Below are 72089 nucleotides of genomic sequence, written 5' to 3'. Positions count from 1 at the left end.
TTTATGTTAAGGGAACAAAAAGACAAGCCATAGAGTGGTGAAAATATTTGGAAAATACATATCTAAAGTGGACTTGTATCCTAAATATTATAAGAAACACAATCCAATTAAGAACAGGTGAAAATATGAACAGACAACTCACCAAAGAAGATATGAAAATGGCAAACAAGCACAGACATGCTGCTCAGCATCACCTGACAAGAGGGAAAATAACCCACACTGCTGTGATGGCCCCACGTGTTCACCCACACCGCTGTGATGGCCCCACGTGTTCACCCACAGTGCTGTGATGGCCCCACGTGTTCACCCACACCGCTGTGATGGTCCCAAGTGTTCACCCACACTGCTGTGATGGCCTCACATGTGTATTAAGTGGTTACAACCTTCTCCAATGCATCACTGATTGGAAGAGTAGAACCAGAACTCTCATTCATTGCTGGTGGAATGCACAATAGTTCATCACTTTTTAAAGGTTTAAGTTTTTTCCAGAGTTACAATGAGCACAGCATATGATCCAATATGAACTTAAGAATTTAGACATCTGTCTAGAGAATATGTCTTGTAAACATGTCTAAATACAGCATGCAAGGACACACAGAAGTTCTCTTCAGAGTGGCCAAATGCAGTAAGGAGCCAGGATGTGCCTCAATGGGTGAACGAATGACAGACCGGCAGTGCATTTGTGTCATGGAGCTCCTGGGACCTCTGGGCATCCCCAGGCCTCTGCTCTGGTCCACATGACCTGCCCTTTCCCTTTGAACCCCACCTTGGGGCAATGTGGGTTCTGTATGGAAACACCTGTAGATGCAGTTGATAAACTCAGGCTGAGGATGCAGTTGCTGCCTATGGAAAGAGATTTTTTAAAGTTGTAGATGCATTCATGAGTCTCAGGAAAACACAGGCACAACCCAAGTCTGCACCTTTGCCCATAGAAGCCTCCTGGGGAAGGACAGACAGACATGGAGGCAAATCCAGGACCACACTGGCCAGGGAGAGCCTGGGGGTGGCTGCCATTAGGGCCCCTGTGGCCCACTCTGATTATCAGGGAGCACTTTATGGTGCAGCTTCAAACCCCCATCCCAACTTTTAATTCCATCCCTTTCCACAGGTTGCAACTCAACTGCATTCTGAGCTTGGATTGTTTTACTTGACCTGTTTGGTGCTGCAGAGAGAGTGATGCCTCTGTCTAGTGCTGATGTAAAACCTCAGGACTCAGTGTCTGGTTGCTCCACAATGTGAGTTTGCACATTTAGGCTGAAAAGGAGCCCACCACCCCATGTCTTGATCTGAAAAGACGGTGCTATGGTTTGAATGCTTGCCCTCCACATTCCATGTGTTAGACACTCAATCCCAAAGTCCTGGAGTCCAGAAAGCCCAGGGCTGGACAAGCCACCTTTCACACCTCCTCCAGCTACCCCCTGGCCATCCACAGTTTGGAAGAGCCAAGATGTCCCTTTTAATCTCAGCAGGGAAGGTACCTCAGGAAGGCACAGAAGAGGATGCTCCACCTGGTCATGGTGTCTCACCTGTGTCCACTGGGTCCAACTGGCCCCTTAAGGAAGTGAGGATAAAACAGGCTGAGGGCCACAACCCTCTTCTCAAACACAATGAATTACAGTTTGATGGGCAATCCACCCTTGTCTACCCTCCCTCTGACTTCCACAGCCAGGCTTCCTCTTGGTAACTCAAGGGAGGTGCCCCATGGACACAGGATCTCAGAACTCAGCCCACACCCCACTCAGAAGGCTAACAGGGTGTAGGAGTGTGGTGTTGTGCACAGGTGGTGGGAAGGTGGTCAGCAGTGGAACACGCCCCTCTCTAGGGAAAGCTTCACTGTCCAGAAGTCACAGGGAGCTCCATTCTGATCTGTGACTGCCGAGCTGAAAAACCCAACCTGTAAGTCCTGAACACTTATCAAATGTTCCCTCAAACACAGGGAGCTGGCAACCATACTACTGGAGCATGGCAGCAGTTTCCTCTCAGCAGAAACCTTCAGGAAATTCTGGGGACCTCTTTTTTATTCACAATGAAGCTCGATAAGTTGTGTTGAAAAGCTGACAATCTGCACCTGCTCCTCATGGGATGCTTGCCTGGTTCCCAGGTACATTTCTGCCCAGGTGCCCCTGAAAGTTCAAACAGCATCCTGGCTCCCCAGAAAGCATCACAGGAGGCCTGACTTTTAGGCCACTGCACCCAGAAAACCAACCCAGCCTTACATGCAGAGGCACCTCTGCCAGGTTCCAAGGCCTGTCTCCCCCCTGGCACCTCCTGCTCCTGTGCAGGCCAGACTCTGAACTCTGAAGGGAACACAGCCCTGCAACAGCCCCACCTCAGCTCCCAGGTTGCTAACATCCAGCCGTGAGTCATCTGATCCTTGATAACCTCATCAGTTCATGTCAACACCAGCTGAGCCCTCCTCAGCCACACGCTCTGCATCAGGAGGAAAGAAGAAAACATGCAGTGCTCACAGGAAGACCACACGCTCTGCATCAGGAGGAAAGAAGAAAACATGCAGTGCTCACAGGAAGACCTCACCTTGCTGGAGGTGGGGCTGGCTCAGATGGCTCAGACATGGGGCCTGGATGGCAGATGGTGCTGGCGGCTGCTCTGGAGTCCTGGCAGGACAGTGTTGGGATGGGCTCCGCCTCAAGGCAGGTGACAGAATACTGCAGGCCTGCTTTGTAAACATTGGGATGGACTTTGTCTCTCTGACAAGATCACCCCACCAGCATTTCTCCACATTAGGAGTCATCCTAGGTGCTCAATGTGGATCCTGAATGCTGTCTTCTCTCAGTGTCCAATGCTGTACATGGTGTTTGTTAAGAAGGAAATGTGGGCCAGGCATGGGGGCACACACCTGTAATCCCAGTGACTCAGGAGGGTTGCAAGTTCAAAGCCAGCCTCAGCAAAAGTGAGGCTCTAAGCAACTCAGTGAGACCCTGTCCCTAAATAAAATACAAAATAGGACTGGGGATGTGTCTCAGTGGTCGAGTGGCCCTGAGTTCAATCCCCAGTGCCCCCCTCCAACAAAAAAAGAGGGAAATATGACATACTGTGAGTAGGGTTGCTCCATGAGTCATAAGGCAGCTGACAATAGGGTGTCAGAGCAACTTCATGGAGGTGGATCAGTGGCCACATGTGAAGGAGATGGTGAAGGATGGGCCTGGGGTATGATGGAGATGGAAGGTCATCAGGACCAAGTCAGGGAGCAGGAGGGAGAGCAGGGACAGTCACTCAGGACAACAGTGACTCCTAAACATGTCAACACATGCCGACACGTGGCCAGTCATTGCACTCCTGATGCGCACCAGGGCAATCAAAGTGAGTGTGCAGAGCACACACATACAGGAATGTTCACAGCAGACTTCTTTGTGATATCCTAACCACCAAAATGCAAATGTCATCCACAGGAGGACAGATAAACAATGGTCATCCACCCCAGGGACATGGGTGGCTCTGAGGCATCTGTCCCACGCTGGCCTCTAGCCATCAGGGCAACAGCAAGTTCATCTGTGTTCAAATAATAAGGCTGTTTCACCAAGCAGAGCATGTGATGGGGGCTGCTGCCCCTTCCATACATTTTCCCTAATTCTGCCCTCACTGAGCACCTGCCATGGGTCCCCAAGTCTTCAGCTCCAAGATTAGGGGATGCCTCTATCCCAGGGACCTAGTCCTGGTGGCCCCTAATGGAGAGAGGACAAGTGTGGTGGTGGTGACCACCTCCTCTCCAGAGACTCCCAAACCACTTTATCACATTCCTCCACCCCACCCCCTGTCTCTGCAGTCCCCTCACCTGTTTTCCCAGCCTGGAGACGTTGGTCATAATCTCTCCACAGAAGACCCCTGACCACCTCTGAAATCCCAGAGACCTTGGTCATAATCTCTCCACAGAGGACTCCAAACCACCCCACCACTCTGTCCACCATCTCTGTGGTCTCCTAACAGTTCCCCCATCTCTGAGCCTGGTCTTTCTCTCGAAAGAAGACCCCAGATGACCCCACAACAATGTCCAAGCCATCTCTGCAGTCCCCCAGAAACCTTGGTAATCTCTGCTCCATCTGCAGCAGTTCATAGCCCTGCACACCAACTGAAAGAAGGGATTCCCACATCTGCTTTCATGTTTGGGATGTTCTTTCACTTCAGACCAGAAGTTTGTGTTTCCTGTTATCAAAGAACGCAATTTCCCTGGCTCTCCAACTATAGTTGAGAGCCATGCAAATCCTGCCATTGTAGAACTCCACCTTCCTGAATCTTCTTGTAGAACCCAGGAGACCAGTGAGTCCTGCCATCAATATAACCCCAATTCCTTGCTTTTAATAGACCTGTGAGTGTTAGCATCACTCACACCTGGTTAGCTGCCTCTTCACAAAGAGCTCCGAAGCCTCAGGAGACCTTCCAGTGTAGAACCGTTTCTTGGCACTCCATGAAGAGCTAAATTCAGTGTTACACTGAATTTAGGAAGTCAAGTTTTTGTCTCATGAACTCAAGGAATGAAATCCACAGACACATGGGTGAGAGCAGAGCAACAGGTTTATTACAGTAATAGAAAGCAGAGCTCCTGAAGGGGACAGGTCTGAGAGAGGGCAGCCAATGGGTGTCTGTTGTCTAGGGGTATTTAAGGGCATACCTGATGAATGAACCCAGTGGACTGATGGGGTGAAGAGTGCTAGCATGGACCAATCAAGCTCAAACTCTGGGTTTACTGAGCCAATTAGAAATGCATAATTTCAATACATTATTTACATACTTAAGAAGATGGCTCTCACCTGTTATTTTTTGACACTTGTTAGAGGAAGCATTTCAGGTAGGGTCTGCTTGTGGTTGACCATTGCTGTGGGTAAGGACAAGGGCAAATAAGGAAGTGGTGTTGTTGTTGCAGCTGTGAGGAATGGAAGCAGTTATTACAGGTCACAAGAAGGTATGAAGTAGCAAGTCACAGGATGTATTTCAGATCAATGTCTCTTTTCAAGGTGACATGATGTCCCTCTGCCCTCCTGTCCTTCTCCAAGGCCCTTATCCACCGACTATGGGAGATCTATCTTCCTGCCTTATCATGGCATCTTTCCATGATAGACTCCAGTTCCCTGCTCTGCACATAGATCTCAGTATTCCTGCAAGTCCTGCCAGCATAGAAACCCAGCTCCATGGCACTACACAAATACTCTTTCATCTTTGTGAATCCTACTATCATAGAATGTCCATTTCCTATCTCTCCACAGAGTCCAGGAGACATGTAAATGCTGTGTTCATTAAATAGCGAGGTCCCTGCCTCTTAACATATATCTCAGGAGCTATGTGTATCCTGCCATCAATAAAACCCCTGTTCTATTGCTCCTCACAAGAAATCCACCATTCCCGAGAATCCTGCCTCCAGAGAAAGCCAGTTCCTGAATCTCCAATAAGAACCCAGAGCATTGTGTATCTGGCCATCAGAATCACATTTCTTTGGGCTGGCAATCCTGCAAGACCTGACATCATAGACTCTCAGGTCCTTGAGAATTTCACATAAATCCCAACTGTCCTTTGGAATGTGACATCATAAAAACACAGTTCCCTCTGTCTCCAGCAGAGGCCAACAAACCTGCAATTCTTGCCATTATGGATCCACAGTTCTCTGGTTCTCCAAGTATAGCCAGAAGTCTTGGGAGGTGGAGTCCTGCCATCCAAGAACACAAGATTCCCAACTCTTCATATAAAGCACCACCATCCATGGTGTCCCACCATCACAGACACCAGTACTTTTTTTTTTTTTCCATGTAGATATCAACAGCCTTGCATGTATTGCCATCATAGAAGCCTAGTTCCCTAGCTCTTCACACAGATCCCAGGAGTGTTGGGAGTTTTGCCATCAATGAGACTGGGTTGCTTGTCTGTCCATTTAAAAACCTATTCCCTGGATCACCTAGTTAAACTCAATGGTCCTGCAAATACTTCCTTTATTAGTAAAAAACATAATAAGTAAATATAGTTGCCTGTCTCTCCACATAAAATTCAGCAGCCCTATGAGCACAAGCATAAATATACATGCAATTACATGGCTTTCCACTGTCAGCCTAGCGTCCCTGCAAATCCTGCTGTTACAGTACCCCAGTCACATGGCATTGAGTAAAGAAAGCACTCCTGACCATTCTGCCATCATATAAAGAAGCTCCTTGCTGTCCACTCTGTTGGCAGTACTCTCAGTGCTGCTGATCTGAGAATGCCAACTATATGCCTCTCCACAATGAGCTTCCCTACACATCATTCCAATTATATTACCCATATTCCATGTCACTCCAAGGAGAGTCCATCTATGCTGATAATTCTACCATTAATAATACCAAGTTTTCTGGTTCTCCTCATAGAGATTACCAGCACTGTGGGTCCAGTCACTGTAGAACCCATCTCCTGGTTCTCCACTGAGCACCAACAATCCTCTGGATCCTTGTATCATAGAACCCAGATCCCTGGGATTTCCACATAAATTCCAGGATTCCTGAAATAATAGAAAACCAGCTCCCTGACTCTCCACGTGGAGCCTACCTGACCTGGGTGTCCTGGATGTCCAGGACCCAGTCTCCTGGATGTCCACATACAGTCGATCAGATTTGTGATTGCTGCCATCATAGAACGTTTGTTCCCTGGCATTAAACTAGAATCCAATGGCCCTGGGAATCCTACCATCATAAAATCCAATTTACCTTGCTGTTCACAAGAATCAAGCAGTTTTGAAAACCCTGCCATCACTGAACTCCAGTTCTATTTATCTCCATTTAGACCCTAGAACCGTTATGAGACCTGCCATAGTAAAACATGGATAAAAGCAGCCTTGTGAGCCCTCCCATCATAGAACCACAACTTCCTGATTTGAACAGAGAAAATCAGTCCTACCATCTTAAAACTCCAGGTCCCTCCATCTCCAAAGGAACTCCTGCTAGTTCTGCATCATAAAATCCCATTTCCCTGGCTTTCCAAGTAGGACCCAGAAACATTGCAAGAATTATAATTGTCAAACCCTTGTTCCCTAGATCTTCATGTAGATTCAAGTATCTCTAGATTTCCTATTATCATAGAGTCCAGTTGGTTAGTCTCCTCAAAGTCTACAATAGACCCAGGAGTCCGGCTATTATAGAGCACCAATCATGTGGTTCTGCAAGTAATGTCCAGTATCCCTACTTTGTTACATAACAGCATGGTGTGTGAGGTCAGGTTGAAAGCATGGGAATAAAAAAAATCATACAGACACAAACTCAGAGAGCAGAGAGGGGCAATTACATAGCAGGGTGACTATAGTCATTAATAATGCACTATGTATTCCAAGGCAAGAAAGTATTCTCAATTTTATCCCCATAGCAGTGAAAATTATTTGAGGTGAAAGATGTGCTAATTACTGATTAGATTATATCATACAAACATATATTTGTGATGTTAAAGCATTACACACATGTGCAGCTACTTAATTTCCAGGTCAGATCACTTTACATGCTCACTTTACACAGGGTAATGTTTCTTTTAGTAATAATATGGAAGCAAGAGCAAAAGAAAAACTGATAGGCAAGAGAGAAAGAGAAAATACATCACCTGACTGGGGAAACACCAGCACCTGAAGCCGTGTAGAGACCGAGGTCTTATTCCCAGGAGGGGTCCTAAAATACAAGGTACAGCAAAGAAATCTCCATTCTAACCACCTGCCTGACCTAGCAAGCCCTTCAAGGAGAGTTCATGACTCCACAAGGACTGGTCAGATCCGTGAAGGAAGGAAATGATAGTGAATGACTGTCCTCATGAGTCAGTGGGCCAAACCCATGGAGGAGTCAGCATTCCTTGGATGTTCCATCAAGGATGTGCAAAGACCCCATGGGCACATGGACAGGGAAGTTCTTCAATATTTTCCCCAGCCCTTTAGTACTGAAACTTCCCTCTGAGCCCCAGAAATAGTTAAATTCTTACACATCATGAGAGGACATGGAGTAGAGATGAGAATGAAAGTCCCAGTCATACCCCTTGCAAGAAGAGAATGGCTGCAATGACCACGTATCTGAAAATGAAGCTCAGGGACCACGCATGCACCTCTGCTTCCACAGCGAGTACCCTTACCACGCAGGCACCACTGCTTCCACAGAGAGTCCCCTTACCATGCAGGTGCCACTGCTTCCACAGCGAGTCCCCTTACCACGCAGGCGCCACTGCTTCCACAGCGAGTCCCCTTACCACACAGGGGACTCGCTTACCACGCATGCACCACTGCTTCCACAGCGAGTCCCCTTACCACGCAGGCACCACTGCTTCCACAGAGTCCCCTTACCACGCAGGCACCACTGCTTCCACAGCAAGTGACCTGACCACACATGCACCACTGCTTCCACAGTGAGTCCCCTTACCACGCAGGCACCACTGCTTCCACAGTGAGTCCCCTTACCACGCAGGCACCACTGCTTCCACAGCGAGTCCCCTTACCACGCAGGCACCACTGCTTCCACAGCGAGTCCCCTTACCACACAGGCACCACTGCTTCCACAGTGAGTCCCCTTACCATGCAGGCACCACTGCTTCCACAGAGAGTCCCCTTACCACGCAGGCACCACTGCTTCCACAGTGAGTGACCTGACCACACATGCACCACTGCTTCCACAGCGAGTCCCTTTACCACGCATGCACCACTGCTTCCACAGCGAGTCCCCTTGCCATGCATGCACCACTGCTTCCACAGCAAGTCCCCTTGCCATGCATGCACCATGCTTCCACAGCGAGTCCCCTTACCACACATGCACCACTGCTTCCACAGCGAGTCCTCTTACCACGCATGCACCACTGCTTCCACAGCGAGTCCCCTGACCACACATGCACCACTACTTCCACAGCGAGTCCCCTTGCCACGCAGGCACCACTGCTTCCACAGCGAGTCCCCTTACCGTGCATGCACCACTGCTTCCACAGCGAGTCCTCTGAGCATGCATGCACCACTTCTTCCACAGCGAGTCCCCTTACCCATGGAAGTCATCATTAGATTGCAATATTCATAAATCCAAATCAACTTAAATGAAGTCAACGTTTGTGGGTACTTAGCTGGAGAAAATATAGGGTGATTTGGGGTGGGTTTTTAGTTTCTGAACAGGACTTGTAGATAGTCTAGTGGCTCATTTGAATAAAAATTTTTGGGGGGGGGTGCTGGGGATTGAACCCAGGGCCTTGTGCTTACAAGGCAAGCACTCTACCAACTGAGTTATCTCCCCAGCCCCAAAATTTTGTTTCTCCTTGTGTGGTGGCATGTGCTCCTGTAAGAAAGGACAGGTTTAGTTTATGTATCTTATAAGGACTGAGTTGTACAGAAGCTTTGGGAGACCATGTCGTACACCCTCTATTTGTACACAATGCAAAAAGCACTATAAATTATAAAACAGAATAAGAGAGGCATTTGAAACTCAAACAATACCTAATGAAATAAATTCTGTGGGAGTTTTAAATGTCCTGAGTATATCCCACAATTTTATACTCGTTTCTGGTTATACTTCCCTGCGGGGTGTCCAAGACTAAACAGGTGGTCCTCTCTTGGGCTGTTTCTTTAAGTTGTTGGAGATTACTCAAGTCTCCACAGGGGTTACTCTTAGGGAGTTAGTTCATGAAGAACTGCTTGGCTTCTTCAGTCTTCTTTTCTCTACCACTTAGACTTTCCAAGAGCCAGGGTGGGTCAGTGTCCTACTGACCACATGGCTTCCCATGGAAGCAGAGAGAATATTTCCCTCTTCAATAACCTTCCTTTTCACAGAATATGTACTGTTGGCTCCCAGTCACTGGGTCTTCACAATCCCCATGCTTGGGAGATTGTATGACTCTCTAGTTGTAGGGCCTATAGGAGTACTGCCACTCTGTAAGGTAAGTTGTTAAAGTTGAAATTCAAGATGTGGATGTCTGATGCTTATTTTCATATCCCTATATCATTCCTATAACTCTCTTAATTTCTCCATTACTACAAACACGAAAAAATACTTACAGAGCTGATTTTTGCAAATAATACTTCCCAAGTAAAGTTTGAATAACATGTGTAAAAAGAATTAATGGAGATGTTATGGCAGTATTTACCCAACAGTATGTTTTACTGTTACCTAGACCCTTTAATAAAGTAGAACTGTGTGATACCTGTGACATAGTGGCAGGACCCATTACGTGACAGTGTTATTTCAACAAACATTTACTTTTATTTGATTACAAATTGCAGACATAATGTGAATACAAGTAAAAATTCACTGAAAGCTGGGCATGGCGGCCCATGCCTGTAATCTTTGGCAGACTGAGGAAGGACTTTCACAAGTTCAAATCCAGCCTCAGTGACCTAGCAAGGCCCTAAGCAACTCAGTGAGACTATCTCAAAATAAAAAATAACAAAGGGCTGGGATGTGCCTCAGTGGTTATGCATCCCTAAGTTCAATACATGGTACAAAAAATGGAAATTAGAAAATTAAAATTCAGTACAAAATCCAAAAAATAGGTTTTTTAAAGATGCACACAACAGTATGTTTTGACACATTACACACACTGGGAGTATGACTTATTAGGATCCCATCCTTGTGGTTTTCATCATGGGATTCATTGTGGTATATTCATATATGGACATAGGAAAGTTCTGCCCAATTTGTTCTACTGTCTCTCCCATTCCCATCCCTTCTCCCTTCCCTTCATTGCCCTAATTCACTAGACTTCTATTCTCCTCCCAAACCACCCCTTTTTGTGTGTTAGCATCCACACAGAGGACAGAACATTCAGCCTTTGGATGTCTGGGACTGGTTTATTTCACAGTATGACTATCTCTAGGTCCATTCATTTACCACCAAGTCATAAAGTCATTCTTTTTTATGGCTGAGTAATATTCCATTGTGCATCTATTCCACCTTTTCTTTATTCATTCATCTGTTGAGGGCACCTAGTTTGGTTTCACAGCTTAGCTATTGTGAACTGAACTGCTATAAACATTAATGTGGATGTATAACTGTAGTATGCTGATTTTATACCAAGGAGTGGGATTATTTTAGTCAGCGTTTTTGGTGCTGTGACTACCTGACAACAACACTTTTCAAGGAGAAGTTTACTTGGGGGCTCACAGTTTCAGAGATCTCAATCCACAGATGGCAGACTCCATTCCTTGGGGCTCAAGGTGAGGCAGAACATCATGGCAGAAGGGTGAGGTGGGGGGAAGAAACTCACATGATGATCAAAAGGCAGATGCAAAATATATAACCTAAGGAAGTCCCCAATGACCCATCTCTTCCAGTCAAATCCTACCTGACTTCAGTTTCCACTCAGTGAATTACCATCAGGGAATTAATTCACTGATTGGGTTAAAGTTCTCCTAACTCAATCATTTCTCCTGTAAACCTTCTTGCATCATCTCATATGTGAGCTTTTGGGGATGCCTCACATCCAAACCATAACACTCTGCACCTGACCAGCCAAAGCTCATGACCATCTCACAATGCAAAATACATTTAGTCCATTACCAAAAGTTCCCATAGTATCAACATTTCCAAGACTGCCCAAAAGTTCAAGTCCAAAGTCTCCTGAGACTCGGGGCAAATTCACAGCATGAGTACCTATAAAATTCAAAAGCAATTTACAAGTATCCAATATATAAAGGCACAGAGTGAACACTTCCATTCAGAAAAATGGGGGCCTAGAAAGAAGGGATAGGACCAAAGCAAGACCTAAATCCAGCTTGGCAAACAAGTCCTGTAGTTCTGTGCCCAGCATCTGGAGCACATGGCGTGTGTCCTCTCAAAAGGGCTTGTGTAGCTCTGCCCCATGGCCTTGTTGCTTGTAGCCTAAGAGGCTTTTCTGTTGGTTCATCTGCTTCATTCCTGCAGATTTCCTCAGTGGATTTTCCATGATTAGTTACATTTCTTAATCTTGGGAGTCTCCACTGCAGCTTTGGCTTCCTCCTCACATCTGCATGCATGGCCCTCTCAGGGGTGCCCACAGGAACTCTGACCCTGCTGCACTTTGCCTGGCCTCCCAGGCCTCCCTTTGAAATCTTGGTGGAAGTCTCCATCTCATCCCAACTCCAGCATCCTGCATTTCGGTACAATAAGCATGATTGGTTGATGCCAAGGTCTGTCATCATCTGGAGAAGCAGGCAAGCCTCCAGGCACCCTGGTTGCAGAAGACTTGGAGTACCTAGGAGACTAAGCACATTGAAAAAACTTCCTAGGCCCCCTGGGGAAGGGTACCCCAGTGGTCTCTTCTTAACAGAATTTTTACTTTTATTCTCTTGAGTCTGAGATGGTGGTCTTACCAATTCATGGGATGCCCTCAAGTCATCTTTCTTGTAGTCTCTGGGAAAAGTCTTCAGTGTTTCTTCAGTGGGAAGTAAGGTCTTTAACAACTGTAACTTCCTTAGCCCCAGTTTTATCCCCTCCTTTAAAGTTCAAGTTTTTGAACTTTTTCTGCTCCTGAATATTACAATAAACTTGGCTATAGCCACTAGCAATACCCACACTACTTCCTGAATGGCATGCTTCCTAGTTTTTAGTTAGTCTTTTTGAGAAACTCAGTTCCTATGCAAACATGATGGAAAGTTGGGCCTCCATTTTCTCTTAGTAGGCACGGGGACTCTGTTCTAATGCACAGAGTCCCTAGGCATTCCAGTCACTTTGACTTGTGTGCAGGGTGAGATAGGGGATAAATTTCATTCTGCTACATATGAATTTCCAGTTTTCTCAGCACCATTTGTTGAAGAAGCTATCTTTTCTCCAATGGATGTTTATGGCACCTTTGTCTAGTATAAGATAACTGTATGTATGTGGGTTTGCCTCCATGTCTTCTACTCTGTTCCTTTAGTTTTCATCTGTTTGGGTGCCAATACCATATTGTTTTTGTTATAGCTCTGTGGTATATTTTAAGACCAGGTATTTTGATGCCTCCTGGTTTGCTTTTCATGTGAAGAATTGCTTTGGCTATTCAGGGCCTCTTGTTTATCCAGATGAGTTTCATGACTGCTTTTTCTGTATCTATGAAGACATCATCAGAATATTAATAGAAATTGCATTCAATCTGTGTAGAGTTTTTGGTAGCAGAGCCATTTTGACAAGACTATCCAAGAATATGGGTAATCTTTCCATCCTCTAAGGTCTTCAATTTCTTTCATTAGTGTTCTGTAGTTGTCATTGTAAAGATCTCTCACCTCTTATTAGATTGATTCCCTATTTTATTTTTTGTAGGTTACTTTTTGTAGGTTATTTTTTGTAGGAGTGGGATAGTTTTCCTAATTTCTTTCACTTGATTAATAATGGATGTGCAAGAAGACAATTAATTTATGGGTGCTAATTTTATATCCAGCTACTTTGCTGAAATAATTTATGAGTACCAGAAGTTTTCGGGTGAAACTTTTTCTGTCTTCTAAATATAGGGTCATATCATCGGCAATAGGGATTGTTTGATCTCTTCCTATTCATATCCCTTTAATTTCTTTCTTTTGCCTAATTGTTCTCACTAGAGTTTCGAGGAATATGTTGAATAGAAATGGTGAAAGAAGGCATTCCTGACTTGGTCCAATTTGCAGGATGCTTTCAATTTTTCTTCACTTAGAATGATGTTGGCCTTGGGTTTAACATACATACCTTTTACAATATTGAGGTATGGTCCTACTATTTCCCTCATTTTCCTAGTGTTTTGAACAGGAATAGATGCTGCGTTTGGTGAAATACTTTTTCTCCATCTGTTGAGATAATCATGACTCTTGTCTTTACGTCTTCTGATGTGATGAATTACATTTATTGATTTCAATAGCTGAAGCAACCTTGAATCCATGGGAGGAACACCACTTGATCATGGTGCACTAGGTTTTAAATGTTTTTGTATGCAGTTTGCCAGAATTTTATTAAGAATTACTGCATCTATGTCCACCAGGAATTTGGATCTGAAGTTTTCTTTCCTTGATGTATCTTTGTCTGGTTTGGGCATCAGGGCAATACTAGCTTCATAGAAAGAGTTTGGAAGGGTTCCCTCATTTTCTATTTCACAAAATGATTTGAGGAGGATTGGTGTTATTTTTTCTTTGAAGGCCTGGTAGAGCTTTTCTTCATAGGTAGGTTTTTGATAGCATATTCAATTTCATTGATGGAAACTAATCTCTTTGAAATTTCTATGTCCTCCATTTTGATTCATTTTGGGTAGGGTATATAAGAATTCTAGAAGTCTATCATATACAAATTTATCAGTTTTCAAGATTTTCTATTTTATTGGAATTCAAATTTTTGGAATAGTTTTTCATTATCATCTATATTTCAGTAGTGTCTGTGATGATATTTCATTATTCATCACAATTTTAATAATTTGAAATTGTTACCTCTTTCTCTTGATTAGTTTGGTTTTTCAATTTTGCTCTTTTCCAGGAATGAACTTTTTGTTTCATTGGTTTGTTTCAATTTCATTGATTTTTGGCTGATTTTAATTATTTCCTCTATTGTACTGCATTTGGTTTTGATTTGTTCTTCTCTTTCTAGACCTGTGAGGTATGTTAGGCTAACTTTTTTTGTGACTTTGTATTTTTAATGAATGAGTTCCTCCTTTGCTCCTTTTTGATTTTACTTTTTTTTCTTCCTCATGAAATATTTTACTGAATGTTTTGTCATGCAGGCTTTCTGGTTGTGGATTCCTTTATTTAACATGGAAGGTTTTTATTTTATCATCAATTCTGAAGCTAAATTTTACAGCATATAGTATCCTTGGCTAGCATACACTTTCTTTCAGAGATTGGTATATATTATTCCAAGACCTGCCAGCTTTAAGTATGAGGGTTGAGAAATCAGCTGAGGTCTGGATTGGTTGCCCTCTAAATGCAACCTGTTCTTTTTCTCTGGCAGCCTTTAAAAAAAATCTATCATACTGTACATTAGGCATTTTCATGAGCCTTGGTGAGTTTGTTATAATTTTGCATATTTGGGCTCCTGTGTGCATTTTGTATTTGATTTTTCCATTTCATTCTTAAGGTTTGGGAAATCTTCAGGTATATTTCATTGAAAACCTTGTGCATTCCTTCCGTCTTTATCTGAGTGTTCATCTACCCCCAATAAATCTTATATTTGGTCTTTTTGTGTTTGCCCATATTTCTTGGAAGTTCTGTTCATTGCCTCAACATCTTTTCTCCATGGTCAACTTTATTTTCAAAATCTTATATTTTGTATTTGTGAAACCCTATCTTCCAAATAGCCTAGTCTGCTGGTGGTACTTTCCATTGTTATTGTTTTATTGATTCTGTAATTCTGAGGATTTCTGCTTGATTTTTTTCAGAATTTCTCTTTATTGATCTTTCACTTCCTGTATTTTCTCTCTGGTTTCACTCTTTATATAGTCCTTTACCTCACAGATCACTTCAACTATGAACTTTCTAAAACCCTTGTCTGACATTTCTTCCACTGTAATGTTGAAGGTTTCTGCTATTGAAGTATTATGCTTTATTTGGGACAGTCTATCCCCTTGTTTTTTCATATTGTTTGTGTGCCTACCCATCTAACAGTATGGATTGGAGGCAGTAGAGTTTCCACCCTGTGGACTTATAGTGCCCCTGAATGTTTCCAGTACCCCACAGTTTAGGGGGATACACATAACAACCACTGCAAACAATATACAGCATTAAATCAAACAGTTCCTGCTATAAAATCTACAAAGTTGTCACAATGAACAGAAATGATGTGATCAGTTGTTGTTTACTATTTCAAGTGGTGAACAGGGAGAGGATGGAAGAGATGTAGGATGGGATGAGTATGAGAGAGAACAGAAAATAGAAGTAAAAAAATTAAAGGAAGAATGAAAGAGAAAAATAGAGTTTGTGAGCAGAAGAGTCTCAATGGAAACAGATAAGCAAGAAAAATATGTAAAATAGAACTAAAAATAATTTAAAACTAAAGGAATACAAAACAAAACAAATATACTAATCAAACATCCTAACCTTCAAAATGCTTAATCATGAAAAATAACTGCCTTCAGAAGATGCTAGAAATGAGGAAAATAGACAACTATGCATAGGTACATGTATAAGTGTCAATGAACCACTCAGGTCCCATTAAAGAGAAAAGAAAAATTTTCAACATTTCAGTGAAAACAAAGAATTGCTTCCATTGTAGTTAAAAAAAAATTATTGGCTTCCCACCTCAGCAGTGTTTGATGAGATGGAAAGGGGTGTGAACTTTGCTTCACACACAGGTTGGGGTCACTGGAGTGTGAGAGGAGATCCCGAAGTTGGAGATCCTGGAAGTGGGATTTAGGCTTGACCTGATGATTTTCAATCAGTGCACCTCTGGAGTTCCAGCAGTTGCTGGCCCATCATGGGGCACTGCACCCCAGAAATCACCCTCTGACACCCACCAACCCCTGGTCTCTAAGGCTGTCTCCAAACTCAATCATCTCCATGCCTGCACTTTGAATTCCTGGGGAGATGTCTCTCCCAGCTGGTCCTGTGAGCTGCTGGACTCAAGGGGGGAAGAGCTGGATGGGTTTCCAAGACCTGTATTACCCTGTAAAAAATTACCTATAAAACCCTCTCCATGTTTGATTTTCTCCTGACACTCATGCCACTCTCCATGTCATGCAGTGTGCATTTGCCAGGACTGTTTGCCCAGGTTGGGTTTGCCTGGAATTGGCACCCTGAGGTGCCAGCTCCCACAGCAGAGATGCAAAATGCCTCCTTACTCTGTCCCCTGCAGGCAGCTGACGGGATGTGGCTTCTTTCCCACACTAACACGTTGTGCAACATGCCTTTCAAGTTAGTCCAGCAGTGACTATGTTCTCTTATCTCTATGCTCCCAAACACACCACAGGCCTCCTAAAAATGTGGGTTCTTTTAATAACCCTATCCCTCTTGATCTTCTTGCAGAGGGTCCATTTCAGCTGGTGCTGGGGATTTCATCTGTATTTTATTGAATCCAACCTCCTGAGCACCCCCGCTGTTTTGAATGTCCAGTATTAACTCCCAGTAATGTCCCTATTTTTCATACATCTTGCAGAGAAGCTGCCTCTCTTGGTTTCAAGCCACAAAGCAGCCAGAAAAGTGATATCCTCTATTCCACCATCTGGAAATCCCCCCCCCCAATTAGATTTCTGATATAAACAACTATGATAATCATGTTTTCTCCAGATTTCAGGTGAGGGTTATTTGATAATGTTTGATTTAAATAAGCTAATATCCTTTCAGTGATCATCTATCTGCACTATACAATTTCTGTGAGGATTTCATTATTTCTACATCAGTCAATGATGTTTAATAAATTTTAAGCAAAACTTAATTCAATTACCCATTTTCTTTATTAAAGTGATTCCTCTCAATAATCCTCATACACATCAAGATATGTCATATACATAAAGACTTTAGTATATTTTTATGTTCGAAAAGAATTTTTACTTTAAATATTTTTCTGTTATCAAAGGTATATATTTTGAACAAATGTTATTCCACATTCACTACATGTATGAAGTTTCATATTTTGAAGAATGTTTGGAATTTGATTAAAGGCTTGGATACATTACTTACATATTTAAGGTTTCTATGCACTACGAAGTCTTCAGTTCTTAGTAATGTTTGAACAATGGCTAAAAGCTTTGCGACAATTTTTCCACTTGTACCCTCAAAGTATGAATTTTCAGGGGTGGAACAAGATGTGAATGAACAACTGTTGGGGACTTTGTCACTTTTTTTACATTTCTATTTCTATTTGCTATGATTCCTCTGGCATGGAATGTGAGTTGAACCATCCTTAGTGTCACTGGCAAAATGATTCATTTGCAAATGTCCTCTCCAGTATGATCTTCAATCAAAACCTTTGCCACATTCTTTACGATGGTATGGCTTCTCTCTAGTATGAATTCTCTGGTGGTCAATAAGATATGATCTTTGGTTAAGACCTTTGCCACATCCTCCACATTTGTAGGGCTTCTCTCCAGTATGAACACTGTGATGTGAAGTAAGTTTTTGCATTTCCTTAAAAGTTTTGTTTCATTATTTACATTTGTAGGACTTCTCTCTAATATGAATTTTCTGGTGTTCTTTAAGATGTGCTCTTTGCTTAAAACCTTTGCCACATCCTTCACATGTGTAGGGTTTCTCTCCAGTATGAAATCTCTGGTGTATCCTAAGGTTTGATCTGTAACTAAAACCTTTGCCACATTCTTCACAGTTGTAGGGCTTCTCTCCAGTATGAAGTTTCTGGTGTTCCTTAAGATATGATCTTTGTTGAAAACCTTTGCCACATTCTTCACAGTTGTAGGGCTTCTCTCCAGTATGAATTTTCTGGTGTTCTTTAAGATATGATCTTTGTTTAAAACCTTTGCCACATTCCTCACATGTGTGGGGCTTCTCTCCAGAATGAATTTTGAGGTGTTGAGTAAGGCTTCCTCTTTGGCTAAAAGCTTTGCCACATTCTTCACACGTGTAGGGCCGCTCTCCAGTATGAATTCTCTGGTGTAGAGTAAGGTTTGATCTGTAACTAAAACCTTTGCCACATTCTTCACAGTTGTAGGGCCACTCTCCAGTATGAATTTTCTGGTGTTCCTTAAGATATGATCTTTGTTTAAAAGCTTTGCCACATTCTTCACAGTTGTAGGGTCGATCTCCAGTATGAATTTTCTGGTGTTCCTTAAGATATGATCTTTGTTTAAAAGCTTTGCCACATTCTTCACAGTTGTAGGGTCGATCTCCAGTATGAATTTTCTGGTGCTCCTTAAAAGATGATCTTTGTTTAAAACCTTTGCCACACTCCTCACATGTGTAGGGCCGCTCTCCAGTATGAATTCTCTCGTGCAGAGTAAGCTTTGAGCTTTGATAAAAACTTTTTCCACATTCTTCACATTTGTAGGGCCGTTCTCCAGTATGAATTCTCTGGTGTACAGTACAGCTTGCTCTTTGACTAAAAGCTTTGCCACATTCTTCACATTTGTAGGGCCTCTCTCCTGTATGAATTCTCTGGTGTCCAGTAAGCAATGATCTTATATGAAAATCTTTGCCACATTCTTCACAGTTGTACTTCTTCTTTCCAGCATGAGTACTTTGGTGTTGAGTAAGGACTGAAAAATTCTTTAAGGCTTTGGCACATTCCTTACATTTGTAGGATCTATCTCCAGTACAAAGTATCTGGTGTTGAGTATCACGTGAGCTTTTTTTTTTGTCACTTCTATGCCACCTGAGATGTTTAGAAAGGGTTGAACAATTGTTAATGGCTTTGCCACATTCTTTACACTTGCAGAGCTTCACTCCAGCATGAATTCTCTGATGCTTAACAGGGGGTGATTGTTGTTTAAAAATTCTGCCACATTCTTCAAATTTGTAGGGCTTATCACTGCCATGGTATCTATGGGGTTTAGAAAGGTTTGAACAATGAAATGCTTTAATACATTCTTTAAATTCATAGGACTCCCTTCCAGTATGAATTCTCTTCTATTGAGTAAGTTTTGCAATTTGATTAAGTGCTCCTTTACATACCTTACACTTGCAAGGCTTGTTTTGCCTGTGAATTATTTGGATGGGTAGTTAAGCTCAGAGCATTGAAATAAGACTTTCCCCCATTGTTCATCTTTGTAAAGGTGAGCATATTGATGATTTCTGGCATTGCAACCAATACTAAGGTTTTTATGAGTTTCCCTATATTCAGAATTTCTACCACCAATATAAACATACTGGTAACTAATCAGGGTAGAGACCTGGCTAGAGATGTTTCATTACGTATGTAGCATACTTTCCAGAAATCTATATCTGAATATTTATTAAGCAATAGTAGGTAAGAACCTCCCCACAATAATTAAAATTTTATGTTTGGGCACAAGGAGAAATTATTTTTTTTATTGAAGAATAATGGACATTTTGTAAAGACACTCTCAAAAGGAGCACTTTTAGAAACTTGTCCTTTACTTTTAAATGTCTCCTCTATACAAATGTTTGACTAAAAGTTTAACTCAATGCTACATTTGAAATTGGTCAAGTTAAAAATTTAAGCATGGGCTAGATCTCTTTTCATATTTTCAACATTTCCTTTCAGAGAAAATATATGCTTCAAAAACTGCGGTAGATATAGTTTTAAAGACATACATAGCTCCTAGAGTAACTGGCATAAATTGAATTCTTTTCTGAGAATTGAATTTTCTTGATGTCTGTGGGCAATGAAGATTTCATTATGAGTAGTCACTGCTAATTGGTTTTGTCCCTTGTAATATGATTTCTAACCTTCACTCACACTCATAATTTTCTGTACTTTTCTTAGTTGTAAATAGTCCAAGTCCCAATTTCCATACCTTCCCTTCATCATTTTTTGAAATAAATATTTTATTCCCTGCTCTGGTGGAGATTCATGAATATGATGAGAAGTTGTGGCTGAAATAAATGAAAATAACAATTATTTTACTTACTAGACTGGGGTGAATAAATATATTTTACAAACATAACATATAAAATTATACTCATGTCAGAACATCATTACTCCAGAAATATGTAGACTAAATAAAAATATACAGACATAATTACTTAGTGAGAATTGACCAAACCATCTTAGAGAACACAGAATCCAAGATGAATACATTACTGAGGAGAGTGATATAGTAGAGACTAGGACACTGTGTTCCTTTTATCAACCACACCTTACCCTCCTCCATAATATAGCATTGTGCAATTAGAAAAAATCTGCCAACTCCCTTCTCCCTCTCAGTCGTACAAGGGAAATATGAAGCATATACAAACATTGTGGCTTTCCTGAGGACTGTCTGAATACTGGCTTCTGTCTGCCATGACACAGAGACCTGGAGATAAGAGACAGATCTCGGGTGATAATGACACAGAGATGTTCAACAGGAGTAAAAGCCAATGGACTCTAAAGAAGACATAAAGACAAAATTTAAATTGAACACATGCTTTAAGAAGATTCACCATTTAAAAAAAAAAAAAAGCTTGAGAGGGAAAAAAAAATCTGGCATGGCCTAGGACCATATTACCTGGATGAAGCCAACACAGAGTGATCAAGACTTGTATCTTACCTTCTTAAATTTTTGTTATTTGTAGACTTAGTTCATTAACAAATTAAATTTTGTGTATATACTAAGTATACAATGGTTTTTAAAGAATACATACATAGCGAAATGACTAAAATAATGCATGCATTATTTCATATAATTATCAGTTTGTGCTTAGAAAGCATTATATTCATTCTATTAGCATTTATCAAGAGTATATTATGCTCACCATGTGGTAAAATACAACTACAACTATTGACCTTATGCCCAATTTTTAAAAAAATTGCAGACTTTGAGCAACACTGTGCCAGTACTCCACAAACCCAGTACCTGGTGAACACAATTTTACTCTCTGCATTTCTGATTTCCACCTGTGAGTCTGATGCTCATGCAGCTGACTTTCTGTGTCTGCCTTATTTAACTTACTGCAAAATCCTGTATATTCATCCCAGGTCACCTTAAATGACAAGGTATCTTTTTATGGTTAAATAGTAGTCATGTAGAAATATCACAGTTTTTCTCATTCTGTCATTGATGGGCACATAGGGTAAGTCCATATTTGACTACTGTGCACAGTATTTGCACTGAATTTGGTAGTGGAGCTATCTCCTCAACATGCAGATTTAATCTCTTGTGAATGCATATTTAGTACTTGCATTTCTGGATAACAGGGTCATTCTACTTTTAATCTTTTATGTGTAATGCTTGGGATTAAGGCCATAAGTGCTGCATCACTGAGCTATAACACAAGCCTTTTTTAAATTGTTCATTTGAGACATGGTGTCACTAAGTTTCTGTGATTTGCTCAAACTTGAAATCCTCTAGCACAGCCTTCCAAATATCTGGGATTAAAGCATGCAGCACTGAGACTGCCCACTGTCAGGTGTCTATCATCCACCATTTGCCTGCCTCTCGCCTGTCCATCGACTGCCTTACACCTATCTATCACCCAACGTACGAGGTTCACCACCCGATCATCCGACAACAGTCAGCAAACTGATCGCCGACCGCCAGTGGAGCACCAGCTGCCTGCTGTTGCCTGGAAGTTCACTGTCACAGTACCTGAAGGTTTGATTACACGTGGCTGCCGCCATTTTGAGACAACAGCCAGGTCCCATAGGACCCCTGGCAGGACTGACTGAGCCCCGTCTCCAGGATGCCTCAGCCCAACCAATCACTCCCTGCCTCTGAGGCCCTCACATCAAATGACTGCTCCCTGCTGCCAGGACCCCCAGACCAACTGACTGCGCTCTATCACCAGAACCCCAGACCGACAAATCACACCCCGCCTCCAGGATCCCACATCCACACCAAACACACCCAAACTCCAGGACCCCTGCTGGACCAACCGCATCCCGTCTCCAGGACCTCCAGCTGACCACACCCACCCCTGAGCTGCAGCTCCCCATTTGCCAACACATTTCAAAGCCAGAGCGGCCACCTTGGATAATCCTGGAAGGCGTAGCTCCGATCTTTGGGTGTGGCAAATCCCATCCTGAGATGCCTGCTGGAGGCTTGAAGCTCATTGTCAGGTAGCTCTCATGCATCAGGCTACTGAACTCTGGGAGGTTTCATTAGTATATGACTGTTATACAGTAGATTTTCTTTTTTCTCCTTTTTAAAAAAATTAAGTTTTTATTTCTTGACTTTTCTTGCTCTCTTTTCCTTTTGTTTACCTGTTCCCTCAGAGTCTCTTTCTCCCTTTTTGCATGCTAACATTCAATTTCTTTTGATTACACTCTCACCCTTTCTATTTTCTAGAACTTCTGTATATTCTATTCTTATCTCATTAACAGCCACATTCTACATCCCTCTGCATCTTCTTTGTCCTCCATTTGAAACTCCAGACCTTATTGCAAACCTGTTTGTTTTACTGAAGATAATATTTGAACTCATTTTATTTACTATGACAATTTTGTTATTGTCCCCATAGGGGCTATTTGGTCTAGGACTGCATAGTGTCTGAATTGGGCACTGCTAATATTGATCTCCCCTTAAAGAAAGGGTTTTGGAAACCTATAGGGCCACTATAAGCCTATAGGGCGAAATCTGCAATACTCCAGATCTGCACCTCTAGAGGGGAAGATACATGAACAACATGAAAAAACAAGGGAAGAAAATGACCCAAACAAACCTAGATTCTATAACAATAGAATCCAATGACAGTATGGTAGAAGAAATGTCAGAAAAGGACTTCAGATTATACATGATTAAGATGATTCGCGAAACAAAGGATGAGATAAGAGAGCAAATGCAGGCAATGAATGATAATACCAATAAGCTGAAAGAGCACCTGCAGGAAGCAAAAGATCATTTCAACAAAGAGAGATTCTAAAAAAAAAAAAAAAAAAAAAAAAAAAAAAAATCCTTGAAATGAAGGAGACAATAAACCAAATAAAAAAATAAAAAACTCAATGGAAAGCATCACCAAAAGAATAGACCACTTGGAAGACAGAACCTCAGAAAATGAAGACAAAATATTTAATCTTGAAAATAAAGTTGCCCAAACAGAGAAGATGGTAAGAAATTATGAACAGAATCTCCAAGAACTATGGGACATCATGAAAAGACCAAATTTAAGAATTATTGGGATTGTGGAAGGCACAGAGATACAAACCAAAGGAATGAACAACCTATTCAATGAAATAATAGCAGAAAATTTCCCAAACCTGAAAAATGAAATGGAAAATCAAATACAAGAGGCTTACAGAACACCAAATGCACAGAATCACAACAGATCCACACCAAGACACATTATAATGAAAATGCCTAACATATAAAATAAAGATAGGATTTTGAAGGCTGTAAGAGAAAAGCATCAGATTACATATAGGGGGAGACCAATACTGATATCAGCTGACTTCTCAACCCAGACTCTAAAAGCTAGAAGGGCCTGGAACAACGTATTTCAAGCTCTGAAAGAACATGGTTGCCAACCAAGAATCCTATACCCAGCAAAACTAACCTTCAGATTTGAAGATGAAATAAAATCCTTCCATGTTAATCAAAAGTTAAAAGAATTTACAAATAGAAAGCCTGCACTACAGAATGTTCTCAACAAAATATTCCATGAGGAGGAAATGAAAAACAACAATGTAGGTCAGCAAAGGGAGGAACTATCTTAGAGAAAAACCACTCAAAGGAGAAACCAAGCCAGCTTAAAAACCAAAAATAAGCCAAATGACTGGGAATACAAATCATATCTCAATAATAACCCTGAACATTAATGGCCTAAACTCATCAATCAAAAGACAGACTGGCAGAATGGATTAAAAAGAAAGACCCAACAATATGCTGCCTGCAAGAGACTCATCTCAAAGAAAAAGACATCCACAGACTAAAGATGAAAGGATGGGAAAAAACCTACCACGCACATGGACTCAGTAAAAAAGCAGGGGTTTCCATCCTTATATCAGATAAAGTGGACTTCAAGCCAAAGTTAGTCAGAAGGGATAAAGAAGGACATTTCATACTGCTTAAGGGAACCATAAATCAGGAAGACATAATGATAGTAAATATTTATGCCCCAAACAGTGGTGCATCCCTGTACATCAAACAAACCCTTCTCAATTTCAGGAATCACATAGACCACAGCACAATAATTCTGGGCGACTTTAACACATCGCTGTCACCACTAGATAGATCTTCCAAAAAAAAATACAATCAAAGAAAGCATAGAACTCAATAACACAATCAATAACCTAGACTTAATAGACATATATAGAATATTCCATCCAACGAGCAGATACACTTTCTTCTCAGCAGCACATGGAACCTTCTCAAAAATAGATCATGTGTTATGCCACGAAGCAGCCCTTAGGAAATGCAAAAAAATGCAGATACTGCCTTGTGTTCTATCAGATCATAATGGACTGAGAGTAGAAATCAATGACAAAATAAAAAAGAGAAATTTCTCCAACACCTGGAGACTAGATAATAGTCTAGGAGATTAAAAAAATTCTTAGAGGTCAATGAGAACGACGATACAACATATCAAAATCTCTGGGAAACTATGAAAGCAGTACTAAGAGGAAAATTCATTGCATGGAGCACATTCTAGAAAAGAATGAAAAGTCAACAACTAAATGACCTAACATTACAGCTCAAAGCCCTAGAAAAAGAAGAACAGAACAACAGCAAAAGTAGTAGAAGACAGGAAATAATTAAAATCAGAGCTGAAATCAATGAAATTGAAACAAAAAAAAAAAACTATTCAAAAAATTGACAAAACAAAAACTTGGTTCTTTGAGAAAGTAAACAAAATAGACAAACCCTTAGCCACATTAACAAAGAGAAGGAGAGAGAAGACTCAAATTGCTAAAATACATGATGCAAAAGGAAATATCATGACAGACGCCACTGAGATACAGAACATAACGAGAAGCTACTTTGAAAATCTGTATTCCAACAAAACAGAAACTACCGAAGACATTGACAAATTTCTAGAGACATATGCTCCTCCCAAACTGAACCAGGAGGACATACACAATTTAAACAGATCACTATCAAGCAATGAAATAAGAGAAGCCATTAAAAATCTACCATCCAAGAAAAGCCCAGGACCAGACGGATTCTCAGCCGAGTTCTACAAGACCTTCGAAGAAGAACTCATTCCAATACTTCTCAAAGTATTCCAGGAAATAGAAAAAGAGGGTACCCTACCAACTCATTCTATGAAACTAATATCACCCTCATACCCAAACCAGGCAAAGACACATCAAGGAAAGAAAATTTTAGACCAATATCCTTGATGAATATAGATGCAAAGATCCTTAACAAAATATTGGCAAACCGTATCCAAAAACATATTAAGAAAATCGTGCACCACGATCAAGTGGGGTTCATCCCTGGAATGCAAGGATGGTTCAACATTCATAAATCAATAAATGTAATCCATCATGTCAATAGACTTAAGGATAAGAATCATATGGTTATTTTAATTGACGCAGAAAAAGCATACGACAAAATACAACACCCCTTCATGCTCAAAACACTAGAAAAAATAGGGATAGCAGGAACATATCTGAACATTGTAAAGGCTATTTATGCTAAGCCCATGGTCAACATCATTCTTAATGGAGAAAAACTGAAACCATTCCCTTTAAAAACGGGAACAAGACAGGGATGCCCTCTTTCACCACTTCTATTCAACGTTGTCCTCGAAACTCTAGCTGAGCAATTAGGCAGACTAAAGAAATTAAAGGGATACGAATAGGAAAAGAGGAACTTAAGCTGTCACTATTTGCGGATGACATGATTCTATATTTAGAGGATCCAAAAACCTCCTCCAGAAAACTTCTAGACCTCATCAATGAATTCAGCAAAATAGCAGGCTATAAAATCAGCATGCATAAATCTAAAGCATTTTTATATGCAAGCGACGAAACAGCTGAAAGGGGAAATGAGGAAAACAACCCCATTTGCAATAGCCTCAAAAAAAAAATAAAATACTTGGGAATCAATCTAACCAAAGAGGTAAAAGATCTCTACAATGAAAACTACAAAACACTGAAGAAAGAAATTAAAACCTTAGAAGATGGAAAGATCTCCCATGTTCTTGGATAGGCAGAATTAATATTGTCAAAATGGCCATACTAACTAAAGTGCTATACAGATTCAATGCAATTCCAATTAAAATCCCAATGACATACCTTACAGAAATAGAGCAAGCAATCATGAAATTCATCTGGAATAAGAAACCCAGAATAGCTAAAGCAATCCTTAGAGGAAGAATGAAACAGGGAGTATCGCAATACCAGATCTTCAACTCTACTACAAAGCACTAGTAACAAAAACGGCATGGTATTGGCACCAAAATAGACAGGTAGATCAATGGTACAGAATAGAGGACACGGACACAAACCCAAATAAATACAATTTTCTCATACTAGACAACGGTGCCAAAAATATGCAATGGAGAAAAGATAGCCTCTTCAACAAATGGTGCTGGGAGAATTGGAAATCCATATGCAACACAATGAAACTAAACCCATATCTCTCACCATGCATGAAACTAAACTCAAAATGTGTTAAGGACCTCAAAATGAGACCAGAGACCTGCAGATTATAGAAGAAAAAGTAGGTCCAGATCTTCAACATGTCGGCTTAGGACCAGACTTCCTTAACAGGACTCCCATAGCACAAGAAATAAAAGCAAGAATCAATAACTGGGACAGATTCAAACTAAATAGCTTTCTCTCAGCAAAGGAAACTATCAGCAATGCGAAGAGAGAGCCTACAGAGTGGGAGAAAATCTTTGCCACTCATACTTCAGATAGAGCACTAATTTCCAGAATATATAAAGAACTCAAAAAACTCAACACGAAGAATAAAAATAACCCAATCAACAAATGGGTTAAGGAAATGAACAGACACTTCACCGAAGATCTACAAGCAATCAACAAACATATGAAAAAATGTTCACCATCTTTAGTAATACGAGAAATGCAAATCAAAACTACACTAAGATTCCATCTCACCCCAATTAGAATGGCAATTATCAAGAATACAAGCAACAATAGGTGTTGGAGAGGATGTGGGGCAAAAGGTACACTCATACATTGCTGGTGGGGATGCAAATTAGTGCAGCCACTCTGGAAAGCAGTGTGGAGATTCCTTAGAAAACTTGGAATGGACCTACCATTTGACCCAGCTATCCCACTCCTTGGCCTATACCCAAAGGACTTAAAATCAGCATACTACAGAAATACAGCCACATCAATGTTCATAGCATCTCAATTCACAATAGCCAGACTGTGGAACCAACCTAGATGCCCCTCAATTGATGAATGGATAAAGAAACTGTGGTATATATATATACAATGGAATGTTACTCAGCTATAAAGAATAATAAAATTATGGCATTTGCAGGCAAATGGATGAAATTGGAGAATATCATGTAAAGTGAGATAAGCCAATCTCAAAAATCCAAAAGACGAATGAGCTCACTGTTAAACGGATGATGACACATAATGGGGGGTGGGAGGGGGACAAGAATGGAGGAAGGAGGGACTGTATAGAGGGAAAAGAGAGGTGGGAGGGGTGGGGGGGGAGGAAAAAATAATGGAATGAATCAAACATCATTACTCTATGTAAATGTATGAATATGCAAATGGTATGCTATTTCTCCATGTACAAACAGAAACAACATATATCCCATTTGTTTACAATAAAAATAAATTAGAAAAAAAAGCATGCAGCACTGTGCTTGCCTACTTTTTATTTATTTACAAATTTCCATATAGTTTCAAAAATGAGCATATAATCTACTCTTGACTGGTTTTTAAACAGACAAACCAATTAAAAAGAGTACAGCACACAAAGAAAAACATGGCTTCATCAAAATAACAAAACAGTAGGAATTGAACATTAGGAAAGTGGGAGTTATTAATTACTAGAATAATACTAAACAACTATTTGAAAGAGGTTTAGTGAGCTAAACCAGAACACAAAAAAATGAATATAATTCAGACAAAACTTATTAAGAGAAATAAGCAGAAATTGTGCATGTGAAGAATTCCTTTTAAAAACGTGTCTGAGAGAGTCAGGGGTAGTTGTGCACAGCTGTGATTCCAGCTACCTGGGAGGTTGGGCCAGGCACATAGTGAGATCCTGTCAAAAATTTTACAAAATGAAAACAGCTGAGGATGTGATTAAGAGGTAAAGCACCCCTGAGTTCCATCCTCAGTACCAGTAAAAGTCTGAGAAATTATAAATATTATAAATAAAACATAAATCAAGATCCAAGAAGCTCAATTATCTCCAAGTAGGAAAAACAAAAGACTAAAAAATGATTTAATCAAAGTTTTAAAAATTCAGAGAGAATAAAGAGCACCAAGAGGAAAAGGCATGTCTAACAATACAGAAAGAAATGGGAACTATGGCAAAGGGGTAAAAGAATGAAATTATCAACCAAGAATAGTATGTGCGGAAATACTACATTTCAAAAGTGAAGATGAATACTTTAAAGACATGTAAATGACCAAAAGTTCATCACCACTAGACCTGTCCTCCAAAAAATACTACAGGGAATTATTCATGCTGAAAAATTAATCTGCACAAAAATACAAATCATATAAAACTGTAAAGTTTTCTTGGATGAAAAAAAAAAAAAAAAAGAAAAAGTCCCAGACAATTCTATTTTATGTAATGATGGGTTATAAAAGAATTAAGTTTGCAATAGAGTATCAAGGACAAGAGCATAAAAATCGACATAAACCTGTTAATGGGAATGTGATATAAAATCTGTATTAATTGTGAAAGGATATATAAATATGCCAAACTTTTATAATGAATTGGAGTTAATCTGTTACCAGTTTAAAATGTAAACTTACAGTGATCTTTATAAAGTCTCAATGTAAATGACAAAATAAATTCCCACAGACTGTGTAAACAGAAGTGGGAGAGGAATGAAAGCATGTCACCATGAAAAGTAATGAACCACAAATGAAACCATTCAGAAAAGCAGGAAAAGCAAGTGCAAGAAATACAGAAAACAGCTTACAAAGTAATAGTGAGTTCCAAATTTTTAGAAATTTAATTGATTACAAATGCCTTATTATCAGACACCAATCAAAACAAAATGCTTGAGTAACAGAAGTAAAACTACAAAAATACAATGGGATGTGATCTACAGGAAACTCTAAATTTAGGACACAAGTAGACTGTAATATAAAAAGAATATAAAAGTGTTACATACAAAAGTGACCAAAAGAAAGCTGGGTTGCAAAGCAATGGTATGCAAAACAGTTCTAAACAAACAGATGAGATAAAATGGATTTCAACTTAAAAACAAAAAACTTTGAAAAGATATGATATAAAGATAACAGGGACTTTTCCCTAGGATACTGCAATAAGAATAGATACACTCTGAACTCACATCAAACCTCCCAGATAGAAAAAGGTAAGATTGAAAGAAGTGAATTAAGAGATAGAAAGCAACTCTGTAATACTAGGAGACAAAAATCCCCATTTTCTGTAAAGGAAAAGTCCAGTGAAATGGTAATCATGCAACGGAAGACTGAAAAATACTTTAAACCAATTTGACATGTATACTCAATGTTCTCAGTAGCAAATGGACCATTATAGTAGATAGACCAATTCATAGGAAATAAAAAAAGTTAATAGACATGAAGATACTACAACTATTTTGTAGACATCGTAGAATAAAATCAGAAATCAAAAATGGGAAGGGAAGTTCAAAAATTCATGAATATATGACAGTGGATTGAATACTCTTGAACATGGTCTTGTTCAAGAATTGAAAGATAAAATTAAAAGATGCTTGTATTCCTCAAAGGTATCTGGAGACTCCATGTATCAAACTCCCAATCTTATTTTTTGCAGAAACAGAAAAGGCTAGTCCAAAAACTGTATAGCATCACACACAAAACTGGAAGACTGTTGTTTCCTGACTTAAAAACATATTAAACCAACCATATTCAATTGTCAATACCAATATCAAGTTAGACAAATAGGCATATGGAATTCTGAGTGAGCAAGGTAGTAAGTCTTCCCATGCATGGCATGTGAAGACATCTGCACACCCATGTCTGTTACAATGTTATTCAACAGAGTCACTGTGTGGAAGTAAACCAAACCTCCCTTGAAATGAGTGGATGAGGTAATTCAGAATATAGAAACTATAGAATATTTTTAAATCAAAAATGGTAAGAAAACAGTAAGAAATTTTCTAAAATCTGTAATAAGGATAAATCTTTAGTACATATGTTAACCAAAGTAAGTCACTAACAAAAAGACAAATGCCACAGAATTATACCGATATGAGATATCTAACCTAAAAAACAAACAAATACCCCTTTCTGAACAAAAATGAGAATGAAGTTTGTGATGGAGACAGAAATGAGGTCTTCTTTAGATGGGAATTAATTTTTTGCTTTTTGAGATGTAAACTTTCTAAAGATATATTGTGTAAGAGTTTCAATTAACATTACTGAACAGTGAACCTGAAATGTTAGAGAAATTTTGTTCTGTGGTTTTGATCAAAATTAAAATTTCAGGGCTGGGGCTGTAGCTCAGTGGTAAAGCGCTTGCCTAGCATGTGTGAGGCACTGGGTTTGATCCTCAGCACCACATGTAAATAAATAAAATAAAGGTATCATGTCCATCTACAACAACAAAATTTTTTTTTAAATTTCAAACAACATATAAGACAAACAGAAATGCAAAATTTTTAAAAGCTACCATTTAAATGCTATGATCTTTATACTATAAATAAGAACAAATTCATTAATATATAAATGATGGAAATGCATGTAATCCCAGCTACTAGCAATTCTGAGGCAGAAAGACTAATTCAAAGCCATCCTCAATAACTTACTAAGAACCTCTCTCCAAATATAAATTAAAAGGGGTTGGGGATGTAGCTTATTATTAGCACACCCTTGAATTCAATCCCCATTACATTTATATATAGAGAATTTCTGGGGCTGGGGTTGTGATTCGGTGTTTGAGCAGTCACCGAGCATGTGTGAGGCACTGGTTCGATCCTCAGCACCACATAAAAATAAATGAATAAAATAAAAATATTGTGTCCAATTTTTTTTAAATGAAATAAAATGTCCATCACTGTGTACATAGGCACGATGAAAAATAAATCTGGATAAAATATAAAAGTTATTTTTTTTAAAAACAGGCATAATATTTATCCAAGCAAGTAAAAGCACATACAATTTTTTTGGCAACAGAAACAAGGTTCATGCATATCTTAGTTTCCAACTTACATTGTCCTAATGGAAATTGCTACCTCATCACAAAATAAAACAGTATTAACTGATGTAAGGAAACCTATTCCACAACATGAAACCTCCTCTATAAAATGAAAGGGAAAAAAAGAAAATTTAACCAACAAAATTGTAAATAACCACAGATGCACTACTTTATAAGCCCTTTTATATAATTACAATTCACACAGTGACTGTAGCCCTAAAAGAGCAGTCACTGTGAATATTGACATTCATTACATGACAGAAACTTCACAGAAAATTCATTATAAGTGTTCAGACAGAGCTCCGATAAGGGAATCTTAATGAATAAATATGTAAATGTCAGAGAAACTGCTTTGTGACATTAACATACTACAATGTTCTGATCTGGACAGCTTTCCTAGAGACCCACAAATAATGGAAGAGCTGTCAGATCACACTGACCCTCACAAGTAAAGGGAAGTGTTAATGGGAATGAGTTGGGAAGTCACTGCAGGAAAAGCAGGAGAGTCACCAAATCTGAAAGCATGACAGACAGGGGCAGTGTGTGTTCTTCCCTGACAGGCAAGGGGCAGTGTGTGTTCTTCCACGACAGACAGGGGGCAGTGTGTGTTCTTCCATGATGGACAGGGGCCCTGTGTGTTATTCCATGACAGACAGGGGGCAGTGTGTGTTCTTCCATGACAGACAGGGGCCCTGTGTGTTATTCCATGACAGACAGGGGGCAGTAAGCATGACAGACAGGGGCAGTGTGTGTTCTTCCCTGACAGACAGGGGGCAGTGTGTGTTCTTCCCTGACAGACAGGGGGCAGTGTATGTTCTTCCATGACGGACAGGGGCCCTGTGTGTTATTCCATGACAGACAGGGGCAGTGTGTGTTCTTCCCTGACAGACAGGGGGCAGTGTGTGTTCTTCCATGACAGACAGGGGGCAGTAAGCATGACAGACAGGGGCAGTGTGTGTTCTTCCCTGACAGACAGGGGGCAGTGTGTGTTCTTCCATGACAGACAGGGGGCAGTAAGCATGACAGACAGGGGCAGTGTGTGTTCTTCCATGACAGACAGGGGGCAGTAAGTATGACAGACAGGGGCAGTCTGTGTTCTTCCATGACAGACAGGAGGCAGTAAGCATGACAGACAGGGGCAATGTGTGTTCTTCCATGACAGACAGGGGGCAGTAAGCATGACAGACAGGGGCAATGTGTGTTCTTCCATGACAGACAGGGGGCAGTAAGCATGATAGACAGGGGCAGTGTGTTCTTCTGTGACAGTAACAGGGAGAAAGCTAAGCTGCTGAGATATCTTTTCTGCTGGGATAACTTCTCAACCAACAGTTGGAAGCTTGGCCTCCTCCTTGATCTCTGGGCCTCCCAGCTGTATCCTTCGCTATGTGTAGGCCACAATATTCTATATCACTGAATTACTCTACGTACTGCTTTTCTAGAGCAACAAATATATATCACACCAAGAAAGGGGGAGATTAAAGACTAAAAGAAATGTAACTAGTATTCTTTTTTCTTGAAAGCACAAATCTGAAACTCATTCTTGCAGAGAAGTTCCCAAAAGAGAGTCTGCAAAGGAAGAAAATCAATATTGATAATTAGTTAGGAATTGTGAAGGGACGCCATCCTCACCCAGGAAGACCAGGTTCCTGTAGTTCTCTAACATCACGTCTCTGTATAAATTCTGCTGAGCAGGCTCCAGGCTCTCCCACTCCTCTTCAGAGAAATCAATGGCCACATCCCTGAATGTCAACAGTTCCTGGAATAAGAACCAGTATATAAACAGCACACTGACCACATGATCATTCACAGAATTTTTTAAACATTTTTTTTAGATGTTGACAGACCATTATTTTATTCATGTATTTATATGTGGTACTGAGGATTAAACCCAGTGCCTCCCACATGCCAAGCAAGCACTCTACCACTGAACCACAACCCCAGCCCCAGAGTTTTTAATTAGCTGAAATTGAATGAAAATTAGTAGAAATGGCTGTCACATAAGTGAGGGACATCCATAATTTAATAAGATACTGTGAACACAGTGATGCTCTGCGATCTAACTCTGAGGAAAAAGGGACATGAGTCCAAAAGCAGTGTGTACACTCTACTTTTGTGAAATAAAATATAAAATTAAGGTACAAACACAAGAACATATATTTTAATTCTTATTTTATGTATCATAAGATAAACTGCATATATTCCTCACATGGAACAGTTATGGTGATTTAGGAGGGTAATTCTCAAATTGTAATTGTACAACCATGAGTAAGAGATTTACTAAAGTGTAGACTCTGATTCAGTAGTTCTGGGATGCAGCCTGGTTTTCTGAACATGCAGCAAGCTCTCTAGTGATTCCAACAACAGTGTTTCAAGAGAAACTTCTGAATTGCAAAGAGATAGACCACTAAAGGAAATATTCATTGATAACTCTCAGTTCAAATATTTTATGGGATTTATGCATGTTATTAAAATAGTAGGTGCTGCAGATATAGCTCAGTTGGTCGTTGCCTCGCAAGCACAAGGCCCTGAGTTCAATCCCCAGCACCACACACACACACACACACACACACACAAAGTAAAATAGCAAATAGCAACAATCCTTTTTAATCATTTCAAATGTGTACATATCGCTCTAAGAGGTTTTTCATATCTTAATTCATAAAAATGAAAATGATATGATAATAGTAAGAGTATTCATCTTTCGTGGAGCATCTGGTAAATGGTAGTACTTGATGTTTATCTAAGTTTATTTGACCTGGAATTCAGAAGGAACATTCAGGATAAAATAAAGTGTAAATGTTAAAAGAATTTTCAGAATAGGAAAGTTGTCATTAATGAGAACAGTAACAGAAACATGTTAAGACAACAAAATCAAATTGATTAAATGATATTTATATTTTATGTAAAGAGAACATAAACATGTCAACCTTTTACATATTAAAACAACAAATTTTTGTGTAAATGAAAAGAAGAAATATATTCAATTTTTTGAAACTTATGAATTAATTTTGAATAGAGACTTTTCAAAAAAAAAAAAAAAAAAAACACACTATTGACCCAAATGTAGTGGCACACCCCTGTAATCCCAGAGGCAAAGAAGGTTGAGGCTGGAGGATTGCACATTCAAAGCCTAAGCAACATAGTGAGACCCTGTCTCAAAATTTAAAGAGGGGTCTGGGGATGATGCTCAGTGGTTAAAAACCCCTGGGTTCAATCCCTGGTACCAAAACAAAAAAGGTAAATGACTCTGTATGGGTAAAGGAACCCTGAGAAGGATAATCACAAGAGCTCCGACTGGCCAAAGGAAAGAAGGCAGGCACTCACACTGACTCAAAATGTGCCTTCAACGTAGCACACGCACGTGGCGTTATCTGGAAAGAAAGGACTCCTCAAAGCTAAGAACAAGGACAAGGGTGCCCTTGACAATGCTGTCAATAATGTAGGCTGTGTCCACACCCCAGCAGGTGTCCATCATGTACTGTCCTGACTGTCAGATGACTGATACTTACATGGCCAGGAGATTTCAGGCTGCTGATAGACCAACCAAAAGCATCGGGGAAAACAAACTCTTTTATCAGGGCCCTAGTACCTCAGCTAGAATCAAACCAATTCCACATCTGTTTCCCTGAGGAGAACGAAGAAAAGGAGCAAAGAATGGAGCTGGGACTTCTGGGACAACACTGCCAAGTGCAGAGTGAACTCCCATGGGCTCACCCTTCACCCCGAAAGGTTCCCCTGTCCTTGACCTCCAGCCCCCTGAAGGCTTCCCCTGTCCTTGTCCTCCAGCCCCCTGAAGGGTTCCCCTGTCCTTGTCCTCCTTCCCCTGAAGGGTTCCCCTGTCCTTGTCCTCCTTCCCCTGAAGGGTTCCCCTGTCCTTGACCTCCAGCCCCCTGAAGGCTTCCCCTGTCCTTGTCCTCCTTCCCCTGAAGGGTTCCCCTGTCCTTGTCCTCCTTCCCCCTGAAGCGTTCCCCTGTCCTTGTCCTCCTTCCCCCGAAGGGTTTCCCTATCCTTGTCCTCCAGCCCCCTGAAGGGTTCCCCTGTCCTTGTCCTCCTTCCCCTGAAGGGTTCCCCTGTCCTTGTCCTCCTTCCCCCGAAGGGTTTCCCTATCCTTGTCCTCCAGCCCCCTGAAGGGTTCCCCTGTCCTTGTCCTCCAGCCCCCTGAAGGGTTCCCCTGTCCTTGTCCTCCTTCCCCTGAAGGGTTCCCCTGTCCTTGTCCTCCTTCCCCTGGAAGGTTCCCTTATCCTTGTCCTCCTTCCTCCTGAAGGGTTCCCCTGTCCTTGTCCTCCAGCCCCCTGAAGGGTTCTCCTGTCCTTGTCCTCCTTCCTCCTGAAGGGTTCCCCTGTCCTTGTCCTCCAGCCCCCTGAAGCGTTCCCCTGTCCTTGTCCTCCTTCCCCTGAAGGGTTCCCCTGTCCTTGTCCTCCTTCCCCTGAAGGGTTCCCCTGTCCTTGTCCTCCAGCCCCCTGAAGCGTTCCCCTGTCCTTGTCCTCCTTCCTCCTGAAGGGTTCCCCTGTCCTTGTCCTCCTTCCCCCGAAGCGTTCCCCTGTCCTTGTCCTCCTTCCCCTGAAGGGTTCCCCTGTCCTTGTCCTCCTTCCCCCGAAGGGTTTCCCTATCCTTGTCCTCCAGCCCCCTGAAGGGTTCCCCTGTCCTTGTCCTCCAGCCCCCTGAAGGGTTCCCCTGTCCTTGTCCTCCTTCCCCTGAAGGGTTCCCCTGTCCTTGTCCTCCTTCCCCTGGAAGGTTCCCTTATCCTTGTCCTCCTTCCTCCTGAAGGGTTCCCCTGTCCTTGTCCTCCAGCCCCCTGAAGGGTTCTCCTGTCCTTGTCCTCCTTCCTCCTGAAGGGTTCCCCTGTCCTTGTCCTCCAGCCCCCTGAAGCGTTCCCCTGTCCTTGTCCTCCTTCCCCTGAAGGGTTCCCCTGTCCTTGTCCTCCTTCCCCTGAAGGGTTCCCCTGTCCTTGTCCTCCAGCCCCCTGAAGCGTTCCCCTGTCCTTGTCCTCCTTCTCCCTGAAGGGTTCCCCTATCCTTGTCCTCCTTCCCCCAAAGGGTTCCCCTGTCCTTGTCCTCCTTCCCCCGAAGGGTTCCCCTGTCCTTATCCTCCTTCCCCCTGAAGCGTTCCCCTGTCCTTGTCCTCCTTCCCCCGAAGGGTTCCCCTGTCCTTGTCCTCCAGCCCCCTGAAGGGTTCCCCTGTCCTTGTCCTCCTTCCTCCTGAAGGGTTCCCCTGTCCTTGTCCTCCTTCCCCCTGAAGCGTTCCCCTGTCCTTGTCCTCCTTCCCCCGAAGGGTTCCCCTGTCCTTGTCCTCCAGCCCCCTGAAGGGTTCCCCTGTCCTTGTCCTCCTTCCTCCTGAAGGGTTCCCCTGTCCTTGTCCTCCTTCCCCCGAAGGGTTCCCCTGTCCTTGTCCTCCTTCCTCCTGAAGGGTTCCCCTGTCCTTATCCTCCTTCCCCCTGAAGCGTTCCCCTGTCCTTGTCCTCCTTCCCCCGAAGGGTTCCCCTGTCCTTGTCCTCCAGCCCCCTGAAGGGTTCCCCTGTCCTTGTCCTCCTTCCCCCTGAAGCGTTCCCCTGTCCTTGTCCTCCTTCCCCCGAAGGGTTCCCCTGTCCTTGTCCTCCTTCCCCTGAAGGGTTCCCCTGTCCTTGTCCTCCTTCCCCTGGAAGGTTCCCTTATCCTTGTCCTCCTTCCTCCTGAAGGGTTCCCCTGTCCTTGTCCTCCAGCCCCCTGAAGGGTTCCCCTGTCCTTGTCCTCCTTCCTCCTGAAGGGTTCCCCTGTCCTTATCCTCTTTCCCCCTGAAGCGTTCCCCTGTCCTTGTCCTCCTTCCCCCGAAGGGTTCCCCTGTCCTTGTCCTCCTTCCTCCTGAAGGGTTCCCCTGTCCTTGTCCTCCTTCCCCCGAAGGGTTCCCCTGTCCTTGTCCTCCTTCCTCCTGAAGGGTTCCCCTGTCCTTATCCTCCTTCCCCCTGAAGCGTTCCCCTGTCCTTGTCCTCCTTCCCCCGAAGGGTTCCCCTGTCCTTGTCCTCCAGCCCCCTGAAGGGTTCCCCTGTCCTTGTCCTCCTTCCCCCTGAAGGGTTCCCCTGTCCTTGTCCTCCTTCCCCCTGAAGCGTTCCCCTGTCCTTGTCCTCCTTCCCCCGAAGGGTTCCCCTGTCCTTGTCCTCCTTCCCCTGAAGGGTTCCCCTGTCCTTGTCCTCCTTCCCCTGGAAGGTTCCCTTATCCTTGTCCTCCTTCCTCCTGAAGGGTTCCCCTGTCCTTGTCCTCCAGCCCCCTGAAGGGTTCCCCTGTCCTTGTCCTCCTTCCTCCTGAAGGGTTCCCCTGTCCTTATCCTCCTTCCCCCTGAAGCGTTCCCCTGTCCTTGTCCTCCTTCCCCCGAAGGGTTCCCCTGTCCTTGTCCTCCAGCCCCCTGAAGGGTTCCCCTGTCCTTGTCCTCCTTCCCCCTGAAGGGTTCCCCTGTCCTTGTCCTCCTTCCCCCTGAAGCGTTCCCCTGTCCTTGTCCTCCTTCCCCCGAAGGGTTCCCCTGTCCTTGTCCTCCTTCCCCTGAAGGGTTCCCCTGTCCTTGTCCTCCTTCCCCTGGAAGGTTCCCTTATCCTTGTCCTCCTTCCTCCTGAAGGGTTCCCCTGTCCTTGTCCTCCAGCCCCCTGAAGGGTTCCCCTGTCCTTGTCCTCCTTCCTCCTGAAGGGTTCCCCTGTCCTTATCCTCCTTCCCCCTGAAGCGTTCCCCTGTCCTTGTCCTCCTTCCCCCGAAGGGTTCCCCTGTCCTTGTCCTCCAGCCCCCTGAAGGGTTCCCCTGTCCTTGTCCTCCTTCCCCCTGAAGGGTTCCCCTGTCCTTGTCCTCCTTCCCCTGAAGGGTTCCTCTGTCCTTGTCCTCCATCCTCCTGAAGGGTTCACCTGAGAAATGCTCAAACATTAACTGTTGTACAGGATTCTGCTTCTCCAGGTCACCACCAAGGCTGGAATTTCCTCTCCAAACCTTCTAGAAAAAAAATCCCAAAGTTACAACAGGGAAAACCCTACAATTCTAGAAACTCCTTCATCATAGAAAGGTAGTCACCCATTTGTCCATAAAAATTTACAGTGGGGTAAATGTAACAAGGGCCATCCACACCATGATTTGCTGCTCTGCCACTGTGTCTTATTTTAAAACTGACTTTTCTTTTTCCTCTTCTTTTTTCCTTCCCCCCTCCCTTCCTAACCATGGGAAAGCAAGATTCACCTTCCTGTTCTTGGTTAATTATCTCTCCTTGAGCTCCTGCACCATGGGAAAGAAGAAATCAAGACTTCACAGTTGAAGGAAAGAGAAAGGGGATAGGGAAAGGAAATAGAGTGAAATGAACCACAGTAATTTTCTTATGTGCTTTTATGAATACACCATAGTGAATCCCACCATCATGTACATCCATAATAGGGTTCTAACTAAAATAAGATATGTTCCATGCTTGTATAATCATATCAAAATGAATTCTACTGTCATGCATAACCAAAAAGAACCAATTAAAAAAACAAAAGTTCAGGCCTGGCAATGGAAAATCTCACAAATGGTGTCCCTCAAGGGTACAAGTAAATTGCTGTAGTTGGGAATAGTAGAAAAAGTTAGTGGCCAGTCTTAATAATTTAGCAACATGCGGTCTTAAAAGTGAAAAATAAAAATGACTCGGGATATATCTCACTGGCAAAGCAACCCTGGAGTTAATCCCCAGCAACAAAAGAATATTTTGCCATTTGCAATTACATGGATGAAGCTGGAGGAGTTTATTCCTAGTACACAGGAAGAAATTTATTGCATACTCCATATATGGAATAGGGGGGAGAGATGAATACATAGAAGAGTGGCGGTTATCTGAAGACTACAGATAAAAATATTATATCATACACTGGAAGTTCACAAGGACAGTAGAATTTTAGGTGTTCTTACTACAGAATGAAGTAATTATGTGAGATTATAGGTCTTACTAACACAAGTCAATTGTACATAAAAATATGATTCAGTGTGACATTTTCATATATGCAAACACATGTATTGATAATATTCAAATATGCTTCTTCCACCCTTTATACCCCAGCAACCTCCCCAGGCATAGTAATGAATATTCTACCTTCACATAAATTTTATTTGTTATCATGTATGAGATATGATACTTCGTGTGTTTTCCTTCACTTAGCATTACATCATCCAATTCCATCTATTTTCCTTAACATTACAGGGTTTTAGTTTTATTTATTGTTGGGTAATAGACCATTGTGAATATATAACAAACTTTCTTATGGATATGTTAAAGTGTGCATAGTTATATTACTGATTTTTCACTTTATATGCATTGCTAAACATACTGTTTTACAACTAAATTTATACAACAAAGGAAAGAAACAATAACAACAAAAGAATAAGGGAAACTATGCTCCTTGGCCTGATTTTATCAAACTGAAAAGAAGCAATCCAAAGCATGGGAAAGGATGCATGTCTCTATTTTATTTTAAATTTGTTAACAAAAAAGGTGATACTAATAACAATATGCTAATTCTGTCACACACTAATTTGGGATTGTTCCATAGATTCTATCACACGGACACACATAAATGCTCTCATGTACATATTGAGGTAAAATGTTAGGGTGACAGATGTGTGATTCCGTCTGTCTGCACTTGTACCCTTCCCGTGTTCAATTACTTGGCACTCTGGTCCCAAGTTCACTTCACCCATCAATTTATCTACAACTGAAGTCTTTACTTATCTGTGTGTGACAGAAACACAACAGAGATGGGCTGTTACTCCTTTGCTCATTTCTACCCCAGCCGGCAAGCAGTTCTGCCTTGGGGACAGGCGGAGTGACACTGACACTGGCACTCCTCCTCAAGCAGGTGCACATTGAGCAGGTGATGTGCTGAGTGGTGAGGAGGTAAGGTTCAGGGGAGTGGTGTCTGGGAATGTGCTTGGGGCGTGATAGGACTTTGGACCAAGTCCTACCCATGATAAGCAGGTGCACCTTGAGCAGCTGATGTGCTGAGTGATGAGGAGGTGAGGTTCAGGGGAGCGGTGTCTGGGAATGTGCCTGGGGTGTTATAGGACTTTGGACCAAGTCCTACCCATGTATAGGCAGGTGCACCTTGAGCAGCTGATGTGCCTGAGTGGTGAGGAGGTGAGGTTCAGGGCAGTGGTGTCTGGGAATGTGCATGGGGTGTGGTAGGACTTTGGATCAAGTCCTACCCATGATAAGCATGTGCACCTTGAGCAGGTGATGTGCTGAGTGGTGAGGAGGTGAGGTTCAGAGCAGTGGTGTCTGGGAATGTGCATGGGCTGTGGTAGAACTTTGGACCAAGTCCTACCCATGATAAGCAGGTGCACCTTGAGCAGCTGATGTGCCTGAGTGGTGAGGAGGTGAGGTTCAGGGCAGTGGTGTCGGGGTATGTGCATGGGGTGTGACAGGACTTTGGACCAAGTCCTACCCATGATAAGCAGGTGCACCTCGAGCAGCTGATGTGCCTGAGTGGTGAGGAGGTGTGATTCAGGGGAGTGGTGTCTGGGTATGTGCATGGGCTGTGATAGGATTTTGGACCAAGTCCTACCCATGATAAGCAGGTGCACCTTGAGCAGTTTATGTACCTGAGTGGTGGGGAGGTGAGGTTCAGGGCAGTGGTGTCTGGGAATGTGCATGGGGTGTGATAGGACTTTGGACCAAGTCCTACCCATGATAAGCAGGTGCACCTTGAGCAGTTGATGTGCATGAGTGGTGAGGAGGTGAGGTTCAGGGGAGTGGTGTCTGGGTATGTGCATGGGCTGTGGTAGGACTTTGGACCAAGTCCTACCCATGTATAGGCAGGTGCACCTCGAGCAGGTGATGTGCCTGAGTGGTGAGGAGGTGAGGTTCAGGGCAGTGGTGTCTGGGTATGTGCCTGGACTGTGATAAGACTTTGGACCAAGTCCTACCCATGATAAGCAGGTGCACCTCGAGCAGGTGATGTGCCTGAGTGGTGAGGAGGTGAGGTTCAGGGCAGTGGTGTCGGGGTATGTGCATGGGGTGTGACAGGACTTTGGACCAAGTCCTACCCATGTATAGGCAGGTGCACCTCGAGCAGGTGATGTGCCTGAGTGGTGAGGGGGTGAGGTTCAGGGCAGTGGTGTCGGGGTATGTGCATGGGATGTGACAGGACTTTGGACCAAGTCCTACCCATGATAAGCAGGTGCACCTTGAGCAGCTGATGTGCCTGAGTGGTGAGGAGGTGTGATTCAGGGGAGTGGTGTCTGGGTATGTGCATGGGCTGTGATAGGATTTTGGACCAAGTCCTACCCATGATAAGCAGGTGCACCTTGAGCAGTTGATGTGCGTGAGTGGTGAGGAGGTGAGGTTCAGGAGAGTGGTGTCGGGGTATGTGCATGGGCTGTGGTAGGACTTTGGACCAAGTCCTACCCATGATAAGCAGGTGCACCTCGAGCAGCTGATGTGCCTGAGTGGTGAGGAGGTGAGGTTAGAGCAGTGGTGTCTGGGTATGTGCCTGGACTGTGATAGCACTTTGGACCAAGTCCTACCCATGATAAGCAGGTGCATCTCGAGCAGCTGATGCACCTGAGTGGTGAGGAGGTGAGGTTCAGGGGAGTGGTGTCTGGGTACGAGCATGGGGTGCAATAGGACTTTGGACCAAGTCCTACCCATGATCATCTTTTAAACCTTACCCACTGCATTGCTTACATTCTTATATATCTTCCTCCATCCTACAGGGAGCAGGGACATTCACATCCAGATAGCTGAGCATTGACTTTTCTCAGAGTCCTCATCCTCACACTTTGAAATACCTAATCCCTCTTCCTCTTTCCCTGATCTCTTTCAAACAACTGCTTTTATAATATCTGTGGAACCTTTAAATTTAGAATAACTGGGAGGTGAATCAGTACTTGTTTCACTTGTTAGGATGCGGAAAGCCATTCTCTCTCTTTGTGTCCTCCGTATTCTACTGACAAAACCGAATACAGTAACACATATTTGCAAGTCTAGATCTCATCCTGGGACAATCCGTAATAATATCAAAGTCATGAATGGAATCTCTGCCTGGGACTGTGGCACACACATGTAATCCCAGCTGCTTGGGAGACTGAGTCTGGAGGATTACAACTTTCAGTCCAGCCTCAGTAACTTAGCAAGACCCTGTCTCAAAATAAAATAAAAGGGATTGTAGTATGGTTCACTGAGGAAACATACCTCAGTCCTATCCTCCGTTCCACAGAGATAAAATGCAATTCCTGTCCTCTTTCTATGAAGTTAAAGTACTCACAAACAAGGAGGGGGCTTGGAGATAATGCTAGATCTTCTAAACACAGCTGTGTATTCTAGTTTTCAATATTCATGTTTTTACATCTTTCTAAAAGTTATTCCTACATATTTTATTTTGACATTATTGTCACTAGAATTGTCCTTGATTTCATGTTTGAATATTTATTTTTCTTATGTACATAAACAACTCATTGATCTTGAATCTGGTTACTTTTCTGAGCTCCCTTGTAGCTTCCAATTCTTTGAAAATATCTACCTACCTTGAAAATACCCACTTTAAAAATACCTCTATCTCACATCTCATTTGGAACAAAAAAACCACAAAACTGAGACAAGCAAGAGACGCAAACAAGTTACAATATACCTTACTTTGACAAAGGCAAAGTTACTAGTGAGAATCTCCACCAAAATCTAGTCCTATGAATCAGAAACCAAGAGAACAAGACCAGAAGCTACCACAAGCATATTTCCAGGCACCAGAAATCATAGAAACACTAGCCAGGAAACCTTCCTGTTCCCCACCTAGAAGAAATCCACCAATCTCCAAAACTAAAAACAAGTATTATCAGGAAATTATGTCAGCATCAGATTTCTTGTTATGTGGATCAGGGTTGTTCACTGCAAATTTAAAAGTGTCACCATTAGTTTTAGAATGTTCCTTAAGGTATAAATTCTGAGATGGAGTTTAAAGCAAAGAGGAAAATGTTCCTTGGGGTATAACACAGAACTCACATTCCAAAGAGGCTGCAATTAAGGAAGGAAGCATAACATATTAATACTTCAGATTGAAGAAATTGTCTGACCAAAGTGTTGCTGTTTCTGACAGTAAGTCGTAACCTTCAAACGTATTTTGAAAAGACTCGCACAGCTTTGACAACTACTACTGAGCTTTAACATCTACCACATGAGCATTTGGCCACATGGTTAATTTAAACTGCAGAAAAGAAACTTTCCTATTGTGAAAGAAATTTTCACAAAATAATTGCTAAAAATAATAGGAATTTGTTCTTTTACAGTTATGAATATTTTAAGTACCCTGACAATGGACTAATGTCATAGTGTCCACACTCCTTCCACATACTGTAGAAAGAATCATTCTACCTCCTAGTGACTGCTGGATTGCTCACCTTAGGGTCATAAACATTTCTCTTCTCTGTTTTGACGGGGATTTAACACAGTGCACATTAAACCTGAGTTACATACCCAGCCCTTATTTTAAAATTTTGAGACAGGTCTTGCTAAGTGGCTGAAGGTTACCTAAACTCCTGAGGCTGACCTTGAAATTGTAATCTTCCTACCTCAGCCTTCTGCGTCCTTGGGATTACAGGCATAGGTATGCCACCACACTCAGCCAGCAAACAAATCCTTTAAAAAGTTCTTGGTAAACCAACTTAAAAGTACTGTGCCCATTTGAAATGTAGCATGGGAAACAAACAGCTGATAGTATTGTGGAGAGGGGAGATATCATTGGGAATGTGGAAAAGAAGTTGGAATTTCAGGAATTTGTTGACAGATGGGTAAGAGTTTAGGCTGGGAGATAGCATTTTGGATTTAACATTTTGCTTCCTATGCATTTAGAATATTCAGGAGGATCCAGGCAGTGTGGCACATACCTATAATCCCAGCAACTCAGGAGACTTCAAAGCCAACCTGAGCAACTTGGTGAGACACTGTCTCAAAAAAAAAATACTGGGAATGTAGCTCAGCGGTAAAGTACCACTGGGTCCAAGCCCTAGTCATAACACACCCTCCAAAAAAAAAAAAAAAAAAGGGGGGGGGGGAGAAAGAAAAGCAATCTCAAGAGGAAGAAGAAACTGAGGACCCTACAGACCACAGCCCTCCTCGTGCAGGAAAACGACACGTGCCTAGTTGTGATTCTGATGATCTGGGAAGGTGCTAGGATGCTGGCACTTTTGTGACCAGATAGGACTTCACGTAGGGGCTGAGGATACTCTGCAGGGATAGGGCAGGACTTCCAGGGTCTCCACTGCTGATATGTGCCCCACCTGGTGTCCACATGGGACTCAGGGCTGACTTGCCCCATAGCAGACCCAGCCCTGCAGACTACAGAATCCACAGGGACTCCAGTCCAGGACTGCCAGTTCCCAGGACAGTCAGTGCAGCCAGTTTCCAGCAGCCCCACTCCCTGTCTCAGGATGCCAGTGCACACTCACCATTTACTGGCTTTTGAGTGGCCCAGTCTCCTCCCTGTAGATCCAGCACCTGCACAGTAGAGCAAACCAAGCCTCCTGAACACAGTGGAAGCCCAGAGGATACCAACACTGGCAGGCTGCAGAGACAGGAGCCACCAGGGATGGTCAGAGCCGGCCCTCCTCACTGGCTGTGTGCTGGACTGAACGAGGCTCACCTAAGGGCTCCTGAGTGACAGGGTTCAAGGCCTCACCACCTCACACTGAGCCCAGTGAGTGCTCCATCTGGGTGACAGATGATATCAAAAGCAGGAATGAACGAGGTCAGAAGGACAGGTTCTTGGCTGCAGCAATCTTTCTTCTTTTGAGGCGCTGGGAATTGAAATCTAGAGTCTCAGCCCTCAGCTAATTTAAAGTAAGGTTTCCTCATAGGCGAGGGATCCAGCCCCACCAGGACATTTGCATTTAATATTGCATATAAGCTCCTTTTAATCTATGGGTTATGTATGTCTGTATATTATTCATGAACAGAAACAGTATAATGACAATTACTGTAAAATTTCACTTCGCTTTTCTATTCTGTGCTCCTGTGAAGAGACAGATTGAACTCTGAACTGGGAAGCACCCCCCAAAAGCAGCAATGCTGAGCGATAACATGTGAGGCACAAGGGTAACTTAAAAAAAAATCTAGCATTCACATTAAAAAATAAACATAAAAAAATAAACTCCTGAAGTTCCAGGAGGTGGGCACATGTCTTCAGCTCTATCCACAGCTTTGATTCTGTCCTTTAAATGCATTAAAGAAAAACTTCTTATTTTGAAATTTGGCCTTAGACCTAATGGCCAGGTTATGATATTGTTTTCCTCCTATGATCAAAGTCCCACAATTAATAAGCAGGTGGGCTTGGAATCAAGATGAGTTGTGTATAACTTGAAAGCCCAAATACCTCCACACCACAGGACTCATACAAGTATTCTTATTATTTTAGGACTTATTTAGTAACTTATTCAAAAAAGCAGGAATTGTGATATATATTATTACATATACATTATATTACACATATAATAGATATATACACATATATTACATTATACAACTAGTACATATATGATACATGTATTAATGTATGATGTATAAGTATGTATTATATATCTGTATTATAGATACATAATATATAGTATGATTATTATATATAAAACACATACCTATATGTATATTATTTACATGTTATATGTACATATTATATGTAAGGGTAACACATATAATATATACATATAGGGGTTGGGGCTGTAGCTTAGGGGTAGAGCACTTGCCTGGCACATGAGAGGCACTGGGTTTGATCCCTAACACTGCATAAAAATAAACAAATAAAATGCAGGCATTCTATGCATCTACAACTACAAAAAAATTTAAATATATATGTATATATATACATGCATATGTACCTATGTATTACATATACGCATAATACATTATGTGTATAATTAACATATATTGTATATTACATATATAGTATATATGTGTATGTAACAATATGACACAAAGAAAATTTCTCATATATCTAAAATCTAAAAGACCATGAAGCTCCCATTACAGGACCCAGGGACATCCGGGTTCAGTCTATACCAAGGACAGACACCAGCCAGAAGTTATCTCACCCCTCCTTTACAAATCAGAAAATGACCCAGCTTTCTACATACTTTTATAAACGTAGGTGGACATGGGCTATAGAGGCATGGAGCAGGGAACTCCTTTACTGGAGACAAAGAGTAAAAGGAGCAGGAGGAGAAACACGTGATCAGTCGCAGCTCCTGGAATCACCCAAGAACTGGAATCCGGATGTTTGGGCATGTGGGTGACGTGGGAGATTACAGTGAAAAGGGTACTATGCGATTTTGAAAGAAATTCATGTAATCGGCAGACAGTGGTTAAACAATGAGTATCTGCAGGTGTCTTCCAGGTGCTTTGTCGGCTGCGGACCACAGCACTTAGCCTCCAGAAAAAGCGTAATCCACACGTCTCTAAAACCATCCCAGTGTAGAGAGGAGAAAACACAGGTTTCTGGATATCAGATGACAACGCAGCAGCACAGACAACTACCCAGAGATAGAACTGTCTAAAATTCCTTCTAAGCTCCTCAAAGACTGGTTTGCTCCTGATGCAGGAGATGTTGGTCTGGAGAAATACTATTTTCTTCCTATTTTGAAGAGAGTGCCTTGAGAAGACATTCCAGGAGCAACACAACTATTTTTCCTTCTTTCATGTTAAGGGAAGTCTTCAGAAAGAGAGTCATCAACCCAGATTCCTCCTTAAAAGGGCAAATGCTTGGCAATTATGGAGTGCAAAAAAGCACATCATAGGCCCAGAGCCTGACTCAGGGAAGAAAAAAATCTAAAAAGCCTTGTAAGAAATTGAGAAGGTAAATTATGCAACTAATTCTGAAAATAACTCATTTTCTTGCTATCTCTGCAACAAACCATTCAGTAAACAATAAATCACATATGAAGATTATAGGATTTGCCAAATCTTATCCCATATAATTTTGTATTAAACTCCAAAATCCAGATCATATGATGCATAGTTGTCAGAAACATTCCAGGAAAAAATAAAATAAAATCTTCAAGGGAGAGAAGCAGATGTTTTATTTTATTTTTGAGGAAAAGAAAAAAGAAGGTTTATTGCTTTGATAGCAAAGGAGAAGCACAGGGGACTCCTGTCCCAGAGGCTGGGATTCTCCCCATCATCAGGAACAGGAACTGTTAAAGAGGCGACTCAAAGGCTACATTCCACATGTTCTCTGTTGGAATTGTAATTCATTTGTTAATTTGGGACACAGCCATTTCTGAGACCTTGTGGTACCATCCCCAAAGCCTGAATTACTTTATTCCTATGGTGGGTGTGTATCAAGGACAGATAAAGTGAAGAGAAAGTAACAAGTTCATTTTAAAAATAATTTGCAGTGGCAGAGCAGCAAGGGCTGTATTCAAAGCATAAAGTGGACCACTGTTACATTTCCCCACTGTCAATTTCTATGGAAAAATGGGTGACAACATCTCCAAACTAGAAGCAGATGTTTTAGGAAATATGTCATTCACCAATTTATTTACCAGATGATTTTGAGGAAACGTATTCATTTTTCTGCAGTCATAGGGATGAGAGATTTTCCTTATTTTCCTGTTGGAATTTCCAAAAATAAGTCATAGGACTCCATTTGAAATAGCCCCCCAAAACAAAACAGACAAGAAATCTACAATACACACTCAGGAGAAGAAAACAGGCAAATAAACATTTTTAATGATTAAAAGCAAATTATTTCCTCCCTGAAATCCAACTCTATCCTGCCTCTTTGGATATATTTTCTTATCTTTGAAGTCACCACAAAAAAATACAGGTTAGAGCCTTGAACTGTCAATTTATACAAGAGATGTCTGTGTTCAATAATCATTCAAAAATCAACATTTTTTTGGGGGGGGGGGGGCTGGGGATTGAACCCAGGGCCTTTTGCTTGCAAGGCAAGCACTCTACTGACTGAGCTATCTCTCCAACCCCAAAAATCAACATCTTTAAAAATTTAGAAATAGACAAAATTAAATAGTATGGATGAAGATGTGAAACACGTGACTTCTCACAAATTGAAGGAGTTTGTTATCTATTTGTGGAAACTGTTTTGCTATTGAAGCTACACCATACTCCCCCACCACAGAGACTGAGGGAAATCACAGCACAGTGACCATGACAGCACGTAAGAACAGGCAGTCTCCATCCAAACACGGGAAACCCAGGGGACGCTTCAAGGGAATGCACCTTTGGAAGAGATAAATAATGAACCGTGGGGAAAATGGTCTCTGGGGGTCAGTCGCATTCTGCTCATGTATCCAGTTTAAAACAGTGCAAAGCACCATGCTTAAAGTTTTATATAGGTTTTAAGGGCATGTGGTACTTCACATGTATACATGTTTAAAAATACGTATGAGTTATGTAAAATAAAAATAAAAGCACAAAAAGACTCAAATTACACATCCCATGTGTAGATGTGACAAAACTCATTATAAAGATGATCATTTTCCCCAAAATTAATCTGCACTATTTTCCCATCAAAATTCCTATGTACATCTATGAATATATCATAGTGAATTTCACTTTCTGTGTATCTATAAAGCAGAATTTATAACTCTATAAATAAATAGAAGGAAGGCCAGGAGAAGGCGGATGGGGAAGGCAGGAGGAAAGGAGAAGTACTGGGGCCTGAAATGGTGGAAATTACATTCCAAGCTTGTTGGATTGTGTCAAAATAAACCCCGATAGTTCGTATGATTGTAATGAACTAATGAAAAATTCAGCATGCTTTGCTTTTAATAAACGAAGGAAGCAAAACATACAGTTCTAAAACTCATCCACAGTTAAATACGTGCTGTTAGCCAGAAACTTCTGAATTATAAGAGCAAAAGAAGTAGCTAACATTTCCTGACACATGCATATTAGAAATGATACTTTAAAATATGATCAAAGAATTAGAATATAAACAAAATCCACACATAAATCCATATGTATGTAAAAATCACGTCTTCATTGCAATGGAAGTCTATATAAATGGAACTACAAGGCCGACCTCAGCTACTTAGCCAGCCCCTGTCTCTAAATAAGAAACAAGAAGCACCAGGCTGCAGGCAGAGGCGAAGCAGCCCTGCGGCCCACCTCCAGCACCCGGAAGCAAGCTGGGGGCCCCGGGGCCAGCGAGGTCCCTCCAGACCAGAGCTCCTGTCGGGCAGGACACCCCACGAGGGGGGCAGTCCACGCTCCTGTCAATCACGCCGTCTGGGAAGACGCTGGGCTGCGCGCGCACCGCCAGGCAGGGCCTGAGGCAGGAGCTGGGGGCGCCCGGTCCCGCGGGTCTGCAGCGGCTGGCGGCAGGCGCAGGGGCACCGCCGGAGGAGGGCTCGGGCCTGCAGCCCAGAGGCGGCGGGGCCCGTCGCAGCTCGGCTCCGCGCAGCTCCTCGGCGCGCCCAGGCTTCCCTCCCGGCCGCTCTCCGCGGGCTCCAGATGCCGCTGCGCACTCACCATTTCCGGACACTCGGGAGCCAGGCCGGCTCCTCAGGATCTCGCCTGCAGGCGGGGAGCCGGGAGCCGGAGGGCTGCAGTGGCTGACTCGCAGTGGAGCGCGGGAGCCCGCCCCCTCCGGCCGGCCGTGCATGGGATTGGACGGTTCTCACCGCGGCTCCTCATTGGCCAGGGCTCCAGGCCGCGTCCCCGAGCCTCAGCCTGAGCCTTCCTTCTGAGTGACAGAAGGTGAGAACCAATCCAGGCGTGGATGTGGTCAGAATGACCGGCTGCTGCTATTTTTTTCCACCACCGAGCTCCAAGTTGCAACGATTTTAAGAGAAATTTTCCTCCCAGAAATAGGATCTACCCAACCTTCAGAACACTTGCATTTAAACTTGCATATGCGGTCGTCTCAATTTAGGGATTGTATATGTTGCCATATTATTCATGAATGAAAATAATGACAGTTACTGTAAATTTTCATTTAACTCTTCTGCTCTCTGGTCTTGTGAAGATGTGATGCCAAAAGCAGACTTGGTTGTGAAATTGAAGCCAGAATTGGGGACAGGCAGTTGGTGTGGAAATAGGGGATGGGGTCAAGTTGAGGAAATGGAGGCCATGAAAGCCTTCTGCATCTGGAAGTTGAAGACTGCCCCTGAGAGAACGGAATGTCAAGGCTCTCCAGAGCCCATTGACGACCACATTTACCTGTGCTTGTCTGGAACTACAGGCAAGGAGTGCTAAATAATGCCCCCTGGGCCCTTACCTGCCTGCTGTGCTCACCTTTTTTGTATGTGTATTTTTGGAACAACACCGCAAATCTGACTCTTTCCAGCATATCTCAATTCACAGCAGCCACATTCCTGATTTGAGGCTATGGGATGGGTTTCTGTTCATCAGGGAGGTAAGGGGCCTGTTAAATCCTTCGTATGCTATAGTTGAGGGGTACAGTTCCTTACTAGTATTTCTGAGACCCAAAGAGCAGGAGAGACAATGCCCTGAGTGAGACCAGGGAACTCCAACCAGGAAGTGTCCAAAAGTACTTCACTCTTTCCCACTTGGTGCTGGTCACCCGTTCCTTCCCACTGCGGATACCAGACAACACACAAAGGAAGATGAGGGCCCAGGAGGTGGGGGACACTACTGCACAATCTGTCCACAGCTTTGACCCTACTGTTTAAATACATTTAAGGTGAACTTCTCGTTTGGCAATTTGGCCTTGGACCTAATGACCAGGCTGTGATATCTGTTTCCTCCTATGGTCAAATAACTAATAAGCACAACTAATATGCAGCTAGGCTGGGACTCCTGATGAGCTATGTCTCATTCCAAAACCAAAACACCACCACCAGACCACAAGGCTCACACAACATTTCTTATTCTCTTCAGACTTGGAAAGTGACAGTTATTCAAAAAACTCAGAATTTGTGAGATGTGTGTGTGTGTGTGTGTGTGTGTACATGTGTGCGTGTATAATATATAAAAAAAGACTGTATTACGTTTTATAACACAAACAGATCCTTATATATCTGAGTCATCTCAGGACTCTCATTCCAGGATCCAGGGAATCCTGACTCAGTTTACATCATGGGCAAACATCAGCTAGAATTAATCTCAACCCACCTTTACATAACAAAATATAGATCAATATTGAAAATGTGCTCCAGCTAATCAGGGTTTATCAATTACAGAACAGGCTGATCTGTAGGGACATAAAAGACCACCAAGTCCTGTGTCTTAAAAACACAGGTGGACATGGGCTGTAGAGGCATGCAGCCTTTATTGGGGGTGCAGAGTAAAGGGAGGTCAAGGAGGGACCTGCAATGATTGGCAGGATCATGAATCACCACGGAACTGGAACCTGGAGCTCAGACAAGGGAGATCCCACATGTCGTGTTTGAGCATGTGGATGACATGAGTGTTCATGATGAAAAGGTGACAAGCTTCTGAAAGAAAATTGATGTGGGTGTCAGATAATGGCTAAGCAGTGTTTACAAAGCAACTTCAAGGTATTTTGTCACCTGTGAACTCACCGCACCTACTTATATCAACCATCTCCATGAGCCATTATCCAACCTAGTCCACAAAAAAATCCCCATTTTAGAAGGGATAAAACACATGCTACTAGATATCAAAAGGCTTCTCAGCAGCGAGCATTAGGACTGAAAACTGCCCAGAGAGAGAACTGTATGAAATTCCTTCTGAGCTCCTCAGTCTGGTTTGCTTCCGATATAGGAGGTGAATAAATATTTCTTCCCCATTCTAAAAAGACAGCCTAGAGAAGATATCCCAGGAGGGCCCTTTGACTTAGCAGATACAATTTTTTGTCCTTCTTTTATGTTATGGAAAGTCTTCAGAAACAGAGCTACGTCAGCCCAGGTTCCTCTTGGGGCAAATTCTTGGAAACTACAGGGTACAAGAAAGCACATCACAGGGCCCAGAATCTGAGGATGACTCAGGGGAGAAAAAGTCTAAATGGTTGAAAATCAACTGAAAAGTGACTCAAACTTGTCAGTTGGGATAATGGAAAAGAATGGAATAGTGTGATTTTATTTGCCACATGGACAAGAGGTTAACCAAACAAAAAATTTTAAATGCCAACACCCTGGTAATCCAGGCAGCAAAGAAGCAACTACAGTCAGAGATTTACTTCTGCAGCCCTTTGTGATGTAATCTGTGGCTATTAAAATGGAACATATGTTTATTCTTGTACTCAGTATTGCCTTTCCTAGGAATCTGTCTTCAGCAGGAGACTAGCTTATGTCATCAGCTGAATTATGTTCTCTTGCCAAATCTCATATGTGGATGTTCTAAGTAACAGAGCCTCAGACTGTGACTCTACTTGAATGTATGGTTCATAATGATATGATCAGTGTTAATCCAGTTAGTTGGTGTGAGGTCTAATCCAGTTAAATTTTTCTCCTTATAAGAAGTGGCAATAAGGACACAGAAAAGCCAGGAAAATGTCCTGCTAACATAGACAGAAGATGGCAATCTCCATGTCAAAGAGTCGACCTCAAAGGAAATCAATCCAGCAAGTGCCTTGATATCTAGCCTTTGGAATTAGGACAAATAAATTTCTGTCCTTAAACCCCCACCTGTGGAATTGTCTTTTGATGCCATGTGGTTGTGACACAGCCCTCTAGGACACACATACCCTGTCCCTGCAGCACGACTGAATGAAGATGCAATTGAATCACATCATACCCCACCAGCACTGAAAAGCTGAACTGCTGCAAGGAATGACATTTCTTACTGGAATATTATGAGGACAGCAGGTGAGGACACAGCTCCTTACCTGACAGGGCTGTAGAGCTTTGCCTTGTGGTACTGCATGGTCCTGGAAAACACCTAGACTACTTTTACCTCATTTGATTGTGTAACCCTCACTCCTCTTTGTCTCCATAGGTAAAGGTGCTAGTTTTTAAGTCTTGTAAAAGGATGAGAAGTACAGTGGAGAGGACTGGTGCATGGGCTACCTCGGGCAGGTAGCTAAAACAAAAACAGTAGCAGCGGAAAAGAAATATTCGGTGATGTGAAAATGCTTTCTCTGTTATTTCTACAAGTATGTAGTCTGAAGATTTTCACCTATTCAGTTGCCAGAGGGAGGAATACAGTCTGGATTTCTTTTGGAATGGGAATGTAGGTCATTCAAGAGGTCAAGTCCTCAGACAGAGATTAGGGGAGTCCCATACTTTCGCTTTGTCCTGGCCCCATCCTACCCGTTTCTGGTTCCTGCCCGTGGAGACCCTTCTCCAGAGGCTCATCTAACCTCAGACCAGAGATCATTGTTGGCACTGGGGGACACCTGCTCTTTCCCCAAGGAGACAGATGTATCAAGAAGCTCCATGACATCTGCTTGGAACTCAGCAAAGAGACTGTCTTACGTGCAGGACAATAATTAACATTGACCACCCTGGCTGACCCCACAGGGGACACTTCCACTGAAACTTTTTATATCCAGATCAGGTATATGTGGATACATACATAGGCCTGCACACAGTGGTGGCACTGGGTTACAGAGTAAGGACTTTGGATAAACATTTGGATAGCAAAACTAGTATCCAAAACTTAAATATCCACCCTGTCAGCCATGTCCAGGGTACAAACCTGGAAATTCTGCCAGTTTCAACATGAAATAACCTACTCCTGTCACTGCAGATCCTCTGCAGTCACCACCCCCCCCCCCCCACACACACACACAGGGAGAAGGGGAAGTTTAAGGACTTCCCAGTGTGACCAGAGGCGGACTTGCCTGATGGGTCTTCTCTGTGCTGCCTTTCTGCCTGTGGGTGCCTCCTGATATGCAGCCAGGCTGTGGTGTGAGGGCTGAGTCAGCATCTGACAAGGCTCCCGCTCCGGACCTTTCTGTGCCTAGAACCTTGGAAGACTGGACACATCAAGGAAACATCTAGCTCTGTTGTGTATCTCCCTTCACGTGAGCTGAATAAGGGACTCTCTCTAGAATGTGTGTGGTGACCAGAGTTCAAAGTTCTGTTGGGTGCTAATGCTAAGAAATCAAGGTTGCTTCTTCAGTTTAATTACCTGGGCCTCTCCCTATACTGGGACCTCCCTATAGTGTCCTTTGGGGTGCTGACTTGTCATCTTTCTATCTACGCAAAATTATACACAGAAATGGCCATTCTGTCCCTTGGGAAGCTGTGAGCGCATTGCTGCCCACTTGGGTGGAGGCTCACAGCAGGCCTGGCAGGTGCCCGGAGAAGACTCGACCTGGATGACACCATGAGGACCTGACTTTCCTCCAACTGCGTTCAGTCCATATCTTGAGCCCCCGTTCTGGCTGGAGGCAGGAAGTGCTGATGATCACAGAAGAGTACAGCCGTGCTGCACCAGGGTAGGACGGAGCTGTGCCTGGGCTCCCTAGCTCACTGGTGGATCGCTTTTGGAGCGAAATACCTGCGACAATCACATGATGGCAGCATTGCACAAAGCAAGGCCAACATGAGTGCTCTCCTGCTTCCCTGCCGGTCACCTGGATCCCCGGCAGTAAGCACTCACCTGCCTTCCTACAAGAACTGCGGAGGCCTTGACCAGATGCACATTCTTAATTGCAGCTGGACACTGTGCTTTACAAGGGAAAACACAGTATCACAAACTGCTGACCCCTGCATCTTTGTCTTGATGCAAACAGTGCTGATCTGTTTCAAAAGGGAGCAGTTGAAACCTCCTTGCTCCCCAAATTTCAGGCCTGCAAAAAGTCACATAATACAGAGAAGCTATATTGTTAAGAGGGGCTCAAAGTTCTCTAAGAAAAAAATATTTGGCTTTCATTGTGAGTCCAGGAAAACTGATTCCAGACTTCCCTGATTTTGTAAATAACTCCATAGACTTGCCAATAAATAAATAAATAAAGATTCTGACTAATCCACTAAAATGCACTCTGCTCCTCTTTGCCCTAGTTAAGTGTGGGAGGCCTTGAGGCTCCCTACTACCTGGGACCCCTCCACCTTAGATGATGCAGCTGGGGGTGGAGTCCTTCCTGTTTCTCTGTGCTGTGCCCTGAACCTCTACCTTCCTCTCAGTCTCTGACATCTTTGGCAGCCTCCACTGTGGGAGAGATTCAGAAAACACTGGAATGTACTTAGAGACATTTCACCATCAGGCCAGGATGCCATCAATTTACTTCCATGCTCCTTTTCAGCATTTTTTACTTTTGTTTCTCAGTAACAGCATTCAAGATATTTTAGGGACCAGTTTTGATCCATTTATAAAATGGGAACAATGTTTCTCTTGAAGGATTTACTGGGAAGTTTAAGGTACGTTATGGATGGCCAGCACACAGTTGTCTTGCCCTTGATGATGATATAAATGAGTGTGGGGTGAGAAGGGGAAAGGGAGATAGGGGTAGGACAGAAAATGCACCTGCCCCCAAGAAGTGTAGGCTAATGGGAGCTAGGCTGGTCCTTGGGGATTGGTGAGAGGGAAGGACATTTTCCTAGCTAAGGCCATTTCCCTGTAAGTCATTCCCCCAGCTAAGCCAAGCTCAGACTGGTAACAAATGTACCCAAGATCCTCCCCACCTTGGCGTGCCATGTGCTTCTGAGAGTCACAACTTGAAGTCAGTACACTCTTAACTTATTGAGGTTCAATCAATGTAGCCATCCCTTCTGGGCACATGGGTCTGGGTGCTGTGCTGAAGACTGGCACAGACTCTCAGGCATGGCAGACGTGGCCTGCTCTCTCCTAGGATTTTCTGGTCAGTGCAAGTAGCAGCATCAACAAGAAGCAAAGACAGCAGGGGACCAGGGCTCCAGTTTCATCCTAGTGTGAACAAGTAGCACGTTAACATTTGGCCTTAAACAGTTCTGATGAAGAAATTCCTTGGTGGGGTCCTGCTGAGGGGGATAGGCCGCAGGGAGGGAGAGAGAGAGAGACTCAGAGAACTGTGGCAGAGGCTGGCAGCATGATCTGGAGACCTTGAGTTCCCTTACAATGCTACAGGAGCAGCCAGAAACAAAGGGTTTACTTATGAATATTCACCCTGGATGGGAAACTCCCTGAGGTCAGGGTCAGGGCTCAACCTGGGCAATATTGGCATTCAGTCTCATAGAAACGTCTATTTCAAGCCTGAATATTTAGGAGAAAAACCCTCAAGACCACTTGGATTCTGAAAAAATCTAGTGCCATTCTTCTTGATGTGACACCTCCTATGAGGGGCAGGCAAGGCACATCTGGTTGAGCTTCCTGACCTGAGTTCCCAGTGAGAGCTGTGTGGGACATACAGGGCAGAATTGGGTGTCCCAGGCAGTTCTGAGGCTCTGAGTGGGGACAGGGACTCTTACTGAGTCATATCTTTCTGTATTTCTACACTCTGTCCCAGAAGTTCACTAGCACCACTGTAGTTGTACATGCTTTGAGACCTTTAGCTCAAGAAGTGCAGCATCAGCTAACACAGTAGTAATCTCATCATATGTGCAGTTTACTATTTTTTTTACATTTGAGCATTATTTGAGTTACTAACCATCCATATTTTTCAACCATCATTCTTAAGTCTGCATAAGAGCTCATAGAACAGATGTACCATGTTTGATTCAGTCATATTGCTTTTCTTGAATATTTAGGTTCCTCCTAGTTTTTAGCTAGTATAAAAATAATCTGTAAACAAAAGACCCAGAATAGCCAAAGCAATCCTGGACAGGAAAAGTGATGCAGGAGGCGTCACAATACCAGACCTTAAACTCTACTATAGAGCAATAGTAACAAAAACAGCATGGTACTGGCATCAAAATAGGCAGGTAGATCAATGGTACAGAATAGAAGACACGGAGACATACCCACATAAATATAGTAACCTCATACTAGACAAGAGTGCCAAAAACGTACAATGGAGAAAAGATAGCCTCTTCAACAAATGGTGCTGGCAAAACTGGAAATCCATATGCAGTAAAATGAAATTAAACCCCTATCTCTCACCCTGTACAAAACTCAACTCAAAATGGATCAAGGATCTAGGAATTAGGCCCAAGACCCTTCACCAAGAAGAAGAAGTAGGCCCGAATCTCCATCACGTTGGCTTAGGACCAGACTTCCTTAACAAGACCCCAATAGCACAAGAAATAAAAGCAAGAATCAATAAATGGGATAGATTCAAAGTAAAAAGATTTTTCTCAGCACAGGAAACAATCAATAATGTGTAAAGGGAGCCTACAGAGTGGGAGAAAATCTTTTCCACACGCACTTCAGACAGAGTTCTCATCTCTAAAGTTTATAAAGAACTTAAAAAACTTTACACACAAAATACAAAGAACCCAATCAATAAATGGGCTAAGGAACTGGGCAGACCCTTCACAGAAGAAGATATACAGGTGATCAACAAATATATGAAAAAGTGTTCTTCATCCCTAGTAATTAGAGAAATGCAAATTGAAACTGAAAGAATGGACATTTTTTTAAGCTGTCTGTTTTATCTCAACTCCCTAAGGTTTCCCTCCCAGTAATGGGAACAAAGCCCTTAAAGCTGTTCCAGGAAACAGCCCCAAACAGAGAATAAAAGAGTAAATTGAGCCTGATAGCCAGATAGTGCTTAAACAGTAGGATTACCAGAAACTATTGACCAGAATCTACACCCTGTTGTAAAACATTGTGAAACATGTTGTATGTTATCAGCAAACCCAGACCCCCTTTGAAATTTCCTGGCAGCTTTGTTCCCCATTTTTCCTTTTTTCCCCCTTTTCCCCCTTTCATGTGCGACCCCTCCCGATGTGTGGTTTCTGCCTTTATAAACCTACAAGATTTTCTGCTAGGGACTCGACTCCTTGAGTCGGGTCCCAGCGCACTGGAATAAACACCTCTTGCGGTTTGCATCAAGTGACGCCTCCTGCGGTTGATTGGGGTTGCCGTCCATCCATGGGACAGAGTTGGGGTTTCCTTTTGGGGGGCCTTACATTTGGGGGCTCGTCCGGAATAAGACGGCCCCCCCTCATCCGCGGAGTTTACCTTGGAGGTAAGATGGGGTACACCGAAGTTGTCTGTCTTTGTCTTGTGTTTTGTTAGTTGGTCTGGTTCTGTGAGTGCGCTTTCAGTTTCAGTGGCAACCGTTCGGTGACTCGTGAGAGTGGCCGGACAGTGGTCGGTAGACGTGCCTGGGGGGCCACAGGTTGCAGCACTGGGGGACGCCCTAAGGGTGGAAGGAGAGCCAGGGATGCCTGGTAGTCTCCGTTGGTAAGGGCGCTGATGGGGTTCAATTGGTGGATCAGAGATTGACGTCCGTCTGTATCTGGTTCTGTTGTGTGTTTGTGGCGGAGGTGGAGGAAGGGTTGGAACAACTGGGGGGTTCTTGGCCCGGGCTACTCTCGGGTGGACCCCAGAGGTTCCTTCTCTGGACTCCCCCTCCCGACAGCCCTGAAGGGTAACTTAGCAAAGTAGCTTCAGTCTCAAAAGTAATGAAAAATAAGGTCTCATAATTTTAACATCCAACCTGTCCAGATGAGATGGCTAAAATGCCTTAGACACAGAGTTTCTGTTAAACCTGTTAGATCCTTCCAGATCTCAGTCCAGGCTTGCATTGAAATATAAATAAAAGAAGCCTAAAGGCTCAGTAGGAGACCAGTCTCAAACCCAGGGAAAGAAAAGGTAAAAAGAGTCTTTAAAACTCCAGCAAAGTAAATTTTATGGTACTTTACTAAAGTAATTAACGGCCGTATGATTTTTTTCCAGGACTCTTGGTTTTTTTAATTATATGTTTTTTTGAGCTCATGATTTTTTGATCAGTTCTATTTTTTATTCAACTAGAGTTTTTGAACATCTGTTACATTGCAATGGAGATTCACCTATAAAGTTACAAGGCCTTGATTTTGTGTTATTTGTATGTCGTGCTGTCTAATGTCATGTTTTGTCTGTATCAAAACTGAGCGCTCCTAAAATTAAGATTTAAAAATGGATCCAGATACTTTTAATTCACGTGATTTAAAAAAGGTTCAAATTGGGTAAACTAATAAGAGTAAAATGTCTTTGAAAATAACTTGCAAGTCTCTAGGTGGTCAAACTAATAAAATATTGATGTTAATAAAATGTCTAATATCAATTATTTCTAGGACTTTTCTTCAACAGGGAAGAGACAGCAAATACTGTTCAGGACACTTTTGTCTGATATCTTGTTTTTTTACAGAATAAGTGAATTAGAGTTAACATGTATGGGATTACTCTAATGTGTTTGTAGAGACATCTGATTAATTTACAAAGTTAAAATGCTAGTTGTTAAATAACATCGAGACTTTTAACTCCTTAAATTCCATGGGGTATCATACTTAAACATTATTGGTGTTTTCATAGGTTGGTAAATAAAAGGGTTTAAACTTGCTTTGTGTCATCACTAAACTAAAAACAAGGTTACTAAGAGTTATGTCCTAACAAGTGCAATTCTATATACAAAGGGTCTCAAAAGTTTCAGCTGTGTTTCAATTAGAGTACTCTAAACAACAAAATATTTAATCTTATTAAAATAGAGTAATTTATCTAAATTCAGAAATTTCATAAGAATTGTTTCAGAATGTAAACAAAAAGGGGTCAACAAATAGGAAAGAGAAAATAAAAGGTTCTGGGTATGGAAATATATTTAGTAAAAGGGAAAAAGGAAATGTTTCTGGGTAAGAAAGTGCTTGTGTGATGAAATACATGAGGGTCTAAGTCAGTGCCAAGAAAGTCTGTGTGTAAGTAAAGGACAAGTTTCAATAAGTTTGTGGGTAACTAAGTTGGTTGTATGTATGTGAGACAGCTAAAACTATTTAAGGTTTTTCCTAAGGTGAAATACTAACGTTCTGATATAAACCAAAGTTTAATCTATATGGTAGAATGACATGGTAAAATGACAAGGATTTGAAACACTGATTTACTCTTGACTTTGTGTCTATTAAGTTTTATTCTTTAGAACAATCAGTCTTAAAAATTGGGGTTTATACAATTATGGTTAAACAACTGCTAGATTATTGTACTATGTTACAGAGTCTAAATTTTTCTTTAAAAACTAAATTTGGTAAAATAAAAGTGTCAAGGTAATTGTGAAATGGTCACTAGTTGTATATTAAATGTGTTCATATTTTTCAGGACCACAAGTTTTTAAAGCAGGGAATTTATCAAGCTCTGCTATTCTCCAGATTAAACTTGTCTGTAATGGTAATCTTAAACTTATAAAGAGTAAATTTTATTGGGGATTTATTTCTATCATTTAATGTTCTATTATAGGACCTGCTATCAATAGGGTATGTGTAAAATTTGTTACTTTTTTACACTGGGATAAAGAATTTCAAATGTAAATGTATTTCTAAACATTAGAGTCTGATTTGTTTAAAGGTTAATATTGTGAAATATGAAAGAAACATGAAAACATTTTGCCACTTTATCACACAAAAGGAAAGTTAAAAGCTCTCTCAGCCTTTCTTTGATTCATGTTTTAGATACTATGTTAAATTGTGTTAATTATAAAGTTTATATAGACTCAAGAAACAGTATATGTAAACTACTTGATGGTATTTAAGGAAGAAGCAAAGATCAACATCAGAATTAGAACACTTAAGATCTGTAAAGAGCCACGCCTTACCTGAGATAAGGCTCTGCCTCCCACCTCACTGTGTGTAGAATAGCTCCAAAATAAGTCAGACTTCAGCTTATTTAAAGTTATAGTCAAAAGATTGGTTCTTGTTGTAAAAGTACTGTGATCTCAAATAGGGGATAGAATGTAGTTCTCAATCAAAATCCAAGATAGCTATTATACAAGCTGAATATATTTTTACTCTTGCTAATTTCATTTTGTAAAACTGTTACCTGTTAATGTTTTGCAGAAGTAGCTGCTCCAAGAACAAACAACCTAGGTAGCTTGTGATAATAAGCCATCACCTATATAATAGTGGTAACTTCCAGTACTAATGCAGACTCCAGTTAGATAAAAGGGTAAATAACTGTAAAGTTATGGACATTAAAGTTAAAGCCCAGTACTCTTACTTTATGACTGGTGAGACTGGCTTGCTGGATGATTAAGATCAAACTTAGAGATTGGAGTTAAATACAGAGGTCAAGAAAAGTCCATATTTGGGTCTTGCCCTCAACGTTAGCCTGAACCCAGGGAATAAGAGAACTTCTGTAAGGAGCGTTGCAACTCTGGGTCACACAACCTCCTGATCAAGGAGATTGTTGAGACTAGAGGATGAAAAATCATCCAGTGCATCTGCTGCAGAGGAAGGTCACGGAAAAGGGGAAACATCCCTTGATGCTTCTAAAGGAAGTCACCTCATCAAGAGACCCTGCCTAAACCAAGTCACTGGTGGAGCTAAGGAGCCGCTCTTAAGTTCTGTATGAGTGACCCCTGTAGGAACTCAGCTGACTCTTTAACAAGACAGGAACCAATTTGACCAGCTTGATCTTAGATACCCAGCAAAACAGTTAAAACCAAAATATAGCCATTCTTGGGCATTTAAAGGAAATAATAGTTAAATGTAACTTAAGATGTACACTTGTACTAGCCCACTAGAATAGACTGGAAGCTACAAATGAGAGAAAGATTTTTCAGCAAATATGCCTGGTAACTATCAAGAGAAACTGCCAGAGTCAGAAGTTTTTAGTCAGTTTAAGGCCTGCAGACCTTCCTAAGCTACACAGACTTAATCTATGTTTGCTAGTATGATTATCTATTCCTAAGTAACAGAAGTATAGAGATCTCTATTAAACACAGGTTATACCAATAAAGGGATATTTTACAAAATCAAATGACATTAAGTAGCTTAACTATTTTTTCTGGGGACATCTATGACATTAAGAGTTAAATGTTGTGTTTACATTCCTGATAACCTGGACAATGTTAAAGTCCCCAAATAAAGGCCTTGTCCTCTCCAGCCTTTGCTAGGCCTAGTTATGGGAACAATTTCTCAGTTCTCCCACCTCCTGGTGAGAGATTGACTTCTGTCATTTTCATGATACTCAGTGGCATGTTTCAGATGCTGCAACATTTACTTTGTACTAATCTCATTTCAGTACTCATGTCTTTTTGTTCTATCATAGAAGCACCCACCCCCAGATGACTTTACAACCTGCTCTACCCCAACCAGGTTTCTTCCTGGGGACCCCTTGATTGCCCCTATTTTTAGAAAAGGAATTCCAAGCTGCTTGCCCCACGCCACCCCCTTCCAGCTTGAAGAAGCTAGAGCGGTCATCGACCTCCTTCCCCAGCAGCATGGAGTTCCTAAGATTAGAGGGGGGAATGAAGCCAGAATTGGGAACAGGTAGTTAGTGTAGAAATAGGGGATCGGGTCAAATCGAGGAAATGGCCATAAAATCATGTGCCTCTGGAAGTTGGAGACTGCCCCTGGAAGAATGGAATGTCAAGGATCTCCGGAGCCCATTGATTACCAAATTTACCTGCCTTTATCAAGGACTGTTTATCAAGGACTGCAAACAAGGGGCTGCTAATTGGTGGCCCGCCCCCTGGTTTCTTGCCTGCCTGAAATCGCCTAGTCACCTTCATCAGGGAAAGAGTAAGTGCTGTACAGGTACTAATGCTCAGGCAACAATACCAGTCCCTCCGCCAAGGAAATAGCTTTGGAGAAGAGTATGTAGAGACAGAAGTTCCATGATTAGAACTTACCAGAAAAGAAAATGGGGAAATGAAAGAATGGACATTTTTTTAAGCTGTCTGTTTTATCTCAACTCCCTAAGGTTTCCCTCCCAGTAATGGGAACAAAGCCCTTAAAGCTGTTCCAGGAAACAGCCCCAAACAGAGAATAAAAGGCTCAATTTATTGAGCCTGATAGCCAGATAGTGCTCAAATAGTAGGATTACCAGAAACTATTGACCAGAATCTACACCCTGTTGTAAAACATTGTGAAACATGTTGTATGTTATCAGCAAACCCAGACCCCCTTTGAAATTTCCTGGCAGCTTTGTTCCCCATTTTTCCTTTTTTCCCCCTTTTCCCCCTTTCATGTGCGACCCCTCCCGATGTGTGGTTTCTGCCTTTATAAACCTACAAGATTTTCTGCTAGGGACTCGACTCCTTGAGTCGGGTCCCAGCGCACTGGAATAAACACCTCTTGCGGTTTGCATCAAGTGACGCCTCCTGCGGTTGATTGGGGTTGCCGTCCATCCATGGGACAGAGTTGGGGTTTCCTTTTTGGGGGCCTTACAAAACCACCCTAAGATTTCATCTAACTCCAATTAGAATGGCTATTATCAAGACCACAAGCAATAAGTGTTGACATGGATATGGGAAAAAGGCACACTCATACATTGCTGGTGGAGTTGCAAATCGGTGCAGTCACTCTGGAAAGCAGTATGGAGATTCCTCAGAAAGCTTGGAATGGACCAACATTTGCCCCAGCTATCCCACTCCTTGGTTTATACCCAAAGGACTTAAAATCAGCATACTACAGTGATATAGTCACATCAATGTTCGTAGAAACTCAATTCACAATAGCTAGATTGTGGAACCAACCTAGATGCCCTTCAATTGATGAATGGATAAAGAAACTTGGTATATATACACAATGGAATATTACCCAACCATAAAGAAGAATAAAATTATGGCATTTGCTGGTAAATGGATGAAGTTGCAAAATATTATGCTAAGTGAAATAGGCCAATCCCCCAAAACCAAAGGTTGAATGTTTTCTCTGATAAGTGCATGACAATATATAACTAGGGGCAGTGTTGGGGGTAGAGAAGAATGAAGGAACTTTGGATGATGTAGAGGAAAATGGGGAGGGAGGGGGTGGGGAAAGGAAAGATAGTAGAATGAAACAGTCGGTATTACCCTATGTATATGTATGATTACATGAATGGTTGAATATACATTGTGTACAACCATAGAAATGAAAAATTGTATCCCATTTGTGTACAATGAATCAAAATGTGTCTGAAAAAATAAAAAAGATTTTAATAAAAAAAAGAAAAATAATCTGTAAAATATAAAGATCTTACCTAAAACAGTAAAACCAAAGTGGGGGCAGAAGTATTTTTGGTTGGGGGAGGATTTTTTCTTTCTTTGTGGTAGCCTTGAACACAGGGCCTTATGCATGGAAGGCAAGCACTCTACCAACTGAGCTATGTCCCCAGCCTTTGGGGAGGATTTCCATTTTCTCCCATCCCTTTCCCACAAGACCAGCCTTCCTTGGATTCTGTTTGCTTGGCACAATCTCTGCCCTTGAATGGTCTGGACCCCTGCCCCTGTCTCTTTGCTTCTCTCACCCCTACTCAGCTCTCTTCCTGGTGTAGTTGTGCTGAATCTGGGCAGGTGGGAGCCAGCACTCTATCCTGGCCAGCCCCCACCAGCACTGAAGAGGAGCCAGAGGTGGCCAGACTGAAGATCAGCTGTGGACTAGGCCTGAGCAACAGGAATCAGAATAGCCCACTGTGAGAGAAAAGGGCCCAGCTCACAGCCTGGCTCCTAGAAGACCCAGAAACTCCATATGCTTTCTGAGAAAGATGAAATTTAGTCTAGTGGGGTGTAGTGGCCCATATCTGTAATCCCAGCTACTAAGGAGGCTGAGGCAGGAGGATCACAAGTTCAAAACCAGCCTCAGCAAAATGAGGAGCTAAGCAGCTCAGTGAGACCCTGTCTCTAAATAAAATACAAAATGGGGCTGGAGATGTGGCTCAGTAGTCAAGTGACCCTGCGTTCAATCCCCAGTAACTCCCCCACAAAAAGGAAGAAATTTAGTCTATGTGCAGCATCTGGTTTAAGAAGTCACATGGTGCCTTCCCCATCCACAGGGTGGAAAGTCTTGGGGTCTTCAAGAAGAGGGTGGGGTGGGGTTGTTGGGAACTTTTGAGGTGACCCAAGTCTCTGATTTCTATTTCTATAAGATCATTAGGGTCTAGCAGGTCATGTGATTCATCTCCCAGGTGAATGTCATTGTGACTACATGGCCAGACCACCAAGACAATTATTCTAAAGTGAAAAGTTTGCACTCTGTCCTTGGAGATAGGAGCTCAATGTAATTTGGGGTGGAAATATTCTCAGTTGAATAAAAGATAAGCTTGTGCCAGGAGGCAGGGGATATTGATCCAATACAGCTCTGCCCCAGCTGGTTATGCAAGGTTGGAAAACAAGGACTCCCAGGGCTGGCTTCCCTCTCTTTACAAGGAGGGACTTCTCCCACATGCTCTCAAAGGCCCTTCTTGACTTTGGAGTTTGTGCTTCCTCTGTCTTCCCATGGAGATTTATCTCTGGCAGACATTTGAGCAGCAGCTGGACAGGACAGTGGGCAAAGATGTGATTGTGCTCAGCCTAATACTGCCTGGCTTCCTGGGGACATTGTGCAAACCTGGTTTGTTCTCCCCAGAGAACGTAACCAGCAATAATCACAGAAGAGGTAAATTGGGAGTTATGACATGATTCAATGGTTAGACAAGAAGGTGCTGGAAGGGATCACGGACCCTTCATATGTCTGTAAGGGTATGTGATTGGAAGCTAAGGATGCAGTGGCCAGAATCAGGAATCTGGCGATGTGGTGTGTGGACTTGGCCACATTTGGGGTAGAATGTCCTGGCCTCCTGGTTGAAAGGAGCTGGGACTCCCCTCACCTTGCTCTCAGAGTGCAAGGGAGACTACAGGCATGCCTGGAAAACTGCATGTGGCAGGGAGCAGGGCGGTCTTTGTGTTCTGGTGTGACCTGGTGGCTCTAACTTCCAAATTGACCTGGTGACCCTGTCTCAGATGCAGGATGATTTCGAATGGTGCACAGATGGCCAGTAGTTGATCTAGTAGTTCTTTGAGATTTTGAAGTTAATTTTTATTTGAGACAAGTGGTACTCATTTTGATTGACAATTGCCATAAGCAGTTTAAAATACATTTTTGTAAGTATAACACACAAGATGACTTAAGAAAAATAAGTAAACAAAAAACAATACAAGTGGCAAAATTGCAAAGGTGATGTGGAAATAAAGTCAGGGAGTCTTCATCCTTCCTGCTTCCCCTCTCCCTCCTCCAGGTCTATGATAATCTTCTTGGGCCTGAGGGAGACTAGCAGTAAACTGGGAGGCCAAGACTGATTCAAAACACATCTTTGGAGACTGTATTTGGCTTCACATTCCAGCTCTACCACTTTCAAGGCCAGTGGCCTTGGGCAGGAAATTTAACTCCCTCTGAGCTCTGGTCTCCTCATCTGTGAAGCAGGGATGTCCTGGTCCCTGGGTGCTTGGACAATGCCATGAACTGCCACAGACAAGGGCTTTCCAACTCTGTGGTGTAACCAGCTATTCCCCTGCAGCTCAGAGGGGAGTCTGCAATATCTGTCTCCAGTATCTGTTTTTTCTTCTTCCAGGAGTGGCTCCTGATTTTTCTGGGATGCCCCCTCTGCATTTCACCCATGTGGAGTGAATGGGCAGGTGACCAGGCCTAAGAAGTCAGAGCATGGAAGCCCCCTAGTCAAGGAGGCACTTAGCCTGCCACGTTGGCTTGAACTGGTCCAGGTGGACTGTTCCATAGGCCCACAAATGACTGGTAGGGAGTGAGCATGGAAAACTCTCTGCCATCTTGTGGCTGCAGAAGAGACCAAAAAGTGGAATGAAAGAGAGATGAAAAGACAGTGGATCACTGAAACCAGCTGTGCCTGCAGTCAGAACTACCCCCAAGGTTTTTACTTGTAAAAGAAAATGCCGCCCCCATGTTAGTTTGAGTTGAATTTCTGTCACTTGAGACTGACCTGCTGTTTTTCTCAGTTCTCTTTCTTTTGTAGTATTGGAGGGACAGGAGAATGGTAACAAGGAATGACGGAAGGTTAAATCTTCAAAAAGTGCAATAGCCCCGTCAATAAATGGGCATATAAACTAAATGGTTCATTACTTTTGAGTGAAAAAGAAAAAATACAAATGGCCAAGAAATATATTTTTAAAAAAGTTCAACATCATTGCCAATTAGGGAAATACGAATCAAAACTTCACTGAGATTTCATCTCATAAGAGTCAGAATGACAGTCATCAAGAATACAAATAATAATAGAAGCTGGAGATGCTGTGGAGTAGGAGGAATACTTTTCCACTGTTGGTGGGACTTTAAATTAGTACAACTTCTATGGGAATTGTAAGTTCATGGCTCACAAATGATAGAGGCAGGAGACGGAAAGCAAACCTTGGATCAGCAAGCTTTCCTTTATTCTGCAGCAAAGTCCAACAGTCAGGCATGGGAGGGCCCATTTTCTGGTTATGAAGCTGGCCCCTGAGTTACAGAAGGAGTCTGAGTTTTATAGTCTCACTGGAGACTGCAGACGTGCAGTTTTGACAGTCAGGGACTAGTTGTACAGGTTAAAACTTTGAGGGAAGGTAGTTGTAAGAAGGTTGAAACTCATCATTATCCAGAGAGAGAGGAGTCCAGACCCTGAGGGATGAGTACTCAAATTTTGCCCCTTGCCTTTCTTTTTCTGGGATCCATTGGTTCCCAGAGTTCCAATATTTCTTGTGCCTCCATTTAGAACTAATTTGTGATGGGGGAAGGTCAAAGCTCAGGGCCCAGCATTCAGTACTTGCCCCTTTCCTTTAGGGCTCATTGTTATTAGGAAAGGGTGTACTGGGAGAGGTTTAATGTTTGACCAATTTCCCCTCCCACCTCCTGAGCCACACTGTCCCTCCATTTTTCTTGGGGAGCTATCTTGTAGGAATATTATTTTCCATAACCCCTCACCTAGACCTGTAGCTAATTTTTGCCTAGGCCTACCCCAACCCTAAAATTACTCAGAATCCTCAGGGTAGGAGGACAAGCATGTAGCTTTCAGCTTCTGTGTGTCTCCTGATAGAGGTGTGAGAGTACTCCATCACCCATAATCCTTAGGGTGAGGGCACTCACAGAACCTCCATGGAGAGCCAGTCAAAACCAAACCCTAACTCTAATCCTGACAGTTGTAATGCAGTTCAGTATTTTGCTGGCTCCTCATGGGGTATCCTGGGAGTTTCTATTCCCTTAGGTTTGCAGGTCCTTTAGTCCAGAGTTTTGCCCACTCATGGGAAGTAGTGGAAGAACTTCTCCTGCAAGCTTCTGCCCCTAAGGACTGTGGGTAATGTAGTCCAGCATTTTGCAAGTTTATGAAGGGGAGTGCTCCTGTGAGCTGTCCCTCCACCCCCTGTGGATTATGGGCAACATGGTCCAGTATCTTGCTGGTTCTCTGTGCAGAACCCAGGGAACTTCTTCCCCATTAGGATTGTGGGTAAATCCCATGTATTTTATGGCTCAGAGGGGTAGATTCTGTGCAATTCCACCTCCTCCTCCCAGGATTGCAGATAATGCAGTCCAGCATTTTGCCTGCTCCTAGGGTGGGAGTGGGGGAGTGTCGAAAGCAGTAAGAGAGGAATCAAGTCTGGTTCCAACAAGTGGATATTATTCATGCAATGCACACTCACCTTAACATTCCTAATAATATCACTTCACAAGTACATTGAAGATTCACTCCCTTGTTCACCTAGAGTCCAATCCCCATGGACTTACTCAATGCAACGTCTCTTAGCCAAGAAGTCAGTCAATAAGACCCAGGTGATTCTTCTCAGCCGTAGCCTCTCTCAGCTCCTCAGATGTCTTTGGATGTCCTCGGGTGTCTGATAAACCAGAGCCTGGGTGGCAGTCATTGCCATAGGAGAGGTGGTCAGTCATCTGGCCTTGGTGACAACGGTTAATCAACAATCAGTGATGGAGTGGACAGCAGCCAGGGCAGTCAAGAGACAGAGTGATGTGGAGTTCCTCTGGTCACAGTGCTGCTGACAGTTTGCTCCAAAAGTCCAGGGGCTTAAGTAGTGATTTGCAGCCAAGTCAGGCTCTGGTCTTCATTGATAAAGACCAGAACACGACTAGACTAGGAGCACCCACTCAAATCATAGGTAAAGGTTCATATCGGCACTGTTCAGGAGTGTCATCCTGCCACCCAGCAAATTTGTCACCAGGCGCCTTTATTTTAGTTTTACAAGTCCAGGAAAATACCAGATACAGCTTATTATTACTATATAACACACAACTATAGCAATTCCTATTATTTCCTCCTTGTCTCATTACAGGGAGAAAGAGGTCTGGGAGTTTTTGCCCCTGAAGACTAAAGGTAATGTAATTCAGCATTTTGCTGACTGTGTGGGGGAAGCTGGGAGCTTCTACCACCTAAGGATTATGAATAATGTAGTCCCATGTTTTACTAGGTCACTGGAGGCAGGGGATGCCTGTGATTTCTGCCTCCTCCAAGGATTGTGGGTAAAGTAGTTCCACATTTTCCCAGCTCACAGTGGGGAACACTCATGTGAGCTTCTGCTGCCCCTGAGAATTGTGGGTAATGTAGTCCAGTATTTACACACACACACACACACACACACACACACACACACACACACCTCTGTCAGACATCTATGTAAGCTGCAGGCTGCATGCTTGCCCAGGCACCCTGAAGGTTCTTAGTACTATGATCCAATGATCTACCCATGCAGCTCACTGCAGAAGACTTGGAGGTGCAGTCTGCACATTCCCCTCACCCTGGGCATCCCCATGAATCCTGAGTGGTGTAGTGCAGTATTCTGCCTGTACAGCCCTCATCATGGAGGGCTGTGGGAGCTCCAAGCTGCACATTCACATGGGTCAGCTTGGGAACTCTAGGCAGTGAAGTCCAGTCCTCATTGAGAGACCTCTCCAAGCTGCAGGCACCCAAGGTTCATGGTTAGTGTATTCTATTGTTCTGCTCATGCATCCCTCACCCCAGAGGCTGGGAGATGCAAGTCACATGGATACCCAGGGACCCTGAGGATTGTACCAGTGAAGTCTGGTGTTCTGTTGCTCAGCCCTCACCAAGTGAGGCCATGGAAGTTCAGGTCATTGCTTTTCCCTGGTATCCTAAGGATTGTGGGTAGTGTAGCTCAGTGACTGCTTGCCCAGCCCTCCCCACAGGACTGTGAGAGTTATAGCAGTATGTTTTCCAAGGCACTCCAGGGATTTCTGGGCCGTGTGGTCTGGCAGAGTTATCACCACACTGGCTTCTGGGAATTTTCAGACACCCCACTCCACTGAGTGCTGACTTACCCATAAATCCCTGGCATTGTCTATAAAACTCAGCCACATAGTGGGAAGATCTCTTCAATGCAGCCACAATATTATTATCACACTCATACATCAACTTCTCAATATTTTTCAAGTCACTTTAACACTGAAAACAGTGAGTCATAAAGAAAATAAAAACAATGAGGTGACATTAGCCCATTAGGCACTAGCGAGTTTCCAGGTGCTGGGACCCCCATGCCTCCCTACACTATTTTTAAAAAATCTTTAAAAAAATTTTTTGTAGATTTTGATGGATGTTTACTTTATTCATTTATTTATATGTGGTGCTGAGAATTGAATCCAGTGCCTCACACATGCTAGTCAAGTGCTCTAGCACTGAGCCACAACTCCAGTCCCGCTGCACTATCTTGAGTTCGTGTCTTAGTGTTTCTCCATTTAGTCTCCTGGGATTTCTCCCCATAAAGGGTGTTTTAGGATCCTATGGCAATGAGCAGCCAAAGCCCCACAAGGGATAGTTTTATAAAACTAAGTCCCACTAAATTATTACCTACAAAAGTAAAAAAACAGCAGAGCTTCCTCCTTAGTGCAAGGGACAGTGGATAATAGGGTTTTCCCCATTCTTCACTACCTTTCCCTCAGATTGACTTCAGTTATCCCCAAACCACAATGTCACCTCCACGGGTAGATGCCAAGAAGTAATCTCACAGTACACTTGGTCCCCAGCCAAGGCATCTCCCTGTGAGGGTACCAAGGGGTCTCTGCCACAACAGTCATGGCTTCAAGGTGTCTGCAGACAGAGTCTCTTCCTAGGTGGGTCCCAAGGTTAGGGTTAGGGTTACTTCACTGTGGACATGGCCCCTGGGTGTCCCCAGCCACAGCATCTCCCTGTGTGGTTCCCAAGGTGAAGGAAGCTTTTCTCATCACAGTCATAGCCCCAAGGTGTCCATGGCCATGGTCTCTCCTCTGTTGCATCACACAGGTGAGGGTTAGGGCAGGTCTTGAAGGTCTGGTTGGGGTTACCTCACTGTGGACATAGACCTCATGTGTCCCTAGCCATGTCATTTCCCCAGGTGAGTCCTGAGAAGGAAGCTTGCTGTGGGCACAGAACACCCATTTCTGGTAAGCAGATAATTCAAGGGGATCAGAAAAAGTTACTCTGAGCACCCCCTGCTGGTCCCTATGGCAGCTGAAGAAGTTCAGTGCTCAGTGCTCACTGTTCAACAGTGCCCCTGCGCCCCCTTGTGGCAATCCTGGTGAAGTTCTGAAATTCATGGTTCTGATTTTTCTAAGCCATAATTTGAAAATCAAACAGCAATAGAATCCACCATCCCATGTTTGATCATAATGGATAAAGATAACAAAAAGAAAAATACATGGGTGATAGACAAAATTCAATTGACTTCTTATCCATCAGCAATAATGCATAGGAAAAATTGGAATTTAAAAATAAGAATAAGAAAAAATGTAAACAATTTCAGCAAATGGTAAATTCACCCAAACCCTAGCCCTTGCACTAAT

General features: G+C 42.6%; 1 protein-coding gene and 1 long non-coding RNA gene across 3 annotated transcripts; one reads left to right on the top strand and one right to left on the bottom strand.

The window, feature by feature from the left end:
• Positions 1 to 14131: 14131 nt before the first annotated feature.
• Positions 14132 to 50157, bottom strand: LOC306663913 (uncharacterized protein). Of its 2 annotated transcripts, none has more exons than XM_079144562.1 (4): positions 50125 to 50157; positions 33313 to 33439; positions 20245 to 20323; positions 14132 to 19307 (listed from the first exon to the last, which is right to left on the bottom strand). In XM_079144562.1, exons 1-4 carry the CDS (start codon positions 50125 to 50127, stop codon positions 17960 to 17962), a joined length of 1557 nt encoding a protein of 518 aa, XP_079000688.1. In that variant the 5' UTR covers positions 50128 to 50157; the 3' UTR covers positions 14132 to 17959. The 2 variants fall into 2 exon arrangements, with proteins under 2 accessions (XP_079000688.1, XP_079000689.1); XM_079144563.1 differs by lacking the exon at positions 50125 to 50157 and adding an exon at positions 38868 to 39212.
• On the top strand, positions 40559 to 41771 carry LOC306664005. The gene is made up of 3 exons (XR_013764610.1): positions 40559 to 40629; positions 40765 to 40849; positions 40970 to 41771. It is a non-coding gene; the product is annotated as an uncharacterized lncRNA (long non-coding RNA).
• Positions 50158 to 72089: the final 21932 nt, after the last annotated feature.

The sequence above is a fragment of the Sciurus vulgaris genome, assembly GCF_902686455.1.
Source record: "Sciurus vulgaris genome assembly, chromosome: 6".
NCBI lineage: Eukaryota > Metazoa > Chordata > Mammalia > Rodentia > Sciuridae > Sciurus > Sciurus vulgaris.
The sequence above is the reverse complement of the archived record's forward strand: the minus strand, read 5'-3'. Positions and strand labels throughout refer to the sequence as shown.

Coding starts and splice junctions, on each gene's coding strand:
- LOC306663913 (XM_079144562.1), bottom strand. Junction 20,324..33,312: donor CAGGAACCTGGTCTTCCTGG/GTGAGGATGGCG, acceptor CATTTATTTCAG/CCACAACTTCTCATCATATT. Junction 19,308..20,244: donor CAAAAAATGATGAAGGGAAG/GTATGGAAATTG, acceptor TAAACCCCATAG/ATACCATGGCAGTGATAAGC.